Source organism: Amphiura filiformis, chromosome 2 (genome assembly GCF_039555335.1).
Source record: "Amphiura filiformis chromosome 2, Afil_fr2py, whole genome shotgun sequence".
Classification (NCBI taxonomy): domain Eukaryota; kingdom Metazoa; phylum Echinodermata; class Ophiuroidea; order Amphilepidida; family Amphiuridae; genus Amphiura; species Amphiura filiformis.
The window spans coordinates 74,275,694-74,328,000 of NC_092629.1; the positions used below are offsets into that span (position 1 = coordinate 74,275,694).

At 36.3% G+C, this 52,307-nt stretch overlaps 1 protein-coding gene and 1 long non-coding RNA gene across 2 annotated transcripts; one reads left to right on the forward strand and one right to left on the reverse strand.

Moving 5' to 3' along the window:
- Positions 1-17,995: 17,995 nt before the first annotated feature.
- Positions 17,996-32,553, reverse strand: LOC140142961 (uncharacterized). Its single transcript, XM_072164992.1, has 3 exons — positions 32,487-32,553; positions 30,485-31,807; positions 17,996-18,156 (listed from the first exon to the last, which is right to left on the reverse strand). The coding sequence occupies exons 1-3, from the start codon at positions 32,551-32,553 to the stop codon at positions 17,996-17,998; spliced, it is 1,551 nt and encodes a 516-aa protein (XP_072021093.1).
- A 13,641-nt stretch (positions 32,554-46,194) lies between these two features.
- Positions 46,195-49,199, forward strand: LOC140146605 (uncharacterized). Its single transcript, XR_011858269.1, has 3 exons — positions 46,195-46,464; positions 48,265-48,400; positions 48,922-49,199. It is a non-coding gene; the product is annotated as an uncharacterized lncRNA (long non-coding RNA).
- Positions 49,200-52,307: the final 3,108 nt, after the last annotated feature.

A 52,307-nucleotide genomic window follows, 5' to 3' on the forward strand; every position in this document is an offset into this window, starting at 1 on the left:
GTGACCCATGTTTCGTTCTGGAGACCCCATTTTATGTCCCAAACACCGGTCCGAAGTCTGCATGTTTGACATCTGGGCGGCATTACCTAACAAAAATATTTATGCCCCTACACGGTAATGCTCAAGATGGATAAATGAAGGGCAAAACTTAGATTGTTTTAAATTAAGAATTAGCATTTCCTTGCATCGAAATGAAGTCTTTAGATTATTTCAAATTCTGTTACTCCCATGACTAACTCAGCTGCCTTTATGTATTGACAAGTGTGAAAATGTGATGCATAATTAATTAGTTACTTTAAGGAAACGCGGAGGGTATAGATGTTATAAAGCATTGCAATTCACAGGCAGCTGAAACTATTACAGTTTGTAGTGCCTGGTAAAATGTAGAATTAAAGGCATATCCAGTGATCCCAGTATAAGTGTAAAAAATAACACAATTGTGTGTAAATTGCTTTAAGAGTAAAGGATAATTTCAATAAAATTGTTATTTAGGTATTTTTAAATATAAAAATGACAAAAAACAAGAAAGTATTGATAAACTTTAAGTCCAATTCAAATATATGTAGAGATATTACAATTTTATATTTAAAACACGGCTTTTGGCCTTACCACTATAGCATGCTATGATGCCACACATAATTATGTGGTGCAAAAAAAATTACATGAATTTTCGGAATGAACAAATCGCTGAATATGCCTTTAAACCGCGCACAAAAAGTGCCTCCCACAATTATCTCCCACAGCAAAGGATATACGGTGCATGCATTAACAGTACACATCTTGGCTAACCTTGTAGATTTTGGTCCAGCATACACTCCTAGATAGTGAGAACCAAGCAGAGCAAACTTTAGTAAAATACGAGGTGTGCATAAATACAGTACTGGCTCGCATTCCGCGTAGTATTCGAAGTGCTTTCGGACGCTTTTAGTTTTCTTGCGGGTTGATGCATTTATATTTGCTTGCATTTTCCAACATTTTAAGTGACAATTTTGTTAATATAAAATAGCGAAAATCACGAATCTTTTGTGTTGTTCTTCTTCTTCTGCTGAGATATTGATGCGTCTAATCATGATCTATAGTCTAATGTACTGCCCCCACGCGTGCATTATTTTGTACAGTTTCACTCCCAACAAGTGATATGCATTTCCTTACCTACAAGTATAGCGTATTATTATCTGATATTCAGGCTGTGATCAAAATGATTGGTACCCATCAAGTTTGATGTTTAAAAACAAAACAAACAAAAAAAACAATGAACGGAATGATGGAATGACGATGGAAAGCAAATTGAAAAGGGAGAAGAATGAGTGGAAGAAAGTGAAACATTTAACAGTGGAAACAAAATGAAGAATAAAAGGATCAGTAGATTATAACGGAAAGAATGAATCAGGATCAGAAGAAGGAATGGATACAGGGGGAATGTGTGACGGAGAGATAGAGAAAGACAAAAAGATATAGAAGCAAAACAAAGGAGTAAAGAATATCGAAAAGGAAAGAAATGAGGGTTAGGGGCTCAACACCTTTACTTTCTAGCATGTCTTAGTCTCTTCGGTGACAGAAAAACAGGGAACCCCGGAGGAGAGAAACATACGTACACGAAAGCACTGAGCAATCAAAGGATTCTAAACCCTCTGCCTGTTAATTAATGGTGCCCGTATGGCAAACATTATTTGAGATGAAATAAAAATTTCTTTCCCACTTACCTTGAGGTAAAATTACATTAGTTTTTAAAGTATGAAGCAACGTTAAACTAGTGTTCATTTATGTAATTATCATGCATTGTTGAAACTAACGCTAATCATTGTAGATGGGGCTAGGAGGTCTACATTATACTTTAATTCTAATGCTTTATTTCCCTCTGGTGACAGAAAATTGAACAAAACTGAATAACTATACCAATAGGACCTGTTGAATTCAGAGAGTAAATGATGTGAAATTCCAGTTGAAATTCATACACCCCTATGAAGACAATAACCTAGGGGCTGTGCATTAATTTTTCAATTTCAAAAATTTCGGAAATGTAGATTTTCATGACCATATTTGGAATCAGCATGAAAAATGCATTAAAATGAGTACAAACAAGCCTAGTATTGGTTCAGTAGTTCTTAAGATAGCTCTTGATATTTTGAGAAAAAATTTCAAAACTTGAACTTTTTCCGTTGAAGCGTAGGCCTATGGCTAGCACGCAGAGCATTAATTATGAGCAGGGTGGTTGAATTTCGAAATGGCGTGCAACTTGCCCCGCACATTCTGCCTGCCAAAATGGTCTCCCCCAATTCGGTTTGCCAAAATAGCTTTCCTCCTGTTTCAGCTTGCCAAAACTCCCCCCCCACACACACCCACCCACCACTTTACCTCACCCCATGGCTCCTAATTATTGCAAAGGACCTAATCTTCCACACGTGGAGTGTGAATTTCAAATGGGTTACCTGTACGGTTGACTCCGTTTGAAATCTACACCCCCTGTCTAGGAGATTAAAGTTATGTCTTTCAATAACCGTTGCGATTTTTTATTCTTTACTTTAAAATAAAAATCTGATTATATTATTTGTTTTTGTTACGACCTGTCTTTTAACAACAAAAATGAACACACGTCTACTTTAACAATCAACGGGGTGTGCGTGCGTGTGTGTTGATTTTAGCAATAAAAATGCTGGAAGAACATTAGTGTATACTAAAATGCTTTTTGACTTGGAGGCAAATGACATTATGACATGAAATTAATTAGGTTAAACTTTTGTTGTCATCTTTTTGCTGGGAGGTGAGTCACAAAAAGTCTTTTTGTTTAAATTCTTATGTTAAGATGCTATTATAACATGGTTCGTGGTTTTCAATACAGCTTTGTGATACACTGGCTTTCACACGGAAATTGTTAGATTGTTACTGGCAAACTAAGAATTACTTAAAGATTGCATGCCTGCAAATAAAATCAATTTACTCTATGGTATGCAAACACAACACAACGAAAAACATTCCTATATGAAAATGGCATATGCATCATCATGATCTTTTCCGGACTTCACCGGGGTCTTCAATAATTATTATTATAAAACAAACCGGGTCCTTAGTTTAAGTATTCCTTATTCCTGATTTGGAATAATTTTATATAGTACACCGTAACGGTGTGGAGGAGTTGTCTAAGTGGCGAGTTGTATAGCGAGTTGTATAGCGAGTTGTGGTTGCCGACGTTGTTGTAGCCATGGAGCTATCATATCCGTGGTGCAATAGATTACGTAACGCATTGTTCCTTTGTGCTGATTGATTTACCGACAAGCTATTCATCGGGAGGTGCCTTTTGCTCAGGACAAAAGGGTTCCGCCATTAAATCGGTAACTAACCTAACAGCGCGTATTAACACTTTACCAGGCAGGCTACTGTCAATAAGTGATCAAAAGAATGTCATGTGAAAGCGCCCACTTGAGTGAGAGGTACCTTTTGTTCTCATACAACCCACTGGAATGACTGAAACTTCGCCAGCACACAAAAGCACACTTTACCGTCGATATATAATTATTTACCACCCAATTTAATTTAAGGGATCGGGTATGAACGTTTGGACAGTATTTATTGTGGGACATTAGAGCACATCAGGCATATCGAATTGCATTCTGAATACGAAGAATGTCCTTCTGATATCAAATAATTTTGAATTTTTGAAATTCACAATGTAATACACATTTTATGGCAAATGATTAAAAATTGATTGAACGTAATTAAAACATCCAGTCAGATGTATTTCACACCCAACAAACACTGCCAAACACAAGTCACCCAATTTCGATAACTGAACGTTGAATGTACACTCTCATGAATATTGATTGGCAACATTTTCCAATCTGTCAGCGCTCAAATCGGACACAATAGAACAATAAAACCTGCAGTGCGTTAGTTGTAGCTATTCGCCGTAGAAGTGATGATGTAACAGGATTAACTACCATAGTAATAGATGAACATGGTGAATATATGAATAATCCTGTTACATCATCACTTCAACGGCGAACTGTATGTGTTTATGAAGCGAGTTGTGGATCAAGTTGTATTAGACCTTACCAAGAACGTAATTTATGAAACCTATGCCAAAAATAGATATTTTATTGGCCCATAGTATGGGAATCAAGCCCTTGTCATGTTTAAATCTTCTATCACAATTTTGCCCATTTACCAAACAACAATCATGATGATAATCCCATGTAGATTGGGCCTCGTCTTCTAATAATTATTTTCACGTTACAGAAAATAATAAAAGACAAAAGAAATTAAAAGCATGGTTTTTTTCCACAGCTCAAAATCAATGCAAGCAACAAATTTTTGATAACATCGCACTATCGTGGTCGTGACTTAATAACAAAAATCCATAGTATTATATATACTAATATTGAGATTATGTTGTGATATTATTGCAAACTATATTGAAGTATGATTATTTAGATTGATGATGACATGTTTGAGTAACATGAAAATGTCAGATATGATGCGACCATTGGAAGTAAGATACTTGTTGGGTAAAGCCAATATCAAAATATTTCTGGCTCTGACGGTAGAATTTGTTTCTGAAAAGTATAGAAACATAATAAACAGGTTTGATTGCCAAATATAAATAAACATATGAAGACGTGAGCGCAAGAAGACCGTAAGTCCACTTAGCCTCTCAACATGTATACACTAAAGTTGCGTATAGTTGTATAGTTTGGTAATGTTTTATACATTCAGGGGCCAAAACAAAATCTTTCACAACCTTTCATGATGTTTTCACCCTGGAACATGTATTAAACATTATAAAACCCTAAGAACCTATACGTAACTTTAGTGTATACATGTTGAGGGGCCAAGTGGACTTACGGTCTTCTTGCTCTCAGGTCTTCATATCGTTGCTGTTGCATCATAAGTGATAGAAAAATCAAATATTTTTGCAGTAATCAGTATAAACAGGTGCATTTTTGTAGGATTGTAGATTAAATAATTCAAACATTTTGCTAGGCAAATCCAATGAAAAAAGTAACTCACTACTTTCGCCGGCGTCTGGTCTGACGGCTTGATCACAAGTGACTTGGTCCACTGCTATGAATGTTAAGGGGCGAAAATTCTTGACAGGGACTCAAACGCAATCCTAGTCTCGGTCCCAGCCGATTTGTGCTCCTTCGTCACTAAACAAAGTGACGGAGAAACACAAACCGGCTGGGAACGAGACAAACGCAATCCAAATTAGAAAGAATGGGGCCAAAGCAATCAACCGCGACGAGGGCATCTTCTCTCTAGATCACGTATACGACCCGCTGCTCAAAACAAAAACATCACCACTTCCGGGGAATGTCAACAAGCCGTTTCGCGGGAAAAGCAGTGGACCAAGTCACTTGTGATCAAGCCGTCAGACCAGACGACGAAAGCTAAAGTAGTGAGTTACTTTTTTCATTGGATTTACCTAGCAAAATGTTTGAATTATTTTTGCAGTAATGTTTTGAAGAAACAAGCTTTGAAATGAGACCAAATTCATGCGCGTATTGGGGGGGGGGGGGCTTTGGGGGCGCCAGCCCCCCGGGGTCAAAGCAGGGGGCGGCGGGAAGAAGAAGGGGCGGCAAAAAGAGGGGCGGCAAAAAGAATTAGTAAAGAAAAAAGGGCGGAAAATGTGAAAAAATTGCACTATACATCAAAATGTGTTGCTTTTGGGGCGGTAAAATTGTACTATACATCAAAATGTGTTGCTTTTTGGGCGGTTGCGCCTATAAATTCCTTTTTTTTTTTTTTTTGCTCTTCACTTTTCCAAACGACCGTAAAAAAATTGGGACAACCTTTTCGGGCTGTTGAGCAAGGGGCGGAAAAATTCTACGAACTTTTTGACCGAGCTTCGTTACTTTTAAGTTAAAATTTCATAGCGGGTGGACACCTTTCAAGTGTAAGCCAACCCCTAAAAGTATTTTCTTTTGAATGAGTAAATAGATCACACTCCTATTGATATTCATCCACACCCGACTTTGGTCTTATTCTTGTTTGATTATTTTACTAATTAGGAATCAAGCAATAAGTACATTGACATTGCATAATGCTGATTTGACGGATGTGTTATGAAAATGAAACAGTTTTGAAAACTAATATGAAGCAGAATGCTTTGAATAATCAATGAAGCTCTAGGGCAGTCATTAGTAAGGAAACACTGACTGCATGACCATTTTTTGACATAATAATAATAATAATAATAATAATAATAATAATAATAATAATAATAATAATAATAATAATAATAATAATAATAATAATAATGATAATTAATTAATAATAATAACAAAATTAACCCTAAAACTACTGAGCCATATTTTGTAACACGGATTACGAAGCGAGTTTTTGTTGCACCCCCCTAATTTTCAATTATAAACGTCATAATTTTACAAGATCAAAACCAATGGTGGGCCTCACCCCCACCCCACCGCTTTTTATGTTCATCTTTGACGGCCGGTCCTAAAATGAACACAAAGGATGGAGCTACGATTACCTTAACTAGTTTGGGCGTAAACGCGTGCGTTTCTTTTTTTCCGACGGATAAAAAAATCTTGGGGGGGGGGGGGGGGGGATTGGTACAACTCATCCCCACCTCCTTCGTAGTTCTAGGGTCAATAACAAAGTCAATAAGTATATTTATTTTTTAACTGACAGATACTAAGTAAGAACTTAGAAAGAAAAGAAAATCGAGCTCCATATATTCGACGTGTGAAGTCCGTATTGCCTTAAAAGTCCCCAGCCATTATATTCAGATGAAGCCATGCGTACTTTAACACGGTGCGACTTTTACCACTCAGTTCCATGATGCTCACCCGAAACCAAATGCGTGTCGTATCCCAATGGAGTTGTTGCCTTGTAAACTACCTCTCTAGAATAGGTATCTCATCAGACTTCTTCGTCTTCGGAGACGACATCAAAGAAGCTCCGCTATATGCTTGAGTGATTATAATTGAAGACCGAAATAAAAAGACTAGTTTGCATCTGACGTCAGGACAAAGGCGCGACGTGATTGGTTGCTGACCTCCGCAGTACATAATTTTTGGGCTGGTTCGCAGGACGTCATACGCAAACTAGTCTTTTTATTTCGGTCTTCAATTATAGCGAAGTGTTAAGGCCTCATTACAATGAGCCCAAATGGTCTCCTAGTCAGTGCCACGGTTCACCAAACCCCGATTTAGCAAGCATAGCTCAACATGCAACATTTGACCTAAAGATGTCGAGTATGAGTTTTTATACCCAATACATATCAAAGGTCATATACATACGTTTAGGGTTAAAGAACTGTTCACTGCACTGATGAGCATGTTCGAGATCGTTGCAACATTTTTGCTGTTTGTTTTTGTTGTAAGTTTTTCAGAAAAGAAAAAAAAATCAAATGGATCACATGTATAGTAAACATGATTATGTTTGACAATTTCATGTACAAATGAGCTTATTTTACGAATGAATATGCAAAATGACTTTATGTCCAATTACAGCATAATACAGCAACATATACTTATCATACATCTACCAACCTACCAACATTTATCTGGAGTTGCTTTAATGGTTTATCTTCAGCCCTCCATATTTGTTTTATTAAACGTTGTAAATAACTGGATTTGCAAGTTTAAATTGCTGCATTATGTGATACAACTTTTTGGAAACAGATTGTAGGAAATTCGGTAACTTCTTTGAGTTTGGGGTAGTTTTGGAAATAAACATAAAGTTGTCAAAATATCCACACGTTTAACCACGGCAAATCTGCGATATATCCATGCTTTACATCCTGCATGTGAAAGCAACTCATATACGACTATGCAATTTGCGCAAGCGTACATCGATCTCTCCTTTTTTGACGAATATTCACTGGTGGTGTGATTTGGATGTGTCCCATTTTATCAGATGATGGTGGATGCGATATCGCTATTTTTGACGTCGCCATTGGATTAACACATAATCATGAAATCTTCACAAACAATTCTAAATTTGTTATATGGTGTCAAAGCAAAATTATCTTACTCTAAAACCGTTGGGGTTCTGCAAAGTACCCCACTGCAAGTATGTTAATTGTCCATTTATAATCGCTAACCGTGTATTGTGAATGGGGCTGTCAGCCCTGTATCTTCGCCAGCCTCGTACGTCCGAATTGCGTGTCCTATGCCGCCTGCATTTTATGGACCAGTTTGCCATTATGACTTTCTCCAAATGGACATGACACAACTGAAATATCTATATTTTCAAAATATTGAAACTTAGGAGAATCAATTGACTTGTGGGTATACCAAAATTCCAATTTCTCACCACAAGCTACCACATCTTCATCAATTTACAATGATTTACAACGGACGACATGACAAGACAGTATAACATTATAGGGCTGTATTCCCTGTATGCAACCTGCTTGGCAAAATCATATTTATTAATGGCAAAAGGGTCCATAGAATATGACACATTCAAATGGACGATGTATATGGGTAGATAGAGTGACAAGCTGTCCATTCAAAGAGGAAGTAAGAATTGAAAAAGGGAAAAGTAAGAATAAAAATAATCCTCGAATTCGTCAGATCCAAGAGCGCCATAAAAGCTATACCCTTATGAACAGAACTATGTGCACCCCGGATGTGCACCATGCAGAGTCTTCACGAAAATTCGCGAAATTCAGACCCTAAAATTTAGTCTAGATAGACTCTACTTTCAAGTTTTCATGTCAGAAGATTACATGACACACAAGCCCGTAAACGAAAATGCACTTCCTGCAAGTTTTCAGTGACAAAAGCGAGACCAGCACTTCAAAATAACAATGAAAAACAAAAGCGAAAATGCAAACAGTTACCAAAACTAAAAAGATACAAGTACTATCTTTCTTCCTCTTACAACAATACGTATAATCACCTCACCTGAGGCTGATATTAATCCAGATCAAACAGCGCCAATACACTTTATGCTCATTGACATCTTCTCTTCTACAACACAAAATAAAGATTGCAATCCGATCGACCTGACGCAGATCATTTCAGATCTAAAAGCACCAATTTAGGCTGATTCGGATTTGTTACCGGGGCACGGTGGCCTTGCAAAACGGGCTCCGACGCATAATCGCAGAATTGCGGGTTTGAACTCCCGGCGGTGCACCGCGGTGGTGCTAGTGTATGGTAGGCCCTTAACTTCTCTCCACCCAGGTGTATTAATGGGTACCGCATGATATGTATAGTGCCGGGAAGGTAAAACAGACTCGTCGTACGCCTGGCCGGGAGTGGTGGCGAATCACCACGACCAGTTTATTATTAATAGGAGTCTGGTGCAAGCACCAAGGGAAACATGATTTTTTTTTCATTTTAGTGAAAAAGTACCTTACGAAAAATGTTATATCACCTTTGATTTTTAATTTAGAGAGCACTGCACTACCGAACTTGAAACTTTTGCATGTGAAGTCAATGGGATATTTAGGTGAAATATTTCCTGTTGTTTTTGTTACTTTTCTCTTCAAAATCATTGGTATTATTGTAATAATTACCAAGTTTAAGATGGTCATCAACGACGAAAAACTCCATGTGCTGCGGTGCTATGCTCCACTTAACCCACATTCTATATTCTATAAAATTACTTGATAAATTTCATGAACGTTATTTAATTTCTTTTTCTTTCATTGTATTAAAAGCCTTGGTTTTGTGTAAAGTGGGTAAAACCCACATTACGTGAACGTTCTAAAAGCACCATAGCTTTACTACAATATAAGGATTGCAACCTTGATGGACCTGATGTAGATCATTTCAGATCTAACAGCATCATATAGCTATACTCCTCATGAAGTGCTCTTTGACATTTCCCCATATACAGCACAAGATAGGGATTGTCACAATCTCCACTTCAGGCTTCTAAGCCCATGTCAGCTAACACACAAACACCAATTTTGTTCAACTGAAATAGCACAATATTGCCTGAGGGTACCACGAGGCGCAATTTGGGGTCCGAGACTGTTCCCGATGCATCGGTCTATGATTGTACCATGTGACTGTACACACCTTGACAACAGTCTGTGTCTGTGCATATGTGACTTTATACATATTAAAGGCTGACTTTGATGTTCCCAATTTAAATTCTGGTTTATAAGATCAACCTGCGGTGCAAGGTCAAAATCGGTCAAAAATGCTTTTACACTTGCACGGACTCTGTCAATTCTGATTATGTAACATATTTTTTGTTAACAACCTAGAAAACCATCACGCCTATGGAAAACATGACTTTTATCTCCCACATAGGGGTGTAGATGTCAAATGGAGTCACCCATTCAGGTAACCACATCTATATTTGACATTCACACTCCTTGGAGATTAAGGTGATATCTTCCTTAACATGGGGTGTATGAATATCAAATGAAGTTGCATGTTTCGTATATGGGATGATGCATGGATCCCATAACTTCTGCATTTATGACAATTGATCTATTTGAAAAAGTATCTGTGCTACAGCCTGAGCTGAGAAACACTGAACACTGTCGAACGAGCGCTGTGTACGAGTTGGACTTCTCCGTAGTCCACTTGCCAATTGTGCATACTCTGGCTATTGCATTTAAGCTTAAAACTCTGATTCAATTAATTTGTGCACAATAGATAGATTTTCACATCTGATCTTTTCAGTCACCGTACTCCCTCTGTTTGTTAGCTTCCCAACATTAAACTCTCTGTAGGCATGGTAGGTGCATGAGCGCGTCTTGTACTTGCTTGTGGTTAATTGGATTGATAAACAAGTATGATTGACAGTGTGTGTGGGGGTGTGTGTGTTAGGGACTTTGCCCGTTCAAAGTTCCGTTTAAAATTCAAAGTACATAGTCGATTTCTAACTCGGGCTTTCGCGATTAATAAACTGGCAGATTCTAAAATTAAATTGTTAAGTAAAAAAAAATCTTTCTCTGATTCGAATCTAGAATCAGACAGTAGTATAAATAAGTATAAATTCAAACAAATAAGAACTATTTTACTTTTCCATTTTTCAATTCTTATTCCAGTTGAATGGACAGCTTGTCAATCTATACACCCATAAACATCGTCCAATTGAATGTGTCATACTCTATGGACTATTTTGCCATTATGATATTGTCAAGCAGGCTAGTGAATACAGCCCTGTCCTGTCATGTCGTGTATTTTTCTGGGGCATCCAGAAAGGCCAAGCTTTCGGAAGTGGGACCAGGGAGGGATATTGTCCCCTGGAACTCAACCCACTACACGAAGGTGTGCCCCTGGAACACACCCTTATTAAGGAAGGTATGTCCTTCTCTTCTGGCACTCACAACTCAATTGATTCTCATATAGATATTTTAGTTGTGTCATGTCCTTTTAGAGAAATTCATAATGGCAAACTGGTCCATAAAATGTGACACATCCTAATCACACCATCAGTGAATATTCGTCAAAAAAGGAGGGATCGATGTACGCTTGCGCAAATTGCATGTTCTTATGATTGGCGGGTGAGTTGCTTTCACATGCAGGATGTAAAGCATGGATATATAGCAGATTTACCGTTGCTACACTCTTGTTCCGGCAGTTAACAGTCGCCAAGTATAAGAAGAAAAGTTTAAGATTGTTTAACAATTGTTCAATGGCGTGATTTTGCGCTTAATCTGCAAAGTTTAACGTATGTTAAAAGACTGTTAAACTCGAGCGTATAAAGGTGGTTATTTTTTGTTACGTTAAAAGGCGTTAAACTGTGTAATGTTTAGTGGAATTGTACTTTACCTGTTTAACGATACATCTCGCGCCACGGAATTTTAACCAATTATTGTTTAAAATGACAAAAGCAAATGGCGGCCAGGAGTGAATGCTGGTCGTGCTGCTTATGGTCTCCTGAAACTTCGTTCAAATAGGTAGGTTTGAGTCAATCAGGTTGCACCAAACTCGAGATTCGTTTGATAAGTTATGCATAGACATTGTTGAGACATAAAGGGTGGATATTGATGCGTTCATTTGCTAGATTTAACAACGTCATTGGGATTGACATTCTAGCGATACTGTACTGTACTGTTCTACGTGCACGGTACATGTATATCACCAATGTGTGTACCGCGATGTTCAGTTTTGGGCATACGCACAATAGCTTACAATGTAGACGAGATGCATTGAAGTTCGGTATGCTGGATACTCGAGTGTGTGAATTTATTAGCGTTGATGTATTGTATTTTAGCATTGTATCGTAATGCATGCGAGAGAGAAAGGCTTACTAGATTTTAATTTTTTACTCGGATACATTGCCCGGATACATAGCGGGTTGAACTGATAAAAAAACCAAAATACTTTATGCATGAAATTGTATTTTGAACGAATCTCACAGTTGACCAAGATCTGATGACTTCAAATCTATCATGAATTATGTTTCAGTATAAAAATTTTAAAAAAAAAAAGAAAGAAAGTACCAATCATAATTAAATCCAATACAACCATTGATTAAGCAGTTGTATTTCTTAAACAATCCTTAGATAAAATAGAACATATAAATCATTATCTGTTTAGAGTTATTAAGCAAATATTGATTAAAAGACCTTAAACAACCTAGTTGGTTAAGCACTTAAACTTGAAGCTGGTTAAAGTGCTATACGCATTTATTGGTTAAAAGTTTTAACCAACTATTGATTTGAGCCTTAAACAACAAGAAAATTAAGGGCCCTTAACCAATATTTCGACGAGAGGACCACGTAACTAACACGAGTTTAAGATTGATTAAGATTGTTTAAGACTTTTTTAATTGGCGAAATAAGAGTGTAAATGCTTGGATATTTATGTTTATTTCCAAAAACTACCCAAAACTATAGGGGTCCCGAATGGATTTCCTACAATCTGTTTCCAAAGAGTTTTGCAAATCTAGTTATAAACAACGTTTGATAAAATAGAAGATATCTAAAAATATGGCGTAATTGGACATTAAATTATTTGCATATTCATGTGTAAAATTAAGCTCATTTGTATTTAAAATTGCCAAGAATAATCATGTTAAACGTGTTGACTAAGTGATGACAAAAATACGTTGAATGTGTCTTAAAACTGTTTATTACAATTTCCGTAAATTACGTGATTTGAAATTTTAAACATGTATGCACTCCCTAAACGTCCTCCCCGTACTACAAATACTACTTTTACACATATTTAACACCTATTTGATCAAAATATCTCAAATTCAAAAAAGAAAAAGTATGTGCCCCCTTTAGCACAGCCTCAATGATATCGTCAAACTATTAACATACTTCAAATTACCACTAACCTAATTAGTAAATATCTAGCAGGAAAACACAAATTCCTTTAGTTTTCTTTTTTTAAACATGGTCCTACAAGAATTTCATCATCCCTTTCCTATTGTAAATCAGTAACAATCAAATCAGTATCCATCAAGTTTTATTTATTTAGAATGTATTAACCCTACCTCCACGATAACGTTAAATACCACTGGATATTTATAAAAATTATAAAAATTGAACAAAGTCAATTTATATCACTATTTTTGAAATCCTTATGAAAAATGCATTAAAATTAGTACAAACATGACTATAATTGGTCAAGTGGTTCTTGAGAAACATTTGCCATTTTGAGGTAAAATTTACATTTTGGAGGGGAGTTTCGTCGATCAATTGTATGGCGATGCCCCAGCATAGCCTAGCACAAATCTTTGAGGCGATTACCAACACGGTATCTCATTTCACATTTATCACACTATTTATATGCACATCACACCATGTGTAATGGAATTCAATTTATATTTTGAGGGAATTTTCTCATTTTTTCTCATTTTCTAAATCAAACTTAGATATATTCCACATAGCTTCAGTGCATGAATGAATCATTGCAAATACACTGTTCTCAATTTAATGGTAAGGTCTTTATTTCTGATTTACAATATTCATAATTCAAACTGTGCCCTCCGGTATTGTGATACAATGGTCCCTAAATTGGTATGTAGGAAATGTTGTCGTGATAGATTATGTAGGCTAGATTGAACTTTTACTTTAAAGATGAGGTTATTTTCACATGAATGTAAACTTAATGTAAAAAAAATGCAGCTGTCCAATAGCTGCTTTATATTATTTTGTAACTTGACAGTAATATTATGTTACATTTTGAAAATGGTCCAATCATGTTGGCCAAAATGTAACATTAAACATCCAAGGTATACTTACGGATCTACAGATGTTGGATTCATATAAGATCGTCAGTTTATTAAGCTCTATTAAGACTAGTATGTCAGTTATGCCCTTTAACAAGTGTCTAAAAGCCCTTTATTTATGTATACAGTGGTGCATTTATTTAAAACAAATCTAAAATATTGAATAAGCTATTTTGTTTTAGCAACTTTATAGCAGTTAAAATATATATGACAATAACTTTATGTAGCCATTTGCAACCAATTTATATGTATTTTGAAAGCGTAAAACAACATTTCTGTACTAGTTTGGGAAATTCTGCGGTACATATAATTTACAAGATAAACAAAAAAGGTTTAAACCTTCAGTCTAAGAAACGTAATTGCTTTATGAAACTGCAATGAGTCGCAATACCACCAACCCGTAGTAGGGTTAGGGTTTATGGGTTAGGGTCAGATTTAGGGTTTAGGATTAGGGTTAGGGTTAGGATTTGGGCTAGAGTTAGAGTTTATGATTAGGGTTAGGGTTTTAGGATTAGCATATTGCGGCCCATTATGGTTGCAAAAACTAAATACGCGTCCAGAAAGACTTATCTTGAAGAAAATAACACAAAGCAGCCATTAATTCTTACCCAACTCACCTGTCTAGGATCTTAATCATGCTCATCTTTCAGGACACAGTTCTCTAACCCTATATGTCTACACAATCATGCAGTGACCTTTCAAAATCTGGGTACAAAATCTCGTACTCCACAACTTGAGGACATATTATGTGATATGATTGTGGAATGGATTTTAGTGAACTGTGCCACTAGGTATGAGATTATTTCGGCTCATAAGTGCCTATGTAAATTCTTTTGGACATCTGGATATCAATGCATGCATGTATGCACAATTTATTGGGACCCTATAGGCTATGTGCACATATGAAATTTAATTAACAGGTTTTGAATTTCTGACAAATTTATATAGAATTAAGAATTATTAACTTTTATTGAAACAGCAGGGTACTGAACTGAGCACCATCTCATTACAATACCAATGGAACTTGGTTTATGTTTCAATGATATGGAGTCTTTCAATTATATAAAGTTTACTGAAGAGACTAATCAGCGGTTCACTTTGTAACATGGGAGTCAGGATCGGATCACGAGAACCTGACTTCTTGTGTTCCTGACTTAGCCAGTTTGAAATAAAGAAATAGTCGGTATATAACAATTAAAAGAAATGGTTAAGGAAATTCAGGATCTCATGAAATACGTTCCATTTGTAATGCAAAACCAACTGCCCTTATAATCGCGAGTTCCTGACTTCCCCGACTTTAAATCAGGATCTCGAGCTCATGAGATCATGACCTTACAAAGTGGACCGCGCGCACTTAGTCTCTTCTGTAAGTTTGAATTCAATAGATTAAAGGGAATATCAGTGATTTTCCAGCCCAGAATATCTCAAAATTCATCAAAATTCAGATTTTTGCAACAACTATAATAAGCCCAGACCCCTGGTGAAGTGATCAAATAAAGGGCAAAGCAAAAATTAAGATTTTAAAAATATTTAGGTCTTTTGGGACACGTTATGTATATCTTCAATACGAAAGGTCAAAATGTTTTATGATATGGTTTTTCCTCCCAGCTACATAGACTTTTAGTACATATCGTTAGATTTATAACGTTTACTTCGAGGACTGTCAAAAATGAAAATTTTTAATAATTTTATATCGTGAATTTCAAAATTTTTATTCGTATTCGGAATGCAATTGGTGTGTCTCATGACCCATAAAGATGCTGTACAAAGGTAAGCCCTTAAGAAACAATTTGAAATGGATGGAGTCTTAAGGTACAGTACCCGGTACTTTTTAATTTAGTAAAGAGAATGAGGAATAGAAAATGGAGCGATGGAAGAACTTCAGAACTGCTCCGTTTTGCATACTAGAGCACGAAATAAAGATTTCCAAAGGGTAAAATTAGAATAGTTGCGAAACGTAACACTAATGGTATGTATGTGTGTCACTTATCACAAACTTTCGTTCCGGTCTATATCATTCTGTTCTCGCCTATAAAAAAAACCTAATTACCTTAATTACTTTCTAATTAGTGAAAGCACTTTACTTGTATTATTCATCCTAGCTATATAATGCATACGTCACTTATACTCTTCAATACTTTGTGAGAAACTAAAGTTTCCTTAAACATGTCACTTTTGACACAGTTTTATTTCGGAAATTGTATTCCAGTGCTGTTACATTACTTGTAATGATTACATGATTGAAGTTTTTATATTTAGACATTCTGCAAGTTTGATGAGCTTTTTGAAGAGAATTGAACCTCAATTATTATCAATATAATATTACACTCTTAAAACAACGCGCCAAATTTGACCACGTTGTTTTAAATGGAACCCAACATGTATTTCTGATCAATTGCATAGACGTAGAATATTAACCCACAATGACAAGATATGTGTCTTTCACTATGGACCACAATGGCCTCATCCAAATGGCATAGTTCAATAACCTCTATTAAACACTCATAGTGCAAAACTTGGCCTCAAGTTGCAGACTATGTGTTTTTGTACCCAAATTTCCAAAGGTCATTCAATGAATGTAAAAATAAAAATTTGGGTTAAAGAACTGTGCCCTGATAGATGAACATCTTGTGGATCCTAGTGTTGGTTATTATTTCATTATGTTTCTGCAGATTGTCGTTGTACTACCGATCCCAAATAAACTACAGACGATACAAATTTGAAAAAAGAAGTTCGTTTTATTTTTGCTTAAATGAGCACATGCATTAAGAATTTATTTTATTTTAAGGAGTATTTAAGCCAAACAATGATCGACTTTTTAAAATGCATTTGGCTATTTTCTTTTCAAACCCCTGCGATTTTGGTACCTTTCTGATTCTCACACATGTCTCAACGTATAAACTTAATTGGAATCAATCAAATACTATACTCCTGACCCACATGGTATTCCTTGCTTCTCTTGGATTGGGTCTTTGACCTCAAAATGGGAATAGATTCCACATTAAAATCAAAGATGTTTTATGCTTACACTAATTTTTTGCAAATTTATCGTGATATAAATGTTCACCAATTTTGCAAGATGTAATTAGTCTTACTTTTCAGAAGTACATTTGTGTTGTTCTACCGTAACAGGAAGGTCACAGAAAGCAATGCGAATTGACCACATCTTTCTGTAAATATGAAATATTAAAGAGGTTACAAAAAAATGAAGCCCAACAAATTTCTGGTTTTTAACAACATAGTAAAACAAATCTACACCAACTTAAATATCGCCAAGAGCTATCAGGTTCTGTGCTTCTCGGTAATTTAACATAAAAATCAATTTATTTGCCAGAAAACTGGCGGTGCAAATTGCAATAATTGAATTGTGCTCCACCATGCATGTGTGGATGTGTCTGGCGCTCTCTAAGGTTGTGGTAGGTATGTTCGCATGAGAACAAAATATCTGAAGGAGTTAACTTGAGATCCTCACCAATTACAAATTGAACACCAAATTTCTTTGTAGGTTAGCAGATCATCAGCTTCGTGTTCGTCTTCGTCGTAATTTTCATCTTTATCCTCATCTTCATCTTCCATCTTCCATCTTCCATCTTTCATCTTTCATCTTTCATCTTCCATCTTTCATCTTTCATCTTTATCTTTATCTTTATCTTTATCTTCCATCTTCATCTTCACCTTTATCTTTATCTTTATTCGCATTGTTATCTTTATCCTTATATTCATCTTTATATTTATCTTCTTCTCAATCAACGTCATCATCATCATCATCATCATCATCACCATCATCATCATCGTCATCATCATCATCTTTATCCTCATCTTCATCTTCATCTTCATCTCCATCTTTATCTTCAACTTCATTATCGTCTACACTATCTTAATCTTCATTTTCATCTTTATTTTCACCTTCATCTTCATTCGCAATTGTATCTTTATTTTTATAGTCATCTTTATCGTCTTCATCTTCATCTTCATCTTCATCTTTATCATCTTCCTCATCATCACCTTTGTCAACGTCTTTATCAATGCCCTTATTTTCTATATCCAAGAAAACATTTATAAAAGATCAGTGCTTAAAAAGCGCAAAGGCACTATAGTATTGGCAGAGTCCTATATACCGGGCCTATATACTAAGTTCTATCCTAAGAATTAAAAAAATCTGAAGAATTTTGGTGTCATGTGAATCTACCCATAGTATAGCTTCAGGGAGTAAGTTAAGCACCCCTATCTAGCCCACCCTAAGGCAAACACATCATTTGCTTATGGCATTATACATGTTAACTTCGTGCGTGCAGAGTTTCATTATACTCCTTGTTTAAAGTTCAAAACTTCAAAGAGCTTTCTCAAGAACGGCTTTATAACTCATACTGGCATGTTTGTATTTATTTCAACATGTTCAAAGTTGTTAGCTTAACATTTCATTATAATGGACACAAGCCCACAAGCAGTGATTGTCTCCGCACAGTCTTTGATTACACTACACGGTTGAGTGCATAGCAATGTAAGAGCCGTGAAGTTTTTAGCTGAAAAATGGGCCTCTTTGATTGGTTTTTGTCGAAGTGTTCCCTTCATCCAATCAGATTTTTTTTAATCAAACGAAAGCTAACACTTCCCCCGAAAAACACTTTTCGTCACTGGTCAACGGAAAACGCAATTCAATGTTATAGCAAGGCGAATATGGAAAATCTGTTGAAAACTACCTATCCAAGCACATTTTTGACCAAAATGTAGGTTTTAAAAGTCAAAACCTAAAGTGTTCCTTGCAATTTGTTTCAAATTTTATGTCATTAAATGAAAAGCACACTTATATTGTCCATACACTAGCGTCACTAGAATGAACCACGGCCAATTCTCTTTAAATTGCAAATCTTGTTCAAAAAGTTACTATTTTCGCCTTTTTTGTCATACGGTTGTAAATTCAATGAACTATGACTTTGCTTAAGAGCGCTTACAAATTGATATGTTCTTTAATAAATATGATAAGTATAAGAAAAAGCTGACAACTTTTCTGAGTTAAATTATGTGCGGTTATTTACCTTTTAAGCACCACTTGGTATGTTTAAACTCATTAGAATGCATGCATTTTTGTTGAAAATTACTCAATACAAGTCTGACAAGATAAAAATCAGAACTCCTTTACAGGATATTTGACAGTTTGATTGCAGTCAACAAAACAAGATTAGATATGATAAATATTTTTGTGCATGTGGTACATGATTTTTATATTATCATTCAATCATTCCTAACTAGTTGTTAAATTTACGCTATTTTTCAATATAAGAGTAATGTACATATCCCTAGGATACGCTGATGGCAGACCATCAACCTGGCAAGAGGATTTTCCTGTATTTATCGCATAAAAACCTGTAATGGTTAACACAAGTGAAATAATAGAAGAAGGTAAATATTGTAATGTGGAAATGGGCTATTCCAGTTGAAACCCATACACCCCTTGGAAGTCATGACCTTAATCTCCCACACAGGGAGTGTAAATTTCAAATGGAGTCATCCATCCAGGTAACCCTATTTGAAATTCACACTTCCTTTGAAAGATTAAGGTCATGTCTTGCATAGGGGTGTATGGATTTCAATTGGAATAATATCCAAATGATGCATCTACTCTAATTTTGATCAAATGATAAACGCATTATGCTGTTGGCAGTGTTCAGATAAAATTTCTGATAGCTTTGGATTTATTAAATAACCCAAAATGTGCTTATAATTATTGTATAATATCGTAAACAAACAGAATTTGTATACTACATGTATTTGTCAGTAATGATATGTCATAAATATATAAAATGCATGGACCAGCACAGCAATTGAAATATTTATACTTTTAAGTGCTATCTAAAAGTTACTGATATTGTTATTGATGAGAAAACTGCACGGATTATTGGTCTGATGAAGTAACTATATAGCTTGCCATTTTCGTAATCGCATGCTGTTGATGGTATTAATGGAGGTAGTAATATAACTATCAAATCTATTACTGATATTGTAATTGATGAAGTAGCTATCTATTGCTTATATTGTTATTGATAAGGTTACTATCTATACTGCTAATACTGTAATTGATGAAGAAGCTACCTACTGTTGATATGGTATTGATGAAGTAACTATCTACTGCTGATATTGGTATACATAAAGTAACTATCTACTGCTGATATTGGTATTGATGAAGTAACTATCTACTGCTGATATTGGTATTGATGAAGTAACTATCTACTGCTGATATTGGTATAGATAAAGTAACTATCTACTGCTGATATTGGTATAGATAAAGTAACTATCTACTGCTGATATTGCTATTAATGAAGTAGCTATCTGCTGCTGATATTGCCATTGACGAAGTAACTATCTACTGCTGGTATTGCTTTTGATGATGTAGCTATCTACTGCTGATATTGAAATTGACGAAGTAGCTATCTACTGCTGATATTGTACTTGATGAAGTAGCTAGCTACTGCTGATATTGTAATTGATGAAGTAGCTATCTACTGCTGATATTGGTATTGATGAAGTAGCTATCTGCTGCTGATATTGCCATTGATGAAGTAACTATCTACTGCTGGTATTGCTATTGATGAAGTAGCTATCTACTGCTGATATTGAAGTTGACGAAGTAGCTGTCTACTGCTGATATTGTACTTGATGAAGTAGTTATACTGCTGATATTGTAAAGATGGTTGTCATGATTTATAGTAATGTTAAATCCTGTAAGTGTACCACAGATGTTAGAAATCGAGTCAACTTTTAATAATTAAAGCACCCTTTTCTTCTGTTTTCTACCTGGAAACTCTAGCATGGTTTTGTATGAAGATGTAATTTCCAGACATCATGGAATTCAATGGACAGTCGTAAAAAAACCAATTGCAGTCAACATTATGTTTTTCATATAGTCAGAGAGATCAGACAAGGGCTGATTTCAACCATAGCTGTCGCTAAGAACTGAGTCGCACCTGTGAAGAAAAAAATACGTTTTCTTAAGGCGAATATAGTACACATCTCTACGGGACTGACATTTGGTAGTGTGATATCTTAAGAGCTAAATCTGTTAATTGACTTAGCAGTAGTATGAAGCTAAGATTTTATTAATTCTGTGACACATGCCCACAATGTTTGCATAAATGAAATGGGTATTGCCATCTATTCCCATAAGGGGACTTAACATCGATAGAAAAACATTCAAATGCAGATAGATAGATAGACAGACATACAAACAGATATGAGGGAAGTAGATTTAAACCTTGTGTGCGGACATTCACGTCATTCATTGTTAAAATTTATTTTTTACAAACCGACCAAAACAAGTGATCAATTTGTTTTTGTATTTTGGTTTGCAGTGACATAAAATTACAAGTACAATATATGCCTTTCATATGGGCAATAAATACTCAGGTCAATAAAATGTTAATTACATTTGCATGAAAAACAACATATTTTGCACAATCGCAACAACTTTTTTTAAGTACCAAAACAATGTATGTGTGTTAAAAGCTTAGCTATTTACAAAATATTTGCTCTTATTTGACACATTTTCAAATCTGGTTTCTAAGCTTTTGATTGAAATTTAGTTATTTTGATTGAAACAGACAATATTAACATGGCTTTATGTCTCACATTCAGGTCTCACGACAATCATATTACTTTATCACATCAATAACAAGGAGTTGGGGCAATGGGTTAAAACTGCAGCAATAGACTATTGGGTATGGATCGCTGTAATGTTTGGACAGCAGGCTCATTCAGATGGGAAAATGGAAAAACATGTCATGAATTGTTTTGTATAGATCAAATTTATACACCTTTATTAGAACATTTGTTGATAAAAGTGTTGTATGGAAAAACAAAACAATAAAGGCGAGAGGTGCTTTGGGTATAGTTTGACAATCGGAAAGCTTGAAGTGTGATTTGATGAGTTTTGGTCATGATGTTGTTTTTATTGGTCTTGTGGTATTATAAATATTTTGAGAATTTTCAGGCTTACGGTATTACTGCATGTCTAGCAATGGGCTAAGCTTTTAACTTGTTTTTCTTTCGCAGCAGACTGTGACATGTTTGTGGCTGGCCATCCCACACTAAAAGCTTCATCCATATTTTGAGCACTGTATTCTAAAGGAATCAGACCTGGGGGTGAAACTATATGGGAAATATGCCAAATTATATCGCCATGCATGCATGGGGGACTCAACAATATACGTCAAATTGATCTCTTTTTAAATGTATAATAATTTCAATGACCCCCCCAGTCAACAATCATCACTTTAGAATGACCTTATTAAGTTGTTAAATATGAGTTTTAGTACTCGACACATTCAAAGATATCTACTGCTGATATGGTGTTGATGAAGTAGTGCCCTGGGCCTCAAGGAAGTACAGATGATCGTGTTTATAACTGATTGAGTGTCCCAGGTTAAAAAAAGAAATAAAACAAACAAACAAAACCAACCGCTAACATGGCTAATCCCTGACACAAAACGTTTTCGACAATATTTGCAAAGGTTAAAAAAGGTTGTCAGAAACGCTTAAATGTCGGATTTTATAAAAGGTGTACAAATGGTGTAAAATATTATTATAACATTTAAAAAAATCTGAAATATACTGCAAAACATTGTTTTGACGAAATATATATTTGGCAAAAAAGTTTTGCAAAAAAATATTTTACAATAACATTTTGACAACATTTGAAAAATACGGTTGTGGTGTTTTTTAATTCAAAAGATTCTAAAACGTTTTTATGACCTTTCTATAACCCGACAATTAATGTTATTAAAACCTTTTTACCAAATACAAATCCCAAAATATAACCCATTTAAAACATTTTAAAAACGTTTTTGTGTTTGCTGGGATATTAATATTGAAGAAGTAGCTATCAACAGCTGATAAAAGTTGCTACTGATAATATTTTGGTACTGATGAATCTACTGATATAATGTTGCTACTGTTGATATTGCCATTTATAATGAAGTTATATTAACTGTTGATATTGATAAAATAGCTATCTATTGCTAACATTGATAAGGTATAGCTAATACTGATATTGATAAAGTATTCCACCATCTACTGTTGATATTGGTATTGATGAAGTAACTATTTGCTGCTGATATTGGTATTGATGAGGTAACTATAGCTACTCCTGATATTGGCATTGATGAAGTAACTACAACTACTGCTAATATGGGTATTAATGATCTTGGAACAGATGAACTTAAAATATTGACTGGTATTTTTAGATAATGTTGCTATATAGTACTGATATTTAGGAAGTAACTATAGTGATGCTGATATATTGTTGTTGATGAAGTGTTTATCTATTTCTGACATTGGTATTGATGTATATCATAGTAAAAAAAATATGTAGATATTTATATAGCGCTTTATGCCGTAAACAGCCTCAAAGCGCTTTACATTTATTCCGCCGTCATTAGAATATGTCGGAACCACGTTTGCAGTCTACAATTGGCGCAGGGTTCATCAGTACAACGACTGTGACAACCCCTAACAGCTTCCCATTGCACCTGGGTGGGGTGAGGCAAGCGAGGCAAAGCGCCTTGCCCAAGGGCGCAACACGGTGGTGGGATGGGAACTCGAACCCATGCACATCAAGCAAGCTCTCAGATTATGAGTCCAAGGCCGTAACCACACTGCAAATGTTCCCGAACACATGACGCTTCTCAGACGCGTCCGAGGTGTTCATAATTGTCTCTTTAGAACACTAGTATATTTGAAAATATGATAAGCCTTGCACATTAGTGTTCTTTTAGTATAATGTAGAACACATAGTATTGATCAGACGGGTCACAAGTGTTCTGAATGCTTATTTTGAATACTGGTGTTCAAAAATGGAACGCATGAGCAGATAGAGGCGTTGGAGAGCTGCGACGTGTCAGCGAGAAATACACGGTGCTCCTTTGAAGGAGGGATATAAGTAACAACAACAACAACAATGGCGATACAACGTGGTGGAAACGCTCCCGGGAAACGCTATTCTAAACTGTCTTTTTCAAGGCAAATGGGATGATAGTGATAGTAAATTCGAAGGATTTAGAGAAGAATGAAATTCAGGGCAACTTTGGGAGTGACTCGGAGCCCGTATATCTGTTGACAGCGATGAACAAGCATCGGAGAGACACAAGAGGGTGACTATGGCCGAGCGATTAATGCGTTGCGCTGTCAGCCGGGAGAAACGATCGGCGAGGGTTCGAGCCTTGGGCTTGCCTTAAGTGGAATTATTCGGAACACCGCCATTATCTTGTTTATACTACCATGCATTTGTTTATTGTCGAGTAATGAGATTTTGAAAATGTATAAATAAAGGTTGAACACCAGCATTCTGAAAATCAATGTTTGAACACGTGTCATGTGTTAAAAAACCGTTACATTTCTTTCATGTGTCCGAGGTGTTCATAGATAGTAATTTTGAACACCAGAGTTTAAAGGATTAGAACATGTTACACTAGTGTTCTGAGGTAATAACACTTGTGTTCTCTACATTAACACTAGTGTTCTCTAAATAAGTTGAACACGTGTCATGTGTTAAAAAACCGTTACATTAATGAACGCGTTCCATGTGTTCTGGCCAATTTACAGTGCACTGAGCCACCGTGCCCCAGTAACTATCTACTGCTGATATTGGTATCGATGAAGTAACTGCCTATTGCTGATTATCCAGCTGATATTGGTAAACTATATAGCTATTTTACTGCTGACGGTATATTGTTGAAGATATCTACTGCTGATATTGACATTGATGAAGTAATTCTATACCAAATTGCACCGTAGTATAAAGATAAAGGGTGAAACAACGTCTAATTCACCGGATAACTTTTAAAAAACGTCATGAACTTGAAGGATATTACTGTATTAATATGCGTGCCTAATAAATGGCCAAATTACTTTGGGATCCGGAAATTAAGTATAAAATATTAAGATTTGTTCGCAGTAGAGCATTTCAGTTATAAAAGGGTTGTTGTTCACTGGAAATGATAGCACATCGCAGCTTTTGTAATAGATCCCATCATTTTCCCATCTGAATTCTTTCATTGTAAATGGAAGATGATGGATAGAGTCCAACAGTTAATGTACTCTGATGCATCGTTTTCAATCGTTTAACCTACTTTGACCATTAGCCCACGGCCAGCTCACATGAGTTCCCCGCATATAGAAGTACTGAATGAATCATGTGGTCTCATTGATATAGTTTGAATATGGGGCGAACCACATGATTTTTCCGTAACCCAGATTAAATATATATGGGCCACCTATCTAGTTCACAAATGAGCTCTTATGCAGTTATAGGGATAACCACTTGACGCTTCTTTAATTTAGATCTGAGACAGATTTAAGGACCTACTGTAAATTACCTGGTGTTAATGACACAGTACAAATAATGGGCATTTGTTAATCCATATATCCAATCTAGATCAATCCAAATATGGATTCAGTAAAGGGACATAAAAATGGAGCTAAGTCCGGGAGCCACGTACCCAAGGTGTAATGCAACTCCTGAAGTCGCGAACCAAATCAGTCAAGCTGCAGATACTGGAACATGCCTTTGGAGAAACTTGCTTACGTGCCTTATTAATAGTATGTAAAATAGGCAGAATATTGTTGTGTAACTAAATGTAGCAGCATAGTGTCATGTTTTCATTCGTAAAGTGTTAGTTAACCCATAATGGGTATATAAGGTAGATATATTTTGGATAAATGGATGTGAGAAAGGGATCACAAGATTAAGGTCAGTGTGAATAGTATGTGTAAGTCATGTCTGGAGATTAACCCAATTTCATTACACTTTACGTATCTATACAACATGAGTCATTGGTGTGGGGTTCGGATTTTATAAATGCTTGACTGTTTAAAATATGATCGGATTTCTATAACATTTTAAGAATACTATACATGCTGTCTTAACAATAGTTTCGTGCGACAGACATGTCTTCAACAATACAAAACATTCCAAATAGAATCATATCCATTGTCTGAAAACATAATGGAAAGCATTTACTCTGAAGCTTATTTTAGACGCTTACTCTGTGAGACACAAAGGTCACGTCTCTATGCAAGACATTTGCAATATTAAGACACAAAATCATGTCCATGCACGACATAACTACATCGAGCAAACCAACAAGCAGAAATGGTACTTTATATACTGTAAAAGAAACAACGAATAACAGCTACAGGATGAAGATTGTTACAGTACAAATAGGCACAATCAGAAAATCTATAATGTTTTGAGATACGTCTTGATTTTGTGTCTTCTGGTCAGACATAACATGCTGGAAGACATGTCCCACATGGGTATTGTGTCTTTTACTTTCAGCCTATACATAATGTGTCTCTATTTAGATTTTCCATGGTTAAAGACGTGTCTTATAGAAAGAGATTTTGGACAAAAGCTTAAGACAATAAGTTTGCAGTGATTTATTACCACCGCTGATCAACATGCTTTATATACATCAATCATGAACAAAAAGTCAGATAATGGCTGCGTTTTAATCTCAATAAAGGGGTTTCAAAAACTAGTTTTTTTATCCATTACCAGCTCCAGTTTCCTCTTCCAATTTCACGGTATTAAGATCAAATATTGCACCAGAGTTAAACCAAACTAGTTTGTGGTCATGTTTCATTTCTTTTTGAATAGAAAAGCAAATTTCAACATGTCCCTGATGTCAAATTTCAATAAAGGTGTGATTGATGAGTTCAAGTTTTCTAAAAACTAAGCTTGAATCACCCATGAATCAGTAACATAAGGATGTTCCCAATGACGACCTGCATTGTCTTATTTTAACATATGTCTTACTTTTACCACATCAAAATTCAGTAGAGGTTATTTGGCTGATAATTTTTTTTCACTATCCAACCAAAAATTACAAATCTGTATTATCAAAAATTCAAAAAAAAAAAAAAAAAAAAAAAAAATAATAATAATAATAATAATAATAATAAAAAAAAAAAAAAAAAAAAAATAAATAAATAAATAAATAAATAAATAAAAATAAATAAAAATAAATAAAAATAAATAAAAATAAATAAAAATAAATAAAAATAAATAAATAAATAAATAAATAAATAAATATATAAAATAATAAATGTATAAAAAAATAAAGGATTTGGGGATTGGGATATTCTTTCAGCATTTTCCCATTTAATATTGAGGAAGAATGGTGTGGAAATTCCAGTGTGGGTGTGGTTATTTCTGGAATAGCTTTAAAATGTCTCGTCTGCGAAATAAAAGAACGGCAAGAGAACAGCAGGAAAAAGCAAAGCTGCAAAGCGAAGTTGTGTAGAAAAGCAGTAAAGCAAAGTAGAACAATCAAAGGAGTAAAGCAAAATAAAATATGCAAAATAAAGTAAAGTAAAGCACAAATTAAACCAAAGTACAGAACAGCAAAGCAAATAAAAGCATAAATAAAAGCAGACTAAAATAAGACGAAGTATAGATCAGGGCAGATCAGACAAAGGCAATCAAGAGAAGAAAAGCAAACTGAAGAAGGTAAGTAATGCAAAATAAAGCAAAGCAAAGAAAAGCAAAAATCAAACCAATATACAGCACAGCAAAGCAAATAAAATCATAACCAAAGCAGCGCAGAGCAAAGCAAAGTAAAGCAGAGCAAATTAAGCAAAGGCAATCAAGAGAAGAAAATCAAACTGAAGCTGAAGTAGCAAACCAAAGCATCAAAACAAGATAATACAAAGCAATACAAAGCACAGTCAAGTAAAGCAATATAAAATCAAAAGTAAATGCAAAGCAAAGTAAGTAAGAAGCAAACCATATGGAAAGTAAAGCAAATACAAAACAGGAGAAGCAAATTAAAGAAAAAGAAAGGGTTTTATTTGGCAACACTGAAGCGTGATGTATAATATTGTCTACATCGAAATAACTGTTATTGGCTTTAAGTGTATGTTTTATAATGTAAAACCTTTGAAATAATATTACATAAATATTCATTCTTACCCATAACTTAAGCCATACAGTCATAATGATTATTCACAAATCAGCAATCAGATCAAATTATCACCATTGGGCCATACCAATCAATTTGAATCATCATCATCATCTCATCATCATCCCATCAATTGGTTGCTAAGGAGGAAATGAATCATCTCCTTCGAAGTTAAGAGAGATTTCCGACAAGTTTCAAATACCATCGAAACTCACGAGCAAGATGGCCAGGAAACGTGCTAAATAGTCTCAAGGGTCTAATTTTTCTCATATTTAGGTGAAATTATTTATTCTCTACTGTTTACTAACGTTATGAGCAACAGAGACTCACAAGTTTAAAGGCCAGGACTTTGACCGTGGTCATTAGTCCCATGAGTCTTATTTAGGTCATATTAAGATTTAATTGCACTTGTGATTATTTTTTTGGTCAAAAAGTTAAGAGCAATTAACTGAAGTGTCAAATCACTTAAAAGTCTTCAACTTTCAAATACAGTACTGTCAGGCTGTTTAAGACATTATCATGATATTAAGCATGAGTAGCATGTTTGTGGCAAATTAGTGCAATTCGGGTTAATGTGCATACGACATGTGGTGTTTTTATTTGGAATACTAAGCTATATACAATTTCAATTTCAGATGAAAAGTTAGATCACTGCGCCCTAACGGTCAAATGACTTTGTGACATAGATTTTAAGGATCGGCCAAATGATCTGAAGTGGCAAATCAAAAACGTAACACTGCGAAAATAATCTTACGTTATTAACCATGTTAACAGTATAGTATGGTCAATTGTATACAAATTAGTACCAATTTCCAAAGATATTTAAAATCTATACACAGATTTCAAATTTGAAGACAACGATTATTAATTCCTCAACACAAACCATCAAAACTTAAACATGATTAAGTTGAACAAATTGCTACACAATCAAAGTGTTAATAGCACTGTTATAATTTGCAATGTTAAAATTAATCACCACCGTGCTTTGTTTTGGATTGCTTTCATTGCGTTGGTTTACGTCACTTGCCTTGGATTTGTATGCGTTTTCAAACTTTTACCAAAGAATATAGGAATTTGTTTGGATGGCGCTGCAGGGTGATAAATCCAGAGAATGTAGGACAATTTCCGTCATGATCTTCAATGTCTTCATGATGTTCAATGCAAAAATAAAGACAGCACATGCAACAACAAAAACTACGATAGAAACTTAACAACTGATGTAAGATACGTCTTTTTTGCGACAAAAGACATTCAAGGGCAAACACATGTTACAATAGTATTAATATTAAACTATAATCTAGTCAACTGGACTTACTATTTTTGAGTGGGAAATTTTCACGTCCAATCCTGAACGCATCATCAGCCCTACTGATGTTGTGGCGGCAAAAGTTCATTGACCTGTGAAACGGATGTTGTAGTATCACAGGTCACCACCTTTGAGTTCAACCTGAGAGGTATCTTCCTGATCGCTGAACTGTAGGCCCCGGCCAAGTTGTGACGTAGGCCGCCTCCCCTGTTAAGTGAAGGCTCCTCCCGTTTCACGTAAATCGCTTCTTTGACCCCTCTCTCAAACCATCTGCTTTCTCTGTCCAAGATTTTCACATCCTTGTTATCAAAAGAATGCTTTGTAATGTCCAAATGCGTATAGACGGCGGAGTCACCGCAACCAGTGCTGGCTCGTCTATGCTGGTACATACGTTTAGCAAGCGTTTGTTTAGTCTCCCCTATGTACAGCTCTTCGCATCCACTGTCTTGACACTGAATCGCGTAAACGATGTTGCTTTGCTTGTCTTTAGGTTGTTTATCCTTGGGGTGGACTAGCGCTTGCCGTAAAGTGTTCTTGGGTTTGAAAGATACCGGTACCCCTTTGTCGCGAAAAATCCGACGGAGTTTCTCTGAAAGTCCGGAGATGTAGGGGATAGTGATGTTCCTACCGCGAGTCACCTCACCGTCATCCTGAGTCTTACGTGCGAGAGCGGTTTCGTCGGTAGATTTGGTCTGAGCGAGTGCTTTGTGAAAGGTCCAATTACGATAACCGCAAAGGTTCAGTGCTTTTGTAGATGTTCCCGTTCCTGTTCCTTTGCGTCCTCACTAGAGGGAATAGTGTTCGCTCTATGAAATAAAGTGCGTATTACACCCAGTTTGTGCACCAATGGGTGGTGTGATTCAAACAACAGATACTGATCTGTGTGCGTGTCCTTGCGGTAGACCGATGTTTCTAGGCTGCCGTCGCTTTGCACTGTAACCAAACAGTCTAGAAATGCAAGTTTGTTGTCTTTCAGTTCTTCCTGCGTGAACTTGATATGTTCATTGACATTGTTGATATGATTGTAGAAAGGGGCTAGTTGATCTTTACGTAGCTTCACCCAAGTGTCATCAACATAACGATACCAGTGCGAAGGGGGGGGGGGTACCAGCATACGATGTAAGGGCCAACTGTTCAAACTGTTCCATAAACAAGTTTACGACAATCGGTGATACTGGCGATCCCATTGCGCAACCATGGCGTTGTCTGTAGAACTTGCCATCGTAGACAAAGTAGGTCGTGTTCAGACATAATTCAAGAACTTCACAAACTTGATCCGGACTGAGGTCTGTGCGCTCCTTTAGGGTATTATCCTTCCTTAAGAAATCGCGAACACAGTTCACCGCTTCCTTAGGTGGTACGCATGTAAACAACGCTGAAACGTCATACGAAGTTATGGTCTCGTTGTCTTCCAAATGAATGTCACTAACTTTGTTAACAAAATCCTGGGAGTTGACAATGTGATGTTTGGATTTCCCAACCAGCGGTCCAATAATATAAGCGATGTGTTTTGCTACATTATAAGTCACCGAGTCCACGCAGCTAACTATAGGTCTCAACGGAGCATGCGGTTTATGGATCTTCGGCAGACCGTAGAACTTGGGTATCGACTCGCCCGGGTACAATTTGTGATACAAGTTGCGATCAATAACCTCAGATTTTTCAAGGTTTTGAAGACAGTCTATCACTTTCTTACGATATCCACTAGTGGGGTCACGCTTCAGTGGCTCGTACGTCTTGGTATCATTTAGCAGTGCACAAACCTTGCTATGATATTCAGTCTTATCTAACACAACAGTGCACCTACCCTTGTCCGCTGGTAAAATAGTGATGTCATTATCTCCACCAAGGGTTTTAATAGCTTCTCGTTGCTGTTTGTTCAAATTCGAGTTCGGAGTCTTCGCGTTAACAAGGCAAGATGACACTTTTGACCTTAAATCCTCCGCGTCCGATGTGCACAAGTTGTTGTGTTTGATAGCAGATTCAGTAGCAGTGATCAAATCAACATGTGGTATCCGATTAGGTGCCACAGAAAAGTTCAATCCTCTCGCTAAAACATCCCTTTCGGTCTCAGTCAAAGGACGACTAGATAAATTCTTAACCCATTTGTCTTTTAGCTCACTGTCCAGTTCAAATCCTTCGCTTTTCCTCCAATTTCTATCGGTATCCGATCGTGATGCACGTGCCGAATTCTGCAACCTTGCAAACTTTTCTTGTTGTCTCGATTTAGACTTGCGATGCTGTGTCAACTGCGCCTGCGCGGTGAACTGTGATACTTCGTCGTAAACAACAGCTGGTAATTTCGCACGTAAATCCTCCGAAATACTATTTATTTCTTTCCTCAAAACATTGATGGTAAAATTGTTCTGGCGAACACGTTCGTTGAGCAGATCTTTCTGCGCTCTGACTATGATTTTATTAGCCTTATGTCCTTTCAAATAACTTGTATAGAAGTCTGTGCTTGCGTGGTGGTAGGACGTGTCTTTTCGGCGCTCCGAGCCACGGTGTCACTTAATAGCTGGAAATACTATCTTTTCAGCAAAACCCATTAAAACTTTACATCAATCGTGTTCTATTAACATCCAAGAACATTTTGGGTTGACTTTTGCTTGGTCTTGCTTGATATTACATCTTCATCTTGGACCTTGTGTTTTACACTCCGATTGGGTCGCCGACCGCCATCTTGGGAGTGGTCCTTCAAAGCACCGTAGATCGTGACACAGTTGATTTTTCTTTATCACGACGGGCATTGTAAATACATAAACATGGAGTAGCCACCTCAGTGCTGTGTATGACAACGGCGGGCTGTAGCGAGAGAGTACCACAGGCATGGGATGGGTGTCCTCTCATCTTGATTTTATCCTCTTTTTGTATGCTTCTCGGAGTTTTGATACTTTGCAGTGACGGTATTTGTAACATTCCCAATTATTGTATTTTGTATGCAACCATTTACCATATATATTATATTGACATATATATTATCTTATGCGCATTCGTAGCTTTTAAAATTATAGGCGTGTTCATCAAAGCTCACCATGAGCCTGCAATCAATTGCGAACATAGCCGCGTCAGTAATCTTATTATGTAATGGACTTATCCTGCTTTCAAACTTGTATGTGGATATCCAATCACCACAACAGCAGTATAATAGTCCTCCTTGTTCCATTGACCAATCATGTTTACTGTTTGCTCCACAATTTCAGTACAATCATGTGCCAGCAAACGCATATATTATGACTAGTTACCGTACCAAACCATGTTATAGTTTCATAGATCACAAAGCTACTTGTAGTAGGAGTCATTTGCTGTACTTAACCATGTTATTGATTCAATCAGGAGATCTACATCCTAATCCAGGCCCATATAAGCCCAAGTATCCCTGTAACATCTGTGATAAGGCAGCTAAGTGGGGCCAGAGAGCGACATGTTGTGATCATTGCAATCAATGGTATCATGTAGAATGCATGGGGATGTCAACTCCCAGTTATGATATGTTACAAGACAGTAATGTCTCTTGGATTTGTGATAATTGTGGCAAGCCTAACTATGCCAACTCCATGTTGTTTTCTAGTACTATTTTGGATTTATCCAACAGTTTTTCATGCCTGAGCAATCATAGTGCCTCCAGTGGTGACATTTTGGTTTTCCCCTTGCCACCTCATCCCCACATGAACAAGCTGGTGGGGAAAGGTCAGCCAGTTCAAGGTTATCCACTGGCAGTGCTAGCCCTTGTGGGAATAGCGCATCCAAGTGTCGGTCACCAAAGAAGCCCAAGCCAAAAAATTCTGGTAACAGGAAGCCTACTAGACAATCCTTGAAATGTATGGTCATCAATTTTGATAGTATCCGTAACAAGACTGCGGATCTTGCAGTGTGCATTGATAATTATCATCCCGATATCATCATAGGCACTGAAACCCACCTTGATGAGAAAGTTAACAGTAGTGAGCTTTTTCCCCCTGGTTTTTCAGTCATCCGAAAAGATAGGGAGACGGGGCGTCGTAAAGGTGGCGTCCTCATTGCACATCGCAATGATTTGATTGCGACCCATCGTACCGAGCTTGACAGCAATTGCGAAGCTGTTTGGGTCACAATTAAAATCCAAGGTGCCAAAGACCTAACAATCGGGTCTTTTATAGGTCTCAGATATTTGGTAATTCATCTGAGTATCTCGAGGCCCTACGTGATTCGCTTGAAAAAATTAAGAAAACGAACAATGGCCATATATGGCTAGGGGGTGATTTCAACATTCCGAGTGTGGATTGGGACTCGCTTGCTGTCCGTCCTGGTGGAGTTTACGCCAACCTCTCACGGCAGATGCTAGACATTGCCAACGATTTTGGTCTAGAGCAGGTTGTGCGTGGACCCACTAGGAAGGACAACACGCTGGACCTTTTCTTCACATCAAACTCCACCCTGGTCGAGAGATCTTGGATAGTGCCAGGCATGAGCGATCATGATGGCATACCAGTGGTAGTGGTAAGTACAAAGCCCAGATTTATCAAGCAAAAACCACGTAAAATATTCTTGTTCCATAAAGCGGACAATGACGGTATGAAAGATCATTTGAAAAGCTGGTCTGACCAATTCATTCATGACAATTCATCTGACAATGTATCCAATATTGATTCCATGTATAATGAATTACAAGAAGCTATCCAAACATCTATGGACTTGTTTGTTCCATCAAAAACAATTTCTAAACGCAACTCTTGTCCATGGATTAATCAAAAGATAAAACGGCTCCACAAAAGAAAACAAAGAGCCTACAATACTCACCGCAGACTTAACACTGATGCCAGTTATGAAAAATTCAACGAAGTAAGGAAAAACACTAGTAATGAAACAAGGAAAGCATACAGGAGGCAAGTCAGAGATGTTTGCGCAGAATCTCCCAAGAAATTCTACTCCTTTATTAAAAGCCTTAAGGTGGATACCATCGGTATTCCAGCCCTCATGAAAAATGGTAAATTAGAGTCAGACAACAAGACCAAAGCTGATATACTAAACGAGCAATTCTGCTCGGTTTTTACCCAGGAAGATTCTAATGTCCCACCAGAAACTGATTCTGGTATCCCATCCATGCCGGATATTATTATCTCAGAGACAGGTGTTTTAAAACTCCTCCAAGATTTGGACCCTTGTAAGGCCTCTGGGCCAGACGAGGTCCCTGCCAGAGTTCTTAAAATAGCAGCTGAGGAACTAGCCCCTGCCCTCTCCCTAATTTTTCAGAAGTCTCTGGATACTGGTATGGTCCCTGATTCTTGGCTGAAAGCAAACATCACCCCCATATTCAAAAAAGGCAGCAGAACTCAAGCTTCAAATTACCGTCCCGTCTCACTCACCTCAATTTGCAGTAAAATACTTGAACACATAATACATTCCAACATCATGAAGCACTTCAACAAACACACAATCCTCACAGAAACACAACATGGCTTCCGTCAAGGGCACTCTTGTGAAACACAACTTATACTCACAACACAAGACCTGGCAAGATCACTCGACAATAAGTCCCAGGTAGACATGATAATAATGGATTTCTCCAAAGCCTTTGACGTCGTCCCACACAACAGACTCATTTCCAAACTACATACATATGGCATACGAAATTCAACTCTGGCCTGGATCAGTAGCTTTCTTAAGCATCGTACCCAGAGGGTTGTCGTCAGTGGCGAGAAATCGGCCTGGTCAAATGTTCTTTCTGGCGTCCCTCAGGGTACGGTGCTGGGACCGCTGCTGTTCCTGGCCTACATCAATGATCTCCCTGACAAAATAAATTCATCTGTGCGCTTGTTCGCTGACGATTGTGTCATCTATCGCGAAATAAGAAATGAACATGATGCCCAAATGCTTCAAGATGATTTAAACACCCTTAGTCTCTGGGAGAAAAAGTGGCTGATGAAATTTAACTCGCAGAAATGTTTCGTCATGCGTATCACCCATGCTAGATCCCCCAAGGAATTTTCCTATACCCTCAGTGGTGACACTTTATCTACTACCAGCAGTCATTCGTACCTAGGTGTTTGTATTACTAACAACCTTAGTTGGAATAACCATATTCAGGAAACATGCGCTAAAGCTAATCGTACTCTTGGTTTTATCAAACGCAATTTATATTCATGTAATCAGACCACAAAACTCCTGGCATATAGGTCATTTGTTCGTCCATTGGCAGAGTACGCCTCTTCTGTTTGGGATCCCTATACGAACAAAAACATCAACCAACTTGAATCCGTGCAAAGAAGAGCTGCGCGTTTCATAGTAGGCGATTACTCAAACAGAGAGCCAGGATGTGTCACTCAAATGCTTAAAGATCTCTCACTCGAGGAGCTATCATCAAGAAGAAAAATCAGGCGTTTATGCATTTTCCAGCAAGCAAGACAAGGTCACCTATCCCTGCCCATCGGAAATCTCCTGCAGCCTGTCCAGCGTCTCTCACGGCACCAACATCTAAATTCCTACTCCAAATTACAAACTCGCAAAGACTGTTACAAATATTCATACGTGCCTAAGACAATAGCTGACTGGAACTCTCTGCCAGAACCCATCACTAACATCATCAAGCCAGAAGCCTTCAAAACAGCATTACAGGACCACTTCGGTATCGGTATCACAAGAAATCAAGCAATCAAGCAAGATCAATAAGCATAACTACAAGCACAGACACCACCCTGACCGTCTGACTCCAGCCAGGAGTGTTGGCCAGTACAACCACCAAGTACCAAGTTTAATCCACAGGCTCCGTGGTGTTGTTTTGGAGTGTAAACACCGTAGATTGAAACGGAGATGGTTTCTAAAGTCCGCTAATTTTCTCGAGGTTTTCTCAAATCTTCGAACCAAATTCAGGCTATCCTGGCCAAATTGGTTGAGAATACGTTTGTGAAGATTATCATTCATCCAGGTAGTAAACAGTATTAATATTGAAACGGATAATGTAGTATCACAGGTCACCTGTGATACTACAACATCCGTTTCACAGGTCAATGAACTTTTGCCGCCACAACATCAGTAGGGCTGATGATGTTCAGGATTGGACGAAAATTTCCCACTCAAAAATAGTAAGTCCAGTTGACTAGATTATAGTTTAATATTAATACTGTTTACTACCTGGATGAATGATAATCTTCACAAACACATGTTACAATACAAATAGATCTTTTATCTTGCAAATCTAATAAACTCGGGTGCTTGAACTTTCTCTACACACATCCATCTGTGGTGAAATCAAACACATTTAACACATCAAATATTAGTTTATGTTACCAACAGAGGAAGGCAAAGACGAAAGGACGAAAGAGACACTTAGTCATCCCAAATTTATGTTGGTATTCTCTGGCTATGTGACACACATCATTTGTCAGTTCTAATGTCAATGCACTTTTTAATACTGGGTTATTCAAGTTGAAATCCATACACCCCCTACGGAAGACATGACCTTAATCTTTCGCACAGGGGGTGTAGATTTCAAATGGAACTACCCATTCAGGTAACCCCATTTGAAATTGACACTCCCTGTATGCAAGATTAAGGTAGTCCCAATGTCTTTTATATCGACGGCAGTAACAGGTAGTCAACAGAAGGCTACTTTAATATGCAATACAAAATTAATACCGGCATGTATAACTTGGCATTAGTTACATGTACTTGATCAATACTGAAATCAGCAGAAGATCTTCATCAATATAAACATTGGCAATGGATAAGTACTTTATTTATTTTTTCTATATCTCCAGGAGAGAGCTACTTCGTCGTAATAATTATATTGGTATAGAAAACTATTTTGCTAAAATTAATATTACCAGTATAGATTTTTACTTCATCAATATTATGTCAGCAGTATGTATATTAATTTCACTATTGTATTGTTATCAGAAGTAGAAAGTATTGAATATTACATCAGCAGTAGTTACTTCATCAATACATGTATCAGTAGTAGACTGTTATTCCATCAATACTATTATCCTCAGTAATCAGTGCTGTTTGGTAATAATATTAGCAATACATAAGTACTTCATCGATATATATGTATATCTGCAATATGTATAGCTACTTCATCAACACTATAATCAACAGCAACTAACTATACTGCGCCAAAAAGTATCCTTACACTTGGTAGAAAGTTCCTAATTTTAAAACTAAACCATATCTGGGTAAATTTATTTGTTCAAAAGATGCACCATTTAATCCAGCACATTATGACACCCCATTGAATCCAATGTGCCTTCAAGAAGCAAAGTTACAAGCATTTGATTAGACGAAGGTCCTGTTTTAAAAGTGACAAACTGGCCTATTCAAAACTCCTCGGACTAGACATGTGGTTTGAGAGTGGTGAATGGCTAATTTATGCGTGCCTTTAATTTAAAACAAAAGGAACAAAAGAAAACTGAAACAAAAGAACTAGCAAATAAAATGAAAGTTATGAAAAGTTTGTCACTTTTAAAACGGGACCATCGTCTATTCAATTGCTTGTAACTTTATTTCTGGATGTCACATTGGACTCAATGTGGTATCATAATGTGCAGGATTAGTTAGTGCATCTATTAAAAAAACAAATTTATTCCAACATGGTTCAGTTTTGGAATTGTGATTATTATTCCAAGTGTAAGGATACTTTATTGGCGCAGTATACTTCACCAATACCTTTATAGTATAATGTATATGGCCTACTTTATTCACTGATATTATCAATATGGTATATTTAATTATTGACATGATATTATAGTGTGGGTAAAAATACACATTTTGGTGGTTGTTTGACCTTCATACCACCTTCCCTTCCGGAGATATCGTATATTTCCCGTTTGGGAAATCTTAGGGAATTTCCGGAAATCTGAACATAAAATGAATATAGAATTGGTTTGTTTTAATTTTTTGATGTATACTAGTAGCCTGGAATGTTCTTTACCTATTAAAACCAAAGGTAACTGTTTTTGGGTCACTATTTTTGAAAAAATCATTTTAATTAACAAAAGGTGTAGCTTCGGAAATACTCAAAAAATGCCATTTTCCCGAATTTGATTAAAATACATAATTAAAAAAGTAAATGAGATATTTAAATTTTTCTTTTTGATTTCGAAAGCATTAGTCAAGTTACATAAAGTAGTGCAAACAAATGGGCTCAAATATGAATGCAAAGGTGGTTTCTATAAAAGGGGTAAATATATGTTGTTGCAAAAGCCCTTACATCCACAAAAGGCGCGATTTAAAAGATATAATAAAATAAATAGGAAGGCTTGAAAATTGTACCAAACCTATTCTTTTAGTTTCTATTCATCAACACTTTATCCAACCCCAAATTGAATCAAATCGAACCAGTAATACTTGCACAATTAAAAAAAGCTGTTTTTCTTAAAAAGTCAAAAGTGGATGTAAGGGGTTTTGCAACAAAGCTCTTCATATAGTCATCATCAGTGTGCTATCAGTATGCTATCTTTACTTTATCCGCAATCAATAGTTGCTTATTCAGTTCTGCTATCCCCATCATGTTGCTATTTTAGACAACTATTAGCAGTATGTAAAACTAAGTTGTCAACTATACGAAATATTTGATAAATATTAGAATATCCATAAATGGTAAGTCTAGAATTACTTGTTTTATAGAGCAATGATTCATAACAGATTTTGATATTATCAATTTACTTTTAAATAATGAATTAAAGTTTTAACTTCAACACTACACTATTTTTCGCTCACCTGTAACGGTTTCACTAGTCCGACTAGCGTCTTCAGCAGATGGTGATGCTGTGATGATATACACAATGTACTTTTAAATACATTTTGAATACATATTTGATATATACAAACTTTCCAGAAAGTTCCAGAAATGAGCTACTTAATGTTCAGCTACCAAGATATAAGCCATGCGCCACCACAACACACTTAATCAAACATAAACACATTCAGAGTCAATTATCACACCCTCACACATCGACTGATATCTGCATCTCAGGGGAAATCAACTGCATATCAAACTCATTAACACTGTTTATTGCCCCATTATTATGATACCAACGTAGAATTGATCATTGTAATTATCAGAGCTATCAATAATTGTCAAAATAAAATCATGATAGAATTTTTGATGAGGCTGTCACACATCATAAATTTCATATCAATAAAGCCATAATGTCCTCATTTTTACACTCCAACACTCCATTGCTGAGCCACGAGCGATTAGACTCATCCAATGACGAAGAGCGCATTTTGCAGCGTTGTAAAAAGCGCGCTACCGCATTGGTTAAAATCCAATCCAATTGAGTATAAATTCAACTTAATTGTGCAACATGTCCCTTCTTGGTATTGTCAAAGTAACAGATTTGAAAATAGACCTTCGTCTTACAGAATGAGATGTTTACGCATCAAGAAACTTCCTATCTGAAGAGCTGCGTAGAAGTTGTTTTTTAGTGCTTAACTGTAAGCAACTTTTTAAAAAGGTATAAAGTCTTTAAAAAAGTATAATAATAATTATGCTTCATTCTTGTTACTTCATAATACCAGTGTCAGCAGTAGATATCTTGTTACTTCATAAAACCCAATAAATTTAGCAGTAGATAACTACTTCGTCAATATCAGTATCACCAGTAGCTCTCTACTACATCGATACATATATCAGCAGTAAATAGTTACTTCATCAATACCAGTATCAGCAGCAGATAGCTACTTCATCACAACCTTTGTCGTCAGTATACAGACAATTTTAAACTGTCCTAATTTTGCTCAAAAGGTCACGTCTCTCACAATGCTTCCAGCAAAATATATATTTTATGCGTTATCACTGCTTTATTATCCACACAGGGGTATACCTTTCTCTAGATTTAGTGGGAGGGGGATCACCAAACCCTCGAGCGTAATCTAAGCATAACAAAGAGTGTATGTGTCATAGAACATGATGAGATGATGACACAAATGATGAACCAAAATGTACCGTCACTCTTGCTAGTATGATAACAATAGATAACTGTACCTATCCTGTGGGAAAATCAATATGTGTAAGAATCACTCGGGAAATTAATAGACATAATTTTTTTTTTTTTTCTGTTGACAGTTCTCTCTATTTTATGAAGCCAATGTGATATGTGACCCGTTTCTTTCAAAGCTCAAAACATGTCAACAAGCCTGATTTTTAGTTGCATTACATCCAAAAATTAACCAAGTTGCTGTAGTACTCAAAATCGCTTTGATACTACTTTGTTTTTTAAATCTTTTGACAAATTGAAGCATATCTTCAAAAGATTCCAAACAAATTTTGTGTAATTTTAAAATCTGAAAAATCTTTTAAAAATTAACTACAATTCGAGAGGTAAATTTTGACGTGTTCTGGGATTTCTAAGAACGTATCACATTATGATTGAGTTTTTGTTTGGGTGTCTGCATAGCTAAGTCTACACGATAATGGTATCTTGCATTTTCACTGACTTTATCAAGCTATGTAATGATGCTAGTATTGATGAAGTAGTTATATCTACTGCTGATACTGGTATTGATGGTGTACTTATCTATTGATGATACTAGTATTGATGAAGTAGCTAGCTATCTACTGCTGATACTGGTATTGATGAAGCATTTATCTACTGCTGATACTGGTATTGATGAAGTATCTATCTACTGCTGGTACTGGTATTGATGAAGTAGCTAGCTATCTACTGCTGATACTGGTATTGATGAAGCATTTATCTACTGCTGATACTGGTATTGATGAAGTATCTATCTACTGCTGGTACTGGTATTGATGAAGTAGCTAGCTATCTACTGCTGATACTGGTATTGATGAAGCATTTATCTACTGCTGATACTGGTATTGATGAAGCATTTATCTACTGCTGATACTGGTATTGATGAAGTAGCTAGCTATCTACTGCTGATACTGGTATTGATGAAGCATTTATCTACTGCTGATACTGGTATTGATGAAGCATTTATCAACTCCTGATACTGGTATTGATGAAGTATCTATCTACTGCTGGTACTGGTATTGATGAAGTAGCTAGCTATCTACTACTGATACTGGCATTGATGAAGTAGCTAGCTATCTACTGCTGATACTGGTATTGATGAAGCAGCTATCTACTGATGATACTGGTATTGATGAAGCAGTTATCTACTGATGAAACTGGTATTGATGAAATAGCTAGATATCTACTGCTGATACTGATATTGATGAAGCAGTTATGTATTGATGATACTGGTATTGATAAAGTAGCTATCTACTGCTGGTACTGGTATTGATGAAGTTACTAGCTATCTACTACTGATACTGACATTGATGAAGTAACTAGCTATCTACTGCTGATACTGGTATTGATGAAGCAGTTATGTATTGATGATACTGGTATTGATGAAGTAGCTATCTACTGCTGGTACTGGTATTGATGAAGTAACTAGCTATCTACTACTGATACTGACATTGATGAAGTAACTAGCTATCTACTGCAAATACTGGTATTGATGAAGCAGTTATGTATTGATGATACTGGTATTGATGAAGTAAATTTAGCTAGATATCTACTGCTGATACTGGTATTGATGAAGCAGTTAATATGTATTGATGATACTGGTATTGATGAAGTAGCTAACTATCTACTGCTGATACTGGTATTGATTAAGCAGTTATCTATTGATGAAGTAGCTAGCTATCTTCTGGCTTTCATGTTTGCATGGAGTTTCTTTTCCATGGGTACGAGAACCTACCATGCATAGACTCAACATTTGACTTTTTAGGGTCGTTTACTGTACAAACGTATAAAAAAATGTCCAAGTGTATGTTTTATAATCAAAGACCGAATTAAAAGACTCGTTTGCGTATGACGTCAGAGGAAATGCGCGATGTGATTGGTTGTTGACCTGCGCAGTACGGCATTTTCGGTCAAGTTGACAGGCCGTCATACGCAATCTAGTCCTTTAGGAGTCCAATTAATTATGATGTAAATTGAAAGCATCAACATCAGTCCACTTTGATCTTATTCCCCTCTTGGTATATAACAGCACTGGTTTATTGAATCTTTGATATTATATTATATTATATTATATTATATTATATTATATTATATTATATTATATTATATTATATATTATATATTATTATATTATATTATATTATATTATATTATTTTATATTATATTATATTATATTATATTATATTATATTATTTTATATTATATTATATTATATTATATTATATTATATTATATTATATTTATATTATATTATATTATATTATATTATATTATATTATATTATATTATATTATATTATATTATATTATATTATATTACTATATTGATATTAAAAAAGAACGAAAGACAAAAAAGTACCGGAAACCAAAATAATTAAACAAATAAAGTCCTTCATATAAATAAACACACATTGACGGGGTTGGTACTTTTCCTAAATTCATTAGAAACTTCTAAATCTCCAAAGACATGAAAGACAAACACCATGCAGGCAAATTTCATTAATTCAAACAAAATAGAGCCTTCGCCATCGTGTTCAGTATCAAGTCTCCACTAATCAATTGTCCTCCTCCTGAAATTCAGAATCAGATGACCGTTATTGGAAAGACGAACCGATGAATATACGATGCGATAGCGATTCCATGACACATGACACACATCTTTAAAGAAAACAACCCGATAATGCTCCGATTTTCTCCTATGCAGTGTCAGTATTCGGTGATTAAATTTCTATCTTAATATTTTGCGTCATAGATTTCGCGTCAGATTAGGGCCCAATTTGAATTTATCCATGTTCGTTGTTTGTATTGCTGGGATATTGGATGGAATATAGGAGTAACATGGCAGGATTAATGTTGGTTTATATCAGCTTGCACTTCCCTGAATGCAAAAGTTGACGCGTACAGTTTACGAAGTTCGTGTTTAACAGAGGTCTTGGAAGTTTTAGCATCTAAGTTTAAGAGTGTATAGGTATCCCCTGTGCTGTGCTTGTATGTAGAAACAGACAACTCAATTATCCGAGGGTACTAGCCCCTTTCGGTAAATTAATTATCAATGATCAAGGACGAATCAAGTGGTTTTATTTCAAACAAATTCATTTTGAAACGAATTAAAGCCTTACTGTACGATTTCCTTCAAATTTAAAATTTGTTCTTCTATACTCAAATTGCTGAAATAATAGTAGTAATAATTGTCGGAAAGGGTTTCTGTCCATAAATAACAAGGTCAATTGAAAGAAACTCTATGCTTATTTTGGTCGTTTAACATGCAGTTTTATATATAGGAGGACATAAAGTCATAATTATGTCGAACTTTGCTCTGTTGACCTACGAACACAACAAATTTGGCTGATTCCATTTGCAAGTTGGGACATGTGTAAAAATTACAAAAATAAAAAAAAAAAACCAGGTTTGCAAAAAATTTACCAATTTCATATTATAAGATCGTACATTATGACGTCTCTCGACACGCGATATTCAAAATTCGCGGGCGCCGAAATTGTCTAGTGCAATGACGCACAATTGAGCACAAAAAACCATTACGTCATTGCACTATAAATAGACAATTTCGGCGCGGGAATTTTGAATATCGCGTGTTGAGAGCCGGCTGTTTTTAGTCGTTTTTATGGTCAATATGAGTTGCTGTTTAAAAAAAAAATAAAACCATGTGATTCGTGCTTTATTTGTTCTAATGTTGTGATTGCCGGAGACATCCTTTAATTTTCAGCTAATAATGTTACAGTAACACTTAAAAATGTGCATTACAAGCTCCATTGAATATTGACATGGATTGTTCTAATATTTTGAATTCTATACTGTACAGTCATTTTGGTTGGCACTTTCACACGATGAATTTATTAAAGTCAATTTATTCTGATTTGGTCTAACATATGTCAATATGAGATTTTTTTTTCCATTCTTATTCTACAATGTGTTTCCACGACAATTTAAATGTTCTTTGTTAACATTTATAGAAATCAAATGAAATGACTCAACTCTGGATTATTGCAAATCAATTTAGAGTCAATCATATCTTTTCTTATTATAGGAATATGATTTTTATTACACGTATGTGTCATACTAACATTTTAATGATTTGGATGATTCAGGAAGTCATATCATGATATGACAACGACAGCAAAAGAATAGGCTATTGTATGGGGGAGATGTGAGTAAGAATTCGTATAGATATTCTATACATGTTTCAGACAATCTGTGGATGACAAATCATCAGGATTTGACGTTGATAAGTACATATCATCATGAAATATTTAAAAAGTATGTTATTCAACTTATCGTGTGTTTATTATTGCATGTGACATGAGCTCGAGTGCGACAGAGAAATATGCGGGAAATGGAGACAGAGGGAAGAGAAGAGAGAAACAGAGAACGATGACAAAAAAGCAAAAAACATTTGACATGGTTAGCTATTTACTGAAGACAGTAGAAGAAATAAAGCTAATACACTCTCAAAAAAAAAAGGTCTTAAATTTGTCCTCTGTATGATATCCTCAACGGATCTGTAATGAAACAAAAAGGTTCTGCAAAGGCCTAAATGGTTCTATAACGGTTTAATAATATAGGGGAGATGCATATGAGGAGAAAGGGGAGAGAATAGAGAATCAGAGAACGGTGTAAAAACTTTGACATATTTAGTTATCTACTGTAGACAGCGGAAAACAAAAGTAATGATAATACACCTTTAAAGATGATTATAAATTATGTCCTCTATATGGAATCTTCAACTTTCTGTAACAAACCAAAAAGGTTATATAAAGGTCATAAAATTTCTACAAATGTTAAATAATATGACGGAGATGGAGAGAAACAGAGGTATAGAGGCACAGAGAACAATGAAAAGTTTAGCTATCTACTGAAGACAACAGAAAAAAAAAAAAAAAGATAATACACGCTCAGAGAAAAAGGGTCTAAAATTTGTTTTCTATGGAACCCTCGACGGTTCTGTAACAAACTCTAATGAACCAAAAGAGTAATATGGCTTCATACATACTCACGATATAACGACGTTTCTGATTGGATTTGCTTCCTTTTTTGCTGGTCATAAATACCGTTTATGACCAGCACGCAGGGCATAAACAAGCTGCGTCACGCAGCGTTGGAACCCAATTAACACGATCCACGATTTGCTAGTGTTGCGTACACGCGCATGTCACCGCGCCCATCTCACGCGGAGCGCAAAAGATGACGCGTATCACGCGCTGACTCCCGGCCGTTGACCTCATAAGCCGAGCTTCTTCCTGCAAGTAGGCCTACTCATTTTCTTCAATTTATGAAGGAAAACGTTATGGAAATGTTATTTAAACTTGTAAACCCTTATTATTTTCATCTGTATTGAATTGCTAAGAATGTTGGGTACACTACAAGATTCCTGGCGACGGTGTACCTCTGCTGCACTGGTACTTTGCAGGTACTACTGCTGCTACTACCGAGTACCCCATCCCGTGGTAGCCGACGTTGGTACTACACCAAAGTACCAGCGTCGGCCACCATACTGTAGATACTCCAGTAGTTGAGTACCTATGTCGGTACTCCACCATGCGTCACCTCCGAGTCAACTGCGGTGTACCGAGTAGGTGACTTATAGGCACACCATAGTGTGGGTACTTCTAATAGTCCTTCCATGGAAGTACCTGCACAGTAGCCGCACCTACTGTGTACCCATGTGTCACCTACTGTGTACCTCATGTGTCACCTACTGTGTACCCCATGTGTGAAGTAGCAATGAAGGTACTCTTGTCGTGTTTTTGCATTCCTAATCGAATCGCCCAGCGATCACCGTGATGCGCGTACTCACTCATATTTGGCCGTGACGACGAGTTACGAAGAAACATCATCATTTTCTCAGTTTTAAACCAAAAAAGTCAAAATTTCCTGATGTTTATGTCTTCAAATGTTGTGCATGTAAAGATTTGCTGACTTAGATCATATTGGGCACACAGTAACTCTTGAATTGTAAAAGATTTTGGAAAGAAAGGTTCGCCAAATCACCGTAGATAACACACGCAATTTTCCTATTGGACTGTACGTGATGTGGGTTGCATACTCCGTGATTTTCCGTTGGTGTTTTTGGCATTTTTCGTCACAGTATAACCACTTCAGTTGTCTCGAATGTTCGGTAAGTAACTGAAGCCGATAACTTAAGTAAGCTGTATTTCAATTCATCACCAGTTTGATATTAAAAAACGTGCTAATTAATATTATTTATAATACCATGAATACGTGGTGCTTTGTTACTGTTAAACTGTATGTTGACAGATGTAAAATGCACATTATTGCCAGGCTAGCCTAGCCTATAAACATGATAAAAACTTTAAAGCATACTGTCACTGTGATTCGAGTCATCCCCGGGGAGTATTCTCTGTTCAGTGACAGTTTAAATGTGTATTAGGCGTAATTAAATATCTGGACATGCTAGACTAAATTAAATAATAAAAAAATGAGTGAGAGGCCTATCTATGCCGGATTTGTCGCCCTAAAAAAAGGGGACACGCCTGTGTTAATTAACATTAGCATGTGTTCCTAACGGACCAACCTGGGTAAACAAACAAACAAACAGGCCGGAGTGCCCATCTCTCTTTCAAGGATAGTCAGGCTCACATCACACACTATAGGTGGCGCTATTCGTCCATAGGGAAGTGGAATGTGCCTGTACGGTCCAAAAAAGGCTTTACTGTGGGGCTCAATGGAAAAAATTACTAAAAATTAATTTTGACAACCAAAACCTAAGTGATGTTGACTTATGTTGGTACTGGCATAATAATGGATTCATAAGCTATCACATAGTGCAATCTATGTTCCACCAAGTGGACGCTCGTTAAAGCGCAAAAGCAATTTGTGTGCAAATCAAGACCATCCAAAACAGCTTTCTTACAGTAAAGAATAGGAGGTCATCTGGGGTCACATACAGTAGTGTACATTGTACATGTGCCTACTGTCACAATTTCACACACACAATTTTGGACAATTTGGTGACACTATTTTGTCTGTAACTTCAAAAGTATATGCACTAGAAACATGATTGACCCCTTATTGTTTAGGTAATTTGATTCTCTTTCAAATGAAAAAACTTTCAGCTAAAAATATTGAACTTCAAAATTTTATGAACATACCTATCAAGGACAAGGTGATTGGGGCAGACTCCTTCCTTCATGTAATGTTGCTGGGGGAGGGTCAAAGTTTTAGGCCACTGTACGTGTGCCACCTTGTCCGTGCCCCTCACTACAGTGCCACCGTGGCCTAGCAGGGCGTATTAAAGACAATGCGAGACACAAATGATAGGCCTATATACGATGCAAGCATAAGAAATTGTGCAAAAAAATGAATATGATCGGGGCAAACTGAGAGGCCGTTATTAAATCTACTAAAACTTCAGTTCAGAATATAAATAAACACGTCATAGTCTGGCAAACAGGTGATAGGCCTACAGTATAAACATAGCCTACGATCTGTGCCTAACTTAGGCTAGGACTAGTCTAAAAGGGTCACCTTTTTGTATGATTTCTAGGCTATTACAGCAATTTTGGTTCACAATAGGCCTGTCAGTGACAATCAATGTATATGTGTGTAGTCTGGATCAAAGAAGATACACCTTGTGTAGAGGGCACATGCCTAGGGCAGCTAGGCTTGCACAGATTAGGCTGCGAATAGGAAGTTGAGGCCGGGCTTACTATTTTATTCAAATGACATGTCATTAAAAGATTGAAGGGTAAAAAACACTGAGGCCTAGGCTAATTGATAAATAATAGGGCGGGCTATTATATAAGGCTTAGGCCTATCTTAAATTTTTAAAGACTATTCAGGTCACGGGTCAGGTCAGTATTAAATTCTGAAAAGTTAGGCCTACTATCGGCTTGGCTAATAAAATAACAACATACCGGTAAAAATCATGTTTCTTGTACTTTCCTCATTCAATTAGGTCGGTGCCTTGAAGTGAACTGTTGCAGCAACTTAGCCACATGATAGTTGTGAGGAGAATGTGTCGATGCAACTAACGTCTACGTCTACAGAGTTTAGTCCAGAACGAACAGATTGTGTTCCATATAAAAGACCTGGTATGTGTAAGTTTTTTGATTTTAAGGCACATGCTAATATTTTGATTTCATGATGTGGTAGTGGTACAATCATAATTTCACTATTAAAAGACAATGATCCCTGCCATGTGACAAGGCACTAAACGATAATGTTCCACGTGACATGCCGAAATGACTTTTCCACTACTTTTGATGTGTGTATGTAGGGTCGCCATAAAACTAAATTTGTATTTACAATAAAACTCAAAATCTCTTGAATGTCCCTTTAATAATAATAAACAAACAAGTGCCCTTGGAATGCACAATTTACTAAAAGATGATTATGATCTCATGTGACTATATGAAAACGATCTTTCCTGAAAATCTTTAGAATCATAAAACTCAGAATCTCTGAATGTCCCATTAATGAAATAGTAATACAAATACTGAATCAAACAAACATCTTTAAACAGTCTTTGTGCACTTTCCATTTTAGACTTGTTTTAGTTTTTAGTATTAAAATGTCTTGTCTAAACTTGTCTTTAATTATGTTCTTTTTTCAGATGAAAATTTGCACATTGCACAGGAAGGAACTGGCCTAGATACAGCAACAAGCTAAAGACCAGAGAATAGGATGGATGATCGTCCCTACATGAAATATCTTCATTTGGCAATTGGATATTGTACCACAGTGAAACTGACCTATAGGGCACAGTTGCACAATATCAAGACATCAAGAACCCAACCCATCAGCTTTAATATCATACCTCAAAGAATAAGAAAAACTTTGGTGACAACAATGCATCTTGGTCAGAAAAGAATCAAAGGTTAAACAGGCGTCAAATTTCATATCTTGTTAAAAACCCCACCAAAGTATTCCTCTGATCATAATGAATCTGAAAAAGTATTGTTTGATCTATAAAAGCACTATGTTCTCTATTTTAATATAAACAAAAATTTCAAGGGTCACATTTTTGGCTCCATGGGGATAACATTTCAAACACTCTTTAAGATTTTCCTAAACAGTTACTCTAATTGTATGATTTTTGATACCAATTCAAATAATGAATAGTTTGCACCATCTAAGATGTTTCGGTACATGATGACATGATGAATACTTTGTAGGGCTTTTAACTTTTTTCTGAGTAAGGTGTATTTTTTCTACCAAAGTTTTTCTGATCCCTTAAAGTCTTAAAGAACTAAATTGCAAGCTCCAACGACAAATATCGCACAATGTTTGAAATTCATGCATCATTTATCTACAAAAGGGAAAACCATGACTGATAAAAAATTAAATTTAATGAAAAGAGTCATTGAAATATAAAGATGAATATTCAGACCAGGGGTCTTACTTAAATGGTGGTGTTCCTCAAGGCAATGTCATTGGTCCTGATTCATTCCACTGATGCCTCGGATAAGTATGTGGTTGATTTGACTGTTGGTGAGAACAGAGCCTATGATGGCACCAGCACAATACAAGCCCCAGTCTATGATGTTATATACACTTTGACTGATAAAAACAAATGGAGGCTGTCAGGTGTTGTTCAAGTCGTAGTTTCCAATCTATAGGCTTTGATTTGTTTGGGCTCCCCATATTAGCATTTATCTGACATTCCCATTTGAGAATAATTTCTTATTATCTTGTTTTATCTTTATATGTTAAAATGTTTTTACATATTTCTAGTGTGCAATTAAACATGTTTTTCAGTATTGCAATTAGTGTAAAAATCATGTAGGCTAATTCAGCCACTCGGCTGCAATATGAACCAATACATAATATTGAAATTATTATACTTAGTTCTCTGGGTTGATGAGATGTACACATTTTAATCTTTACCCAGAGCAGCCAGTACACAGAGCAGCGGCGCACATCGTTGAAAAAAAACCCACCTATAGCAAACAACTATAATCTGTATACCTTCCTCGAGTCAGTAATAATATTTAGGTATTGCTTTTTTATTGTATCTCTAAAAGGTAATGATGAGAAGTATACAAAAGTATAAATTTTCAGAAAGGAAATGATGCAAGGAATCCAACTAGCATAACAGATTCCTGAAAAAATTAATAGTTTTTGAGAAATTCTCAAAATTTTATTTCACTTTACTGACTCGAGGAAGGTATATGGACTATAGTACATCTGGTCGAGTTCGAACCGGCAACCTTCGTAATACTAGCATGATGCCTAACCAACTGAGCCACAGAGGCATGTTGCAGAATGGTTAGAGCGTCATTATGAAGGTCGCCGGTTCGAACCAGGCCAAATGCACTATTTTTTCAACGTTTATGTGTGCTGCCTGCTCTGAGTAAGGCTAAGGGCCTGTGCAATAATCATGAGCCCTGGGGAGCAAGAATTTTGGTTGGGAAGCTAAAAAGGGGCAAGTAATGTTTGGCAGAAAGGGTCCCGGACAAACGATTTTAGTTTAGACACACATTCATGAGGAACGCACTAAAAAGGCTTAGGAAAACAGGACGCGGTACGGAAACGTTATAAAAGATTTCTTTTGAAACTTTTGCACTATTGATGCGATCAAGCAAAGTCAGTCGGAAGTCTGCAACATTAAATTTTCAGTTTTGTATACGATAGTAAAAAGCATTCTATACAAAGCTGAATTTTGCAGAACACCCCATTGAAATTGAACATGCAGTTCCAAAGATATGACCAATTTAAGAGTTTCCAAAACAATAGGAAACAAAAGGAAATAGAACTGCTTTGTTTGGCTATATCTCAAAATCAATATTGCCGACTTCCGACTGATTTTGCTTGATCGCATCACAAATGGTTTCGCCTATCATGGTCGGTAGGCATCATCAGAATGATGTCTGTTGATCCTTCTGATGTTGTCTACAACCATGATAGGCAAAACGGTCAATAATGAGGAAATGTTTTGGTTTTGTTCAAAAGAAATCTTTTATGTTTAACAACAAATCTGATGAATCTACTTAGTGACGTACGGAAATATTTTTCTGTTCACCGCGCTCGCATTATGTATCTAGACCATAAAATTTTAAGGTTTGCAAATCGGGATTCCCAAAATTTGGCATATATGCGGGGGGGGGGGGCCAATATGTTTTGGCTGGTCAATGGAAGGGGGGGGGGCAATTTTTGGCACGCCCATTTTACCTCCGGGGCTCAATTACATGACAAAATGAGCCAAAATCATGGAAATTTCTGGTCATTTTAATATTTAATTCATGTGTATATCCTTTGTTCGTAATACTGTGGGGCTGGAGAATCTGGCACTTACCCGTCAAAATAATGACTGACCCCTTTATCGGCGATGATAAAAACACCATGTTCTACGGGCGGAAGGCCGTTGCAAACATATTCTAAAAAAAATTCAGCCAAAATGAGTAAAATTTAGCCCCAAAACGGCTGATTTTACATGCTTTTAGCCAAATTTAAAAAAAAATTCTCCAAAACGCAAATTCTGGGTCGGTCGCCCGGGCCCGTAGAACGGGGTTCTTTTTTCGTTGTCGTACGGAAGATTGAACAACTTAATCAACATCCAGGAAAACTTATAAGGACCCCCTCTGAGCCCTCTCCCACTGACTGTCGGTCTGTAAAATGTATAGTAGGCATAGACCCCATTAGGCCTACACCAAAATGAGTATAGAGGCCGAGATGCCACTTTTCAGGTTCTAGCCAGGTTTTTTGTGAGTCCAAATTCCCGGTTTTTTATTCATTTTCAGCCCGTTTTGGGGCTTTGTGGCCTGCATTCACATGCTTTTTCAGGTTTTTCTTACCAGTTTCAGGTTTTTTTGAGTGAAACTGAGTGGAATCTCTGTAGAGGTCAAAGATAAACAAATATTCCGGTGGAGTATAATTCTGGCCCGGTTTTTAATACTCGAACAATTGTGAGAATATTTTCAATGTTACACTAGCCACAAATCAAGGTGAAACTTTGTGTTTACTTGGCCAATTTGCAGTTTTTACAATATTTTAAAGCCC

Bases quoted from the DNA above. Each gene is read 5' to 3' on its own strand.
- LOC140142961 (XM_072164992.1), bottom strand. From the start codon at position 32,553: ATGATTGGTCAATGGAACAAGGAGGACTATTATACTGCTGTTGTGGTG. The intron at 31,808-32,486 runs GTTTGAAAGCAG...GTTATTTGAAAG, and splicing joins GATTGGATATCCACATACAA to GACATAAGGCTAATAAAATC. The intron at 18,157-30,484 runs GTACCCCCCCCC...TCTTGGATATAG, and splicing joins GGCCCTTACATCGTATGCTG to AAAATAAGGGCATTGATAAA.